The 72,089-nt window shown below is 42.9% G+C and overlaps 2 protein-coding genes across 2 annotated transcripts in view; both read left to right on the top strand.

The window, feature by feature from the left end:
- The first annotated feature begins 20,900 nt into the window (after positions 1 to 20,900).
- LOC149071027 (uncharacterized) lies at positions 20,901 to 55,591 on the top strand. The gene is made up of 4 exons (XM_089248717.1): positions 20,901 to 21,242; positions 49,142 to 49,408; positions 52,015 to 52,254; positions 55,165 to 55,591. The coding sequence occupies exons 2-3, from the start codon at positions 49,173 to 49,175 to the stop codon at positions 52,184 to 52,186; spliced, it is 408 nt and encodes a 135-aa protein (XP_089104843.1). The 5' UTR covers positions 20,901 to 21,242; positions 49,142 to 49,172; the 3' UTR covers positions 52,187 to 52,254; positions 55,165 to 55,591.
- Positions 55,592 to 62,479: 6,888 nt separating this feature from the next.
- LOC149071028 (uncharacterized) overlaps positions 62,480 to 72,089 on the top strand; it is a 13,051-nt gene continuing 3,441 nt past the window's right edge. The window contains exon 1 of the mRNA XM_089248480.1: positions 62,480 to 62,564. The gene's annotated coding sequence lies outside the window, so the exon portion shown is untranslated. The remainder of the gene's footprint in view (positions 62,565 to 72,089) is intronic.

Consider the following 72,089-nt stretch of genomic DNA (forward strand, 5'->3'; position numbering starts at 1 on the left):
TTGTAAAAATGTCCCGTTTTTTCAGTGAAGCATACTTTACCAGAATCAGGGATGAAGGTAATTTGTGCATAATTTAAATATGGCCATAATGGATGTGACTATAAATATTCATCTCACGTATTTGTCATGTGTGAAATACATTTTAGCAGACTTGTTCTAGAACTGAATTTTTGTCGTAAAAAAGTTATTTATAAGCAATATTTTGCGATTTCGCGGACAATGGGCTGCATGTTTAGCGAGAATTGGCAATGTCAAATACTTTTTCCCATGAAATACATTTTGGCAGACTTTCTGTGGCATTGTATTTCGGGGGGGGAGCTAGCTAAAAAAACAGAAAGAGCTTTTAATCAGTCATTTGCGAAAATTCATTGCCGAATATTGCCGTCACAGCTACGCTACAACAGCGGTTAGCGAATAGTTATACACATTTCAACGATCGCCTAAACAATTGAGAGTTTTAAAACTGGAAAGATAGTACTTTAAAATAATTTCAATTGTTATTACACAACTGCTTTAAACGATCGTATTGGATTTGCTTTTTAATAAATTAGCATAGTAGCTTATATTGTAATATACTGTATGTTATTCAACAAGATATTTACACGAACCTTATTTTTTTTGTCCCAATTTGTTTCTCACCAGAACTTTTCACAACATTCGCCCAAAAGATGGCAGCAGCAAAATAAATCGGCAACACAAGCGTTTACTGCCATCTATTGTCAAAGTAGTTGCCACAAAATCCAATGAAAAACAAAAAACAGTAAAACCTCGTTAAAAGTCGTCACCCTCTGATAAGTCGTCACTCCGGTTAAGTCGTCATTTTTCTTCAGGCCCTTTCAGCTTTCATAGACAACAATGTTATTGAATCCTCGTTTACTCGTCGCTCGCTAATTTCGGTTGACTCTTCACTATGAAAACGTTTGAGAAAGAGGAACAGACTATTTTTATGGCTCCCATTAAAAAAAGAGCTTGTTAGCAGCATTACCATATGCTTAAATTGGATAGAATCGTGGTTATAAGAGATAGGTTGCAACGAGTTATGGTGGACGGGGAATTCTCTAGTTGGACAGGCATCACAAGTGGAGTCCCTCAAGGAAGTGTTCTTGGCCCCCCCCCCCCCATACTTTTTTCGCTGTTTATCGATAAACTCGATCAGGGTATCGATGGGACTTCTAGCAAATCCGCAGATGATGTGAAGCTAATGGGGGTAATCGGGAATCAATGCAATAGGGAGTTGCTCCTGACCAACTTAAACAGGATTGCAGCATGGGCAAATGAATGGAGCAATGACGTTTAGCGTTGATAAGTCGCATGGTCGCTCATTTTGGTTCGAACAACCCACGGTTCTCTTACGAGTTGAATGGTGTAACTATCCCGGATGCGACTAGGGTCACCGATTTGGGAATTCTCATTGACGAGCGGCTTAGGTTTTCTGAACATTATTCAGCGGTGGTCAGAAAAGCGAATAGAATGCTCGGTTTCATTTTCAAAAAGGTCTCTTCGCGTTCTCCTAAAGTCATTCTTCCGCTTTTTCGAGGCTTAGTTCGTCCTGGGCTGGAGTATGCTGTAAGGTTTTGGAGACCATACCTACAGAGGGACATTGACTTGGTTGAAGGGGTGCAGAGAAGAGCTACGCGTGTCCTTATTGGCACACGGGGCTTGAGCTATGAAGAGAGAGAGGCTCTACTACAGTCGAATCCCGTTTTAACGAATACCGTTATAGCGAAATTCTCGTTTTAACGAACACTTTTCTAATCCTCCAAATAAGTTCACATGGGAACAATGCAGAGACCCGGAATCCATTTATAACGAAATTTAATTACAACGAAGTGATTTCTCCGGTCTCTTGGAGTTCGTTATAACGGGATTCGACTGTAAATAAAAAAATTACTGAAAAAGTTACGCGAGAGAGAGAGAGAGAGAGAGAGAAAATGTTTGGAAAAACTTCCGTGACCATGATAAAGAAAACTAAAACAAAGGGCAGTATCCCCCCCTCGAACCCCCTATCGTCACCACAGTGGTGGTCAGCTGAAGATGGTTTTCTGTGGTTCCCAACTTCGAGGCGCAACAGACCTACAACGATAAATCATTCAATCATTACACTTCACTCATAGTTAGAAAAACTGGTGACAGATGGCAGCACTACACAAAAACAAACATTACACAGAAGCAAACTTCACGCCAGGTTTCACTACACGTACATTCCAACATGTATCAATTCGTTAGAGGTTCCGTAGAGGGATATGGACGAGGTGGCATGTCTGGTTTAGTAGTAGTAGTACCCCCCATCCGGCCCGTGGCCAGAAATTTCGTTCGAGGTTGGGGGGGGGGGCGAAACCGAAGTGATATAACAATAGATAGATAAAACCGCGCTCACACAACCCCGAACTGATGCAAAGCACCTTACTTCCGCCACCTCAAAAGAGGCAGGGTGGTGTCGGAAAAGTTGGCAAGGATTTACAGTGGTGGCTCCCGTTGCCCCGTGCTCGCAAGTATCGAATCACTCGCGTCGTTCTCCCCATGAAGACAGCCATCAACCCGGAGCCATTTGACTAAAATGTATAGCTGAACCCAATGATTAGGGAGGAAAAATTGCACGTGCGCAGAGGTGGCACGTAAGGGCCGGAGACCGTAGCCTGGGATTTCGAAAGAAGTTGTGGAAAAGACTTGTGGGCAAGAAAGAAGAACAAGTAGTTGGCATGTTGAAGTGGGAGTTACTGATATGAATAATAGGTTTGACCATCTTTTTTCCGGCCTTTTTCTCACATTGCGGGGGGGGGGGGGAATCAGGCACCCCAAGTCTTCCCCCCCCCCCTCGCTACGGCTCCAGGAATAAATCCATTCACTTGGACAAAAACTTTCCCTTGTAATCTTCATCTCCACAAATAAGGGGCCGTTCAAGTATTACGTCATCATCGATGGGGGGGGGGGTGTTTGGGTAATGCTTACGTCATCAACCACCCTTTATGAAAACATGAAATATTTTTAACAGCATCTTACCATCACCACCATCTAGAGATAGAAGGCCTCTGCAGTGTTTGCCATAAACGTCATTCAGCCTACCTAGCAAGTTTGCCACATTTTGAAACACAGCATCCTATTTCGTTTCTTCGTATTTTGGCGTAGAATATACCTGATTGACTGACAAATACTGCGTAGTGATTGATTGGATGTGGGGCGTAGAAATCGCCAATTCTGAGCCCGATCATTTCTTTTCCTCCTCGCAACGATGAGACTGGCACGAGCAGGGAATTTTTTTTCCCTGAATAGTCTGAGGAAAAATGGACTACTTACTTGACGTCACAAGCAGGGTGCGAAGGCCTTCTATCTCTAGGTGGTGATGATCTTACTCGGTGCGCCAAAAAACGAGAAAAACCTTTCGATAGTTTGTGGGCTATTGAAGTGACCCCCCCCCCCCATTGATAAGTGCCCTACAGAGCCACTTTAGTGATCTCTATATGTTTCGCGGATCCAAGTGATCTGGAAATGTGTCCGGGCCGTTCAAGTGATCTAGAAATGTGCCACGCATCACTCAAGTGATCCGTAATTATATGCCGCGGATCACTTAAATAATCTGAGAATGTGCCGCTGGTAACATTAGTGATGTAGAACCGCACTGGGGGCCCAATTAAGTGCTCTAAAACTACGTCACACGTCACTCAAGGGATCTATAAATGTGTCACGGATCGCTTAAGTGTTCTAGAACTGTGTCCCTTGGTCATTTAAGTGATCATTAAGGCATTTAAGTGTTGATGTGGTAATTGTTCACATCTGAAAATGTGCCACGGGCCGCTTAAGCGATCTGTAGATGTGCCGCTTAGTTCATTTTTTTTTTTTTACAAAATTAGGTTTGGGGATGGCAGGCCGCATCAGATTACCCCCCGGGGCCATATTTGGTCCGCGGGTCAAGGGCCTTTATGCGATTTATCATTGTATGGCTTAGAAGGTGGGTCGCAATGAATTAATAACATGTAAAGGTATCGTCTTCCGAAATTTCAAATTTACAAAAAAATAAATTTTTGATCGTGGGGGGAGGGAAGCACGAGCCCCCCCCCCTATGCCCCCTCCCCCTGTTACGTCTCTGATCCCACCAATATGCGTTAGAATTCAGAGGGGCAGAGCTGATGACGAAATTTTGCTGACAAGGGGATCAAAATTTGCTTACGTAATACTTGAACGGCCCCCAACCAGTCTTTCAATGAATCTCGTATTGACAAGTGGAGAGGACGTTTCTATATGCATCTGGCCATCTGTTTGGCGTATGTCATTCACGAGCTATTACTTGATTGTTGACGCCGTCCATGTACGGAGCCTTTCAACATATATATATACGCTCCAAGGTTGGATTGTTCTATCTGCTTCCATAGCTTAGATGGTAGAGCACTCGTCCGGTAAGCGAAAGGCCGGGGTTCGAGTCCCCGTGAGGGGCACTAATGAATGTTCTTCCTTGTAATCTTCATCTCCACAAATAACCAGTCTTTCGATGAATCTTGTAAAAACTTTCCATCCTATCCGAGAGCAGCTTCCCGTCATCAATCAGACCAAGTTGGAAAAGAGAGAGTGCGAATACCCCGTTGATTAGGGCTTGTTTTTATTGCATGGGCAAACGGGGCATGTGTGCCCAGGGCCAACTAATTATTCTTCTAGATTTTGTTCTACCCTGTACGAGAAATATTTTAATACAAACTTGCTGGCAAGCATTACACGTATGCTAGTATTTCCCACTGCCGCTATGGTGGTCGAGTGGTCATAGTGACGGACTCGCATTTCGAACCCCACCGTCGCCGTAGTGGTGGTCAGCTGAAGTTGGTTTTCTGTGGTTCCCAACTTCGATGCGCGTATGCGAGCAACAGACCTACAAACAGCGAAAAAAAAAAATATTCAATCATAACACATCACTCACTTCACTTCTGATGTATAGTTGGCAGCACTGAAAAATCAAACACAACACTATATATGCACTCAGACTGTTAGGTACACGCACAGTTACACCTCCGGCACAACTCGTTAGGTAGTAAATCGCCCATAAATGGTGATAGACCTGAGTTGTGCTCGGTTTGAAAGAAAAGTGAAAGTATTTTCCACTATAAAATGCTCTTTTCTCTAAACTAAGTTGTTGTTTTTTTTTGTTAGATAATGAATCAGCCTGAATTATTGAATGAAGAAGCTCCCCCTGGCGGCAGAACCATAAATTCGCTTCTGCGTAGTTCTAGTGCAAAGAGAATCTTAAACAGACCAATCGGGCCATTTCGGACCTACGTCATCGTAATCGATAATGACCCTACAAACTTGAAGTCGTAAATCTTTTAAAGAGTCCTTATAAAAAGCCGATAACATTGTATCCCCTTCGTGTAATAGCACGTGGTTCCCCCTCTAATTAGGTGTCCCCAAAAAAAGCTCTAATGACGCAAGATCTCGTTCGAGAAAAAATAAATAAACGCAATATTTAGCTCGTTCATTAAATGATGAGATAAAAATGTCCTTATTCATTCGAACGACATCGAGTGTATATTTAGGGTAATTCCAGCGACTTATTACGAACGATATAAATTTCATGTAAGGGGAAACGAAAAGAAAAGCCTTCTTTGTTTTGGCCTAAGGGCCAAACATTTAGGCCTCTCTCTCACTTGACCCGTAACTCCCTATTTCCTCGGTGTTTTTCCTTATATAGGGATCGCGCGTTTCCTCTTCAACTCAAGAATTGGAGACATTGAAGGTTATTACAGAGAAATCGACATCTCAATCCATACAGCGCTCTATCGGCAATTGCCAATTTTAGCCATTGCCCCCCGGATGAGGGGCGGGTCGGTGCCGGGTGATTTATTATGCATATACAACTGTAATGCATTATAACTGTATTACAATAGAACACATTTGAAAAAAAAGTTACCAAAGCTACAAATAGCTAAAATTCACAGCATTCAAAAGTACAGGGCTTTGTAGCTCTAGCGAAACCTTTGCTGTTTAGCGTGGACAGAACAGGTCCTGGAACACTTCTACTCTTCTAGGCTTGGTGACTCGGGTGAACCCTTCGTGTCGCTGTGGCCAGCTTGGGTGGTGGATGGGCCATACCTCCTCTCTCGGCCTGGTGGCTCTAGTGCGTTCTTCATCGTCTATCGTGGCCAGGTCGCAAGTCCTGGAACACTTCTACTCTCCTAGGCTTGGTGACTCGGGTGAACCCTTCGTATCGCTGTGGCCAGCTTGGGTAATGGGCCATACCTCCTCTCTCGGCCTGGTGGCTCTAGTGCGCTCTCCATCGTCTATCGTGGCCAGGTCACAAGTCCTGGACCACGTCTACTCTTCTAGGCTTGGTGATTCGAGCGAACCCTTCGTGTCGCTGTGGCCAGCTTGGGTGATGGGCCATACCTCCTGGTGGCTCTAGTGCGCTCTCCATCGTCTATCGTGATCAGGCCACAAGTCCTGGACCACGTCTACTCTTCTAGGCTTGGTGACTCGGGTGGACCCTTCGTGTCTCTGTGGCCAGCTTGGATGATGGGCCATACCTCCTCTCTCGGCCTGGTGGCTCTAGTGCGCTCTCCATCGTCTATCGTGGCCAGGTCACAAGTCCTGGACCACGTCTACTCTTCTAGGCTTGGTGATTCGAGCGAACCCTTCGTGTCGCTGTGGCCAGCTTGGGTGATGGGCCATACCTCCTGGTGGCTCTAGTGCGCTCTCCATCGTCTATCGTGATCAGGCCACAAGTCCTGGACCACGTCTACTCTTCTAGGCTTGGTGACTCGGGTGGACCCTTCGTGTCTCTGTGGCCAGCTTGGATGATGGGCCATACCTCCTCTCTCGGCCTGGTGGCTCTAGTGCGCTCTCCATCGTCTATCGTGGCCAGGTCACAAGTCCTGGACCACGTCTACTCTTCTAGGCTTGGTGACTCGGGTGGACCCTTCGTGTCGCTGTGGCCAGCTTGGGTGATGGGCCATACCTCCTGGTGGCTCTAGTGCGCTCTCCATCGTCTATCGTGATCAGGCCACAAGTCCTGGACCACGTCTACTCTTCTAGGCTTGGTGACTCGGGTGGACCCTTCGTGTCTCTGTGGCCAGCTTGGATGATGGGCCATACCTCCTCTCTCGGCCTGGTGGCTCTAGTGCGCTCTCCATCGTCTATCGTGGCCAGGTCACAAGTCCTGGACCACGTCTACTCTTCTAGGCTTGGTGATTCGAGCGAACCCTTCGTGTCGCTGTGGCCAGCTTGGGTGATGGGCCATACCTCCTGGTGGCTCTAGTGCGCTCTCCATCGTCTATCGTGATCAGGCCACAAGTCCTGGACCACGTCTACTCTTCTAGGCTTGGTGACTCGGGTGGACCCTTCGTGTCTCTGTGGCCAGCTTGGATGATGGGCCATACCTCCTCTCTCGGCCTGGTGGCTCTAGTGCGCTCTCCATCGTCTATCGTGGCCAGGTCACAAGTCCTGGACCACGTCTACTCTTCTAGGCTTGGTGACTCGGGTGGACCCTTCGTGTCGCTGTGGCCAGCTTGGGTGATGGGCCATACCTCCTGGTGGCTCTAGTGCGCTCTCCATCGTCTATCGTGATCAGGCCACAAGTCCTGGACCACGTCTACTCTTCTAGGCTTGGTGACTCGGGTGGACCCTTCGTGTCTCTGTGGCCAGCTTGGATGATGGGCCATACCTCCTCTCTCGGCCTGGTGGCTCTAGTGCGCTCTCCATCGTCTATCGTGGCCAGGTCACAAGTCCTGGACCACGTCTACTCTTCTAGGCTTGGTGATTCGAGCGAACCCTTCGTGTCGCTGTGGCCAGCTTGGGTGATGGGCCATACCTCCTCTCTCGGCGTGGTGGCTCTAGTGCGCTCTCCATCGTCTATCGTGGCCAGGCCAGGTCCTGGACGACGTCTACTCTTTTTCGGCCTGGTGCTCTTCGCGTGTCTGCGGCTAGCTCAGGTGCCGCATCTCCTCTCTCGGTTTGACTCTAGTGAGCCTTTACCGTGGCCGGGGCAATTCCTGGACCACGTGTACCCTTTTCGGCTTGTTGGCTCGGGTGAGCGCTTCGTGTCTCTGTGGCTGGCTCAGGTGCTGAGCCTAATCTCTCTCGGATTGGTGTCTCTAGTAAGTCCTCTACTGTTTACCGCTACTACTAAACCACACATGCACCTAGTCCATATTTCTCCTGCGGAACTTCTGACGAATTGATACATGTAAGGAAGTGCGTGTATTGTAGTGAATATTCTATGAAGTTTGTTTCGGTATAATGCTTGTTATGCTTGTATGGTGCTACATCCTGAAAAGAAAATTGTGAAAGTGCTCCAATAAAAGAAGGGGTTGATTGGGTTGCATTTTTTCAAGTCCACATCCTACACGGCACAGGAGGAGAATATGTACCCAGGACAGCAACTAGTTATTGGTCAGTTAAGCTTGAATTTTGGCGCCCTCGGGTGATGTTTAAAGAATGGTTAAAGGACGAATTCTGTGTCCTCTTTGGTCCAGCGCCAGGCTACCAAACTCATTTCTTCGTCTCCCTAGTTGTAGCCCTGTATATGTACCACTACTAAACCAGAAATGTCGGGTTTAGACTTGGTATAGATCTCGTCTGTATTCCTCTAGGGAACTTCTACCGAATCGGTTCATGTTCGGAATGTGTGTGTAGGTGCATGTGCGTGTAGTGAATCTTTTGTGAAGTTTGTTTCTGTGCAGTGTTGCCACCTGCCATGCATTTTTCTAACTATGCGTTGCAGGCCCGTTTGCTCTCTGCGGCGGAGACTTTATACCGGGGAGATTGGCTCGCATTTGCGCCTTGAAGTTGAGAGCCACGGGAAACCAACTTCAGCCGCGCCGCCCACCACTGTGGTGACGGTGGGGTTCGAACAGGGGTAGGGGTCCTCGGGATGCGAGTCCGTCCCTGTGATCACTCGACCACCACAGCGGCCCAGTATATGTATCGCGATTCAATCTCTGGGAGAGGAGGGGGGGGGAATCATGATCCACGAAGTCACGCAGGTCATTGCGCTTTCTAGCGTTTCACTTTGGGCCTCCCGGTCACGAAATCTCGGAGTTGAGATGAGTGCCTCTCTGGTCGTGGGCGGGGCCCCTCAATAGTTCTTCCGAGTCTTCAAACGCGGACTTGGTTAGGCGGACCCCCTATAGAGGGGACTAAAACAGTCTGTTCCCGATTGCAAATTATTTGCTTACCCGTATGGGATCATTATCATCGATCTCTATACGTAATGGCGCACACCAGTTTGCGCCAAGTACACAGGTAGGGGAAATTTCTTTGGGATTCCTTAATGTGCGTCTGCACGCGTGCGCTATGCGTTGTCCTTGAGTAGTTTGGTGGAATTTCCCATGTGCGCGTACGATTTATACAAAATATGTCATCGCGAGCCAAGCAACGTACACGAGACGAACGTCAAACTTGGGAGGTTCCGCCGACGATGGATTTGTAGGAGGAGTCAGCATTTCGTGCAACCAAGATCGCTGTTGGAACCGGGTTGTGCGTGGTGGGAGGGAGAGAGAGAGAGAGAGGTGAAACTCGTGAAGCAAAACCACCGCGAGCAGAGGTCGGCAACACCTTCTATAGCTGAAAGCCTCTGCGCGAAGCTTTGACGTCAGTGAAGCCGTCCATTTCACCTGTAGCCATTGAATATAGCAGTCCGACGTATGTGAAATCTTCATCTTTTTTTCTTTTTCTCTTTTTTTGCAACACATCCAATGACTATAGGTGAAATGGCCGACTTCGGTGACGTCACGAGCTTCGCGCGGAGGCTTTCTGCTATAGAAGGTGTTGGGTCGGAACAAGCGAGCCTGTGCAACGCGCACTCTTACGGTTGCACTTGAATGGCTCCCCAGAAATCAGGCAAGCGTTTGATGAAATCAAGGCCAAACGCGGAGCCCGGTGCGAAGATAATAGCGGGGCGTCATGAAATAAAATAATGTTTAGGGGCACCCCCTTAGCTCCTTGACATTTTCCTTCTGTGAGAGAGGGGAAACAAAAATTCAGAAAATTAAAATCCTGTAAATTCAGAGTAAATGCAAGAAATAATTGCAGTTCCCATGGAAATTCAGAATATATGAATTCACAGAATTCCATAATTGTTGAAAATTCACAGAATTTTTCCAGAATCGATGAAAATTCACAGAATTTTTCCAGAATCGATGAAAATTCACAGAATTTTTCCAGAATTTATGAAAATTCACAGAATTTTTCCAGAATTGATGAAAATACACAGAATTTTTCCAGAATTGATGAAAATTCACAGAATTTTTCCAGAATTGATGAAAATTCACAGAATTTTTCCAGAATTGTTGAAAATTCACAGAATTTTTCCAGAATTGATGAAAATTCACAGAATTTTTCCAGAATTGATGAAAATTCACAGAATTCCAGAATTGACAGAAATTCACAGAAAAAATTCCAGAACTGGTGAAAATTCAGAATTCCGAAAATGATGAAAATCACAATTCATGAAAGAAATTTTGTCACCGTGAATGTGGGACCCGGTGCGACCGAACCTGTCTCATGCCCTATCCCTACGTGCGCCTGTCGCGTGCACCTCTTAGGGCGGCAGTGGGTGAAATTCAAACAACATCACCATTTAGGACAAACACTTCTAAAAGACGCAAAAAGCCTCCAAATAAACGATCTGGAAACAGACGAATAGATAGGAGAACAGGGATGCAGAGACGTCTCTCCGTCTTTTCCTAGAAATGATTTTTGGCAAAGAAATTGCAGAGATAAGTGAATGGGTGAAGAAGAGGCGCAAGAAATGAACCCTGCGGAATAGCGCCTATAAGAATATGTCACTGACCCGTCGGATTAAGACGCCCAATGAGGAAAAACAAAACAGAAAAGAAACGTCTTTCTTTTCTTTCCCTCAACGACTGCGAAGACTACTTGACTTGACTTGACCTTCGCAGAGATACTTAATGGCCTTGCGATTGGGTGATATTTTTAGGGGGAAGAGTTTTTCTCTTCTTTCTCTTGAAGGCTTTTTTGTTTGTGGATGGCGCGCTATTATCTTCTTTCTTGCGCTTCTGGTTCGTATTTTTAATATTCCGGGAGCATATTTAAATGAAGTTTGAATTATATACCGACCTCGAGGCGACCAGACGCTGGTAATCTTCACTAATGGCTGATGTAATCGCGATCGGCTCGTATTTAATTATGATTTAATGTTGATCTGGCATCGTATGATCTAACAGCTGCGGGACTGACTCACTGTGAGGATCCGACGTAATGAACCGACGTAATGAAATGTTCTGTTTTCTATGGTTATTATATATTGTACGTGTACCTTTTTTTTTTTTGGATGGACCGATCCGTGTCAGACCGATTTTATTGCATCGAAATGTCCATTTTTATTTATAGGCGTCACGGTATCAAGAAAGCGACGATCTCCATTTGCATAAATGGGCTCTGCACCCGTTAATAAGAACCGCGTAGAAGCCATTAGAGGAATAATATTATTGCAGAAACGTTTAAGTCTGTAGTAAGAAATAAAATAATGGCGCCAGAGGGATCCAGTATCGGTGGAACTTGTCAGTTAATGATTGATTCCTCGTTGACATGTTGAGAAACTTCACGGTTATAATTAATAGCAGATCCAAGTATGCAAGTTCGTCATTCCAACTGTAAGTAGCTCTAGTTTGAATGGAGGGTATCTCTTTGATGTGGTTCAACACTCCCCCTGGTGAAATCTTGTTGCGTCGAAATGATATTCTCTTCCGTTGATGATTTTCGTATAGATGACTCAATCGGTGTCATGCAGCACGTTTCCAATAACGTGTTCTTCTCGTAAAACTTCTGGATGACTCGTTAATTCCACACCAAATATTTTGTTGGCACACAATACGTCTCCCTACAATACAGAATGATACAAAACGTTAGATTCTGCTTTCGAAAGTTTAAAACGAAGCTTTTTGCCAAACTCTGGAATTTTCAATGCATCGTCAAGACAGAGAAAGATAAAAGAAAGGGAATACAAAAAAGGGTATTCTGTATTCTGTGTTGGCAACATAGACATGAAAAAACACGGCAATCGGTCCAAAATTATACAATAAAGCTATTCATCAAACTCTGGCGTCTACCCATTCTTTGCCAAAAGTCCTCCTTAAAACACAATTAATAGCGAAATCTCGTCGTTGCTGACGAAAGTTTACACATGAAAGTGATCGTTTTGCTAACTTAAGTGTAATGGCAAAGCTACGTATTTGGTCATCTAATTCCACCATTTCGATCCAAGTGCTGAAAAACTCGCATCGCTTCAGTGTGACGAAGCTGATTTAAACTCACTTCGGGTGCCTTCCGCAGAAAGAGAGACTTCAAACTGATAATGACACACCTCATAGTGGGCTCTACGATCTTTGAAGCAGGTATATGAACCTTTGAGGAGGGGGGGGAGGGTGTACTAGTTCATAGGGGTCCTCGCATGGTATCACATTCAATTACCATAGTCTGCCTACGTGGGGATGGTATTGGAAATGGTGAAGTTTACCACACTCTGCTTCAAGTGGAACTTGAACATATGTCCTTCCGCATCACGGACGGACTACCTGGAGAGATTGCAGGAAGAGTGGGACGACGACCGTGAGCTTGCATGAGAAAAATCAACTCTATAATTACAGTATAGTATACCGAATATTGCAAAGTGGTTTGGGTCCCGCACTGCTTTCGTTCTTCATTGATGACGCTGCATCTGGGTGCCGACGCGATTGTAGAACATTTTTTCTGATCACTTAATATTGTTTGGCAGATGCTGGCAACTTTAGAGAGAGTACGTAACCAGCAGAATAATCTGAACCTGTTCGCAGCATACGAAGAAAGAAAGGTCCTGAACGTTTGCAGGAACATATGGGTTCTCTGGTTTATACATACACTGGTCCAATTATGCATTTAATGGTAAAACCATTCTCGTTGTGAAACTGGCTTACGGATTTAGAAATCTTTATTGGTGAAGCCTTGGTTTTATGTCCGTTTCAGCCTTTGTTTCCCTTTCGTATTGTTCCAAAAACTACGGGGATGAAATGCACCGGATCCCTAATGAAGAGTCATAGCAGTCCGTCATTCATCTTGACCACAATATCAGATTGGTCAGGACCGGTTACAATCCGACGAGGTAAGAACTGGTGTGGGAGCAAAATAAACCGCATTTCAAGTGTGGGATCGGGTGATCTAATTCAGGAAGCTACTTACTCCCCGCAACTGTTTTCAACAGGAACGAACGGTTCCTTCCTGAATTTTAGGAACCGGACATCAAACCCTGAGACACCGGAAGGAAAGCCTCTTCTTCATGATGTGGTTGCTATACGGGAAAACCCTAGCTAGAGTCTTTTTGTGATTCGTCCGTTATCAATGATGGAAATTCCACAAGGAAATCCGCTTGATGTTCTTTGTTATCGCAATCAAAGTTTCAAAGATAGTAACAACAGCACGAGAGTGGAAGGATTCCCACACGTTTACCACGTGGGTTTCTCTTTCCATTTGGTCATAGCCAATCGCTTCCGCATTGCACAAAAGACGGCTATAAATACGCAATTCTAAATAGACCGATATCTTGTCTGAATAATTTTTCTTTTTCTTCTTTAGTCTTACCTTAAAAACTCGTGATCATGGGAAATTTTTGCCAATCGATTTGGAAGTCTTTCGATTTGAAACCAATTTTGAAGTGGAACTACTACTACTTAACCGAACATGCACCTCGTACACATTTCTCTACGGAATTTCTAACGAATCGGCATATGCCGGAATATGTGTTCTGAGTGTATGCTTGGCCCTAAGGTATTTATGTTGTCGAGTTGCGCTTGTTTCGTGTTCATCCTGCCATCTCGCTTCCATTTTCTGAAGCAAAGATGGAAAATGCTTGGATTTTCAAGTTTTGTCAGTATCGTGTTGTATGCTTACATGCTTTGGAGTTTTTGATGGATTTCAAGAGTAGTTACGGATGAATTTCAAAACAAAATGCGATGAATTTCAAAACAAAATGCGATGAATTTCAAGCAATTTGTGATGAATTTCAAGCAATTTGTGATGAATTTCAAAATAAGCTGTACACGAATTTCAAGATAAGCTGTACATGAATTTCAAGATAAGCTGTATATGAATTTCAAGATAAGCTGTATATGAATTTCAAGATAAGCTGTATATGAATATTTCAAAAGAACTTGCGATAGATTTTAAGAGAGATTGCGGTGAGTATCAAGATATGTTGTTGATGAATTTCAAAATATGTTGTTGATGAATTTCAAGATATGTTATTGAGGAATTTCAAGAAAAGTTGTGGTGAGTTTTGAGAAAGATGGCGATGAGTGTCAAGATGAGTTGTAGATGAATTTCAAGATAAGTTGTAGATGAATTTCAAGATAAGTTGTAGATGAATTTCAAGAGCTATTGCAATTAATTTCAAGAGCTATTGCAATTAATTTCAAAAGAAGTTGCGAAGCATTTCAAGATAAGTTATTGATGTATTTTAAAAGTAGGTGCGATAAATTTGAAGGAAAGTTGCGAGAGAATTGCAATTAATTTCAAGAGAGGTTCAGATTTTGTTCTAAAGATGTTTGAGGTTCATTTGAAGAGAAGTTGTAACTAAAATTGAAAAAAAAAAGAAAATGCAGACGAACTAAAAAAGAAATCGCGATGAATTTCAGAAAATACCGCGAATGAATTTCACTAGCGATTACAAATGGATCTCAAGAGAAATTGCAGGTGGATTTCTCGAAAAAGGACACAGGAACTATAAAAAAGGTTCCACATAAATTTCAAGAAACTGTGCATGGTTCCAACGGAAATTTCAAAAGCATTTGCATGCTACAAACTTCAAAAGTACTTGCACATCAATTTCCAGAGCATAACTCATACAACCACAAACAAAGAGTCTAAAAGAAATTTTACTTCAGTTCCAACAGAAGTTGCGAGCAAATCTTTACGCATTAAGATTCTGAAGACCTTTCCAAAGCATTGGTCTCTCTCTCTCGGTCCCACTCTATCCTCAAAACAAGGAAGAAGTGAATTCATTCTCGAAAAATCAATCCGTTAAATTATTAATTTTCCTTTACATTTAAAATAATCGTAACCCAGACCCCCACGTCTGTCACCTTCAAATAATTCCGCGCAATATCGATGCATGTCGATCACCCCTTCCGAGATAACATCAAAATTAAGAACGGTCCACAGGCGCTCGTACACATTTTGATTTAAAACTCATCAATTAACTCGGAAATAAAATTCGAATCATGATCATGCGATGAAGTAAATCAATACAAATACAAATACAAATACAAATACAACGCCACAACAGGCAAAATGCCCAACGAGGCGGCTGATAAAAAGATGCCCATAAAAATATGGTTGTCATATGTTTCAAAAATACAGCAACCCAATTAAAAATGCAATTAACACAAATTACAAACAATATATACACATGATAAAATATTATACAATGCCCATAAAGAATATAAAGAATACTTATGGTTGTCTTATTCTAAGAATGGATAGCTTCTCGATTTACCCCAACATGTTTATCGTATTTCTTTTTAAACGTGTCAATTGTGTTACAATTTACTACCTCCGGGGGTAAGCTATTCCATTTATTAACAACCCTATTGGAGAAAAATTCCCTGCGACACCATAACCTTGCATTGTCCCTCACCAATCGATACTGGTGTCCCCTTGTAAAAGCAGTCGATTGGCGGTGTACTAAAAGTTCATGGTCCATCCTATCCATCCCATTGAAAATTTTGAACACTTCGATCATATCTCCTCGACACCTGCGTTCATCCAATGTAAACATATTCAAAAAATGAAGTCTTTCTTCATAACTCAAGCCCTGTGTGCCAATAAGGACACGCGTAGCTCTTCTCTGCACCCCTTCAACCAAGTCTATGTCCCTCTGTAGGTATGGTCTCCAAAACCTTACAGCATACTCTAGTCCAGGACGAACTAAGCCTCGAAAAAGCGGAAGAATGACTTAAACTCTGTGCATCGTTTCTTCTCGTTCGGCCTCATTCTTTCCGAGAACGAACCTTGATTCGTGACCGCCATTTTTATTCCCATTCTTTTCTTTCGCATTGATCACGAAATCGTATCGTTACATAATAATCGAACAAGGAAGCTTCGAAAACAAAAAAAAGACACGTACAACATCCATGCCTATATATACTGCATATAAATACACACGATTACGTAATAAGAGCTTTCATTAACATGCAAGGGAACAGCTCGACTGAACTCTACAGAGTCGCCGCAATTATTACGTGTCGAACGGCCTTTGATCTCTCTCTCTCTCTACAGTTGATTGGCTGTTATCGGGGGGATGGTGTCGTGCTCCCCACCCCTCTGGCAGCACGTCAGGTGTTGCTGATAAGCGTCGCGGTTGAAGCCATTAAAGACAAAGAGACCTTCTCACGATAACCGTCGATTTTGGTCGGCCATTTTCGGTCCTGCCATGTTTCCGCGAAACCGTTCAGGGTTGAGCTGCATTGTATGTATGAATACTGTTACATTTGTTCCTCTTTTTTTTGCCCGTTTTAGGCGTTCCCATTATCAGTAACGAGAGTTTTGGATATAATATATTCAACGGAATGGCGATAGTTATGGCCGCTACCGTTTCGAAAATGGAATCCAATTAACGGAGTGAGAAACAACCGATTGAATTCGTAAAGGGAAGTAAAGAAAATTCATTAAGAGCACCTTGAGGAATCGAAAGGAGCTATGTATAGAGCAGTGAGAAACACATTGTTAAGAAAATTACGTGATTAGTCATTATTTATCATGTATTATGCCATTTTTCGCCTGTAAATAATCATTAATGTACATTTCTCTGTAAATATCGCCAAATTGACGACAAACTTGGCAAGCCTGGCGATATCGGTGATTTGGCGATGTCTCAACGCCAAGAGGACTGTAAAGACCTCACGAAAATATGGTAGAATTCTCGCGAAAAAAAAGCTCTTCTCCTGCCTATATATAGTGGCGCCGCCAGGAGAGAACTATGAGCAGTTTGTTGAACTTCAGTTGAAAGACGAGACTTTATTTGTAGGTCGCTCTCTCTGTTTAGCATGTACCGTCGAAAACGCTCCTTGTGGATACGTGTACGTAGCTGTTCTGTAAAATAAATTTGTGTTGTCCTTACAATTACTTCGCGGTTTGCCATCTCGAGTGCTTGAGAGAGACATTACCCGGAGCAATGTTGTCACTTTCCGCTGTTCATACCAACAAGGAAAGGGTCCCACGGTGACGTCTTCAAAATGTTTTGCAAAAATTTCCCCTAAGTGTGGGCGGGGTGCATGTGTGGCCTCCAAAAAATGGCTCGGGGATCCATGATGTTCTTAAGTCAGCCACCTCGTTGGGCAATTTGCCTGTTGTGGCGTTGCATTTGTATTTGTAAAAAATTTTGAACGCCAATAAAAACCAAGAACGAATTTAAAAATTCCGCATCCCAAGAGTCTTGAACAGTCACATGAACATGTTACACTCGTATCCCCTTCGTTTACGAGCTATTGGCAGCCGCTGTGGTGGTCGAGTGGTCATAGTGACGGACTCGCATTAGTGGGGACCCGGGCTCTAGCCCCACCATTACCACCACAGTGGTGGGCGGCTGAAGTTGGTTTATTGTGGTTCCCAACTTCAAGGCGCGAATGCGAGCCGATCTCCCATTTAAAAAGTCTCGCCACAGACAGCAACAGACCTACAAACAGTACAAATGTAATTCGATCATAACACATCACTCACTTCACTTCTGAAATATAGATGGCGGCACTGAAAAATCCAACACAACGCTACATACGCACTGAGACTGTTAGGTACACGCACAGTTACACTTCCGGCACAACTCACTAGGTAGTAAATCACCCGTAGATGGCGATAGACGTGGGTTGTGCCCGGTTTAAAAGAAAGAAAAAGAAAGCTATATTGGCAAGAAATTCAGTTGAGCTGTATTCGACGAATCGGTGATAAATATGGTAAACTTAACCTAACCGCACGTAAGAAAAAGAAGGAGTAGGAGGGAAAAAGTAAAATAAGAGGAAGCGGGGAAAAACAAGTGACAAGGAAAACAGTATAATAGATAGGTTGATAAGAGAGTACGTACGTAGTAGATTTCTCTCTCTCTTTTCACCCTCATCCTACCTCTTTTCCCGCTCTTACATGTATGCAGTAGAAAGATACATCACATATGTGGAAGGAAAAATCACTAATGCGAGTTTAGAAATAAACGGAGGTAAATAGAACAACTTTTTTTTTCTTAGGGTTACAACAAAACTTTCGCGATGATAAGGAAAGTGGAAAGAAAACAGGGAGAAGTGCTTTTAATTTATTCCACTGGCGTTTGGGCGCAAAACAGTGCGCCATTGATCGTAAAGGGGTTAAGACGCCTTGTAGAATCCCTAGTCCACAAATCGAGGGTGGGGTTGAAGAACCAGTTTTTTGTTCATATGACGTCAAAATGACATCTAATCGTAAAGAAAAAAGCGGCATAGGGTACAGTTATTGGCTATAGCGGTAATACTGACGTCACACTGCGCATTAATGGCGGATGACGAGTAAGTCAGGATTTATACAGTGGCTATAGATCAGGTGCAGCACCGACAGAGAGAGAGGGGGGGGGAAAAGAATAGCTTTATTTTTTCTAGAAGACAGAGAAACTATGTGGAGAGAAAGGAAGAGCTAGTGTGTGTGTGTGTGAGAAAGTGAAAAGAAGTATTTCATAGATATCGCCAAGTAGCGCGAGAAGCGTGGAGTAGCCACCATCTGTTGTAATTTTTGATAATTTTTTGAGGACGACGCCTTGGGACCCTTTCCTTGTGAGTACGAATGACTGGATGAAAAGCGGATATGATTAGTTCCGGAAAGAGAATTCACATGGCTATGCTCGGAAGTGATACGAGGTTCGGTCTTCGCCTAATCCTTTTCAGGACTTATGTGCTCCCGAAACTAGAGTACTGCACTATTATATGGAGTCCTCACAACAATCTAGACTCACTGATTATAGAAAGAGTCCAGAACAGATTTCTACGTTACATGTTTCACAGGCAATTTCAGGTCTACATCAATGACGTACGTACAACTGAACTGCTACGTTTTTTCCATTTCCAATCATTGAAATGCCGAAGAAGTTACCTTCGGTTTTCGTATGAAATTGTCAATAATATAATTGATGTGACTGCTACCTTCTTCAACTTGTTGATTTTTCTGTGCCAATTGGAAACATAGGTCTGTTCGGCGAACTTTTCGCCACCCTAAACCCCGAACAAATTTTTTACGACGGTCCCCTATTTTTGAGATGTGCAATATATATATAATCAGTGCGATGTGAAACCCGATATGTTCAATTCAACTATAAGAGAATTTCTTAAAAGAGTTATATGTGAGTATTGAATATTCACGTTATTATGCTTTTCCGTATGTATTTCTATTGTTCCACTCGTTTTTGTTTTTTTGCAGTTTGTTGCGTTAGCGTTTTTGTATTTCTCTTCTCTTGTCCATCTCTGTAATTGGGCAATCCTTGACTGTTGAGACGTGAATAAATAAATAAATAGTATATAGTCATTCGTACTACACCTGTATTCCTAGTACACCTGAGGACTAGGTAAGGGCCGACCCGCCTGATCTTTCTGTCGTGTCTATGTTGTATTTCCCTTGTTGTCAATGCACTTGCTGGTCCGCCAGAGATCCTGGGTTGGATTTCCGGTGGAGACAACGAACTCTTCTTCTCGAGTTCACTCCGCGCCGGCATAATATCCAGAAATTCTCTTGATTTGCAAAAAAAAATTGTTCGTTATTTGGATTATTCCAAATTAAAACATTCGTAACTAGAGGTATTTACAGTAAAAATTTTATAATTTTTCATTCAAAAAAATGTACAAATGCAGCTTACACGCTTCTGCAATTTCTTATTCGAAAACCTCGTTTAATTGTCGTCGTGGCAACCAAACAACCAAAACTAATTAATTTACGAGTATCACGGTACCTTTCTACCCCCAGTCCTGACTTACGAACAGTTCGACTCACGTCCGCCGGTGTTCGCAACAAAACGTGTTCTCCAGTCGGGGAGTGATTGTAACAACCTACTACTACTACTAAACTAGACATGCACCTCGTCCATATTCCGTTGCAGAACTTCTAACGAATTGGTACATGTTGGAATGTGTGTGTGTACGTATACTGAACCTTCCGTGAAGTTTGTTTCCGTGTAATGTTTGTTATGTGTTGTGCTGCCACCTGCAATCAATTTTTTTAAACTATGAGTTTTTTCAACTCATAGAGATTGAAGTGTAGTGAATGAATAATTATTATACCGTTGTAGCCCTGTTGCTCTCCGCGGCGAGACTTTTTTAACGGGGAGATCGGCTCGCAGATGCGGCGAAAGCCGGTGCTTTGTATCACAGACTATGGTAATGGCGATCGCCTCGCATTCGCGCCTCGAAGTTGAGAACCGAATGTAACAACTTAAAAACTTCTATTCTTAATTCCGAGAAAGATATAAAAACCCCCCATTTAATCAGTGTTCCATCTTTCCAAAATTTCACCTTCGCGAAGACATTTCAATCACGTAAAATGCATCGTTACAATCATTACCAAATAATTATATCGATTAATCGACGTTTTCTGTGTGAAAAATAATCATTCAAAAGAAAAAGCAAAGCGAAAGGAGACCCTGATACGTGATCGAAACTATAATCGGATCATTCTGGGAATCGATTCGGATAAAATTAGCGAAAAAACGGCATTAATGAATTATATAATAATAATAATAATAATAAATACACAAAAAACCGCTTTCGGTTTCTATAAAAATAACTTTCTATTAGAAACCATTTAAGAGAGAGAGGAACCACTTTCTTTTTTCCCTCTCTTTTTTTTCTGGTTCCTCGAAAAAAATTCAGTAGAACTCGTCCATACCAGTCATGGCCGACGCGAATAACCTACATAATAAACCGCTAGGGCTAGTAGTAGGTCACAAGAATATGTATTACTCGATATACTCGCGCACACACATAACATAGCAGGAATGCGTGTATATATATAAACTCATGGCGAATCTTCCTCATTAACCGACAAGAAACCGATTCGAAAAGGGAGATCGAGCTTTTTTTTTTTTCTGGTGTCGTCCTTAACGAACGATCCGATCGATCGATCTTATCGGCCGATAACACTGTTGTCCGTCTTTTCTAAAGCGCGGTGGAATTTTCATCCGGGTTTTTTTTGAATTTTTCAGTTATCATTATTAAGGAGATCGAGTGCGATTCCGGTGGTTTCGGTTTCTGCGCGCAAATATTTGATTATCAAAGGTATGTGTTGAATATTTATACTATTCTAATATGTGTCGTATTCACCTGATGTTCATTTACTTAAAAGCTGATTTTTATTATTAAATTTCGGTAACTTTATTCTGAAATTCATTTAAATTCCAAAATGGTGTCTATACGTCGTGCCTGTTCGCAGGAAAAGTTCGGTTTCGATGAGAAAACATCGGCTCAGAATCTTTCTGGCATGTTCCTTTTCTCCAAGGTCCTGATCGACCAGTCTGTATTGTATCTTTCCTTTCATACCCAGCCTGATTGACCAGTCGGCGTGAAAATCGCCTGAGTGGCGTGGAGGTAATGTGCTCGTCTAACACCGTGAAGGTTGCTGTTACGGTCCTGGGTTCGAATCCGAGAGAGGATGTAGATAAGATATTTTCCCTGAAACGCGAAATCGAGGTAACCACCGTTACATAGCATTTTCGTTTCCGACCCATGACAGTAAATTGCAATATAGCGATATGGCCAGAGTTGATGTTTGGCGAAGTAGTCTGTATTGTATCTTTGATTTCATGTCCAGTCTGTATTCCATGCTTTTTTAAACCCAGACTACCTTACCTTTGTAATGTACCTTTCCTCTTATCACTACTGGATAACCAGTCTGTATTGCATCCTCCCTTCCAAATCCAGACTGAGTGATCGCAATCAGCAGCGTATCTTTTTTCTCAGGCACGTACTGACTGACCAGTGTGTGTATATTGTATCTTTTCTTTATTGTGATACATTGACCAGGCTATACTATTCCTCCTTGTTAGGACTGACTGACCAATCTTTAGTGTATGCGTTCCTTTGACATGTTCAGCCATTTTATCCTTTTCCCAGCTTGCCTAACTTATCTGTATAGTAACCTTTTCTTATACGCCTATACCATTATATAATGCTAGGGAATATAGGATTCTTATTTAAGAAATTAAAAGAGTTCGCGCTGGTATCAATACGGACTAATTGTCGGGCATAGTTGTTAGGCTACATGTAAATATGTAAATAGGACAATTAACTTAACCCCTGTAGATGTTTGTACTAACAATTTTTGGGGCGTTGTAAAAAATGTGAGAGCCCATTTCAGAGAATAAATTTGTCTCCCTGATGGAGGAGGAGTTTCATGGATCTAGGGGGGTTCCCAGATAGTTACGTTTTGGCACAAGCTGTGCCCATTTGAGTTGAGTCTCAAGTAGAGACTCTCTTCTCTGCTGAGCGGGGATTGCTCTCGTAATGTCTGATTTACAAATTGTGCCGTATATCCTAAAGGATGGATCGGGGCTAACCAGAGCTTATCAACCACAACTGGTTGACCAGTCTGTACGCTATATCTTTTCTTTTAAGACTAACTGACCGGGCTATACTGTATCTTTCTTTTTAGGACTGACTGAATCAGTCTGAAGTGTATGCTTCCACAAATTTAATCTTAGATAACTAAACTTAGATCATGTTACTCAGTAGTCTATGAGACTAGTAGTCTATTAGACGAATGGTTAGTTATATGTATAGGGTTAAGTTCCTTGGAAGAATATTCCCGCTAAGCCCTTATTGATCGATCATTCTCTACCAGTGTTCCTTAAAGCTGGAAATGTTACCCCCAGGACATTCTTATCAAAATAAACAGATTCGCATATCGCGTGAAAAACAATGAATGATATATTCAGATTATACTAGAAAGTTTGAAAATATCTCGCGACGTACTGATTGCAAAGATCCCGGGTTCATCTAGCTTTCAGCCACTGGTAATACAAACATCAAGTTGCTTCATGGCACCTAAGTGAGTTTGCCGGAAATTCCAAATCTCTGTTATCAAACGATGGGCCTAAGTAGCAATGTGTTCTTCTAGCCCTAGGCCCCAACTTTATTCTCGATTTCGTTTATATATACATCTGTATCCACTTATAACAGTTTCTCTCAAACTTCTGTCACTCGTGGCTTCCTTGCCCTATACATGGTTCGCTCCCCTAGAATAGTTTGGCAGATATTATGCATACATAAAAGAACCACGTCAAAGCATAAATAGGTACACATATCAGTATTTCCAGCTCGTCGTGACGCCCCTGACAAAGGTTGGCGATACACCAAGAAGCCGCGACGTACACTTTGAGAATCATTGGCTCATGACTTGCAGTTTGTTCCCATTCAGTGACAGGTTGATCAGCATCTACATTTCTTTTCCATTCTTCGACAGGTTTATCAGCATCCACCGTTTGTTTCCATTCCCTGACTAATTGATTAGCATATACAGTTTTTTTCCATTCCTCGACAGGTTTATCAGCATCTGCAGTTTGTTTCCATTTCTTGATAGGTTTATCAGCATCTGCAGTTTGTTTCCATTCCATGACAGGTTTATCAGCATCTGCAGTTTGTTTCCATTCTTTGACAGGTTTATCAGCATCTGCAGTTCGTTTCCATTCTTTGACAAGTTTATCAGCATCTGCAGTTCGTTTCTATTCTTTGACAGGTTTATCAGCATCTGCAGTTTGTTTCCATTCTTTGACAAATTTATCAGCATCTGCAGTTTGTTTCCATTCTTTGACAGGTTTATCAGCATCTGCAGTTTGTTTCCATTCCTTGACAGCTTCATCAGCATCTACAAAATTTTATGAATATGTTTCCAACATTAAAAATACATCTTTTTTAAGTAGTTTCTGTAGTCCAGTCTTATGTCCTCAAAATTTTATTCAACATTTAACAATATCCGGGGTTTTCTGTAACTATGTGATGGGCCCACACCGATGTCGGAAAAGCTTGTTCAGCTCCGTGGAGGGGTGGGGGGGGGGGCTGTTAGCTTGATCTTCTGTGGTCGACACAAACACTTGTGTCGTGTGGATTAGGTTAGGTTTCAAATATCCTTTAGAAATGTAATCTAAAGGGTGTGCTCGGTTAAAACAAAATCTGATAGTAGCAACTGTGTTGATGTCTAAAACAAAAAATTATAACAAGTGAGAATGAATGTATTGTTCAAGAATTCGAGGGCACGGATAGACCCATGATTCCGGTGGGGGGGGGCGCACATTGACACACACACAAACACACACCCACACACACGTACGTACGTACGTACGTTAAGAGGCTTCCGCTCCCTTGTATATTGTATCATAACTAACGCTATGTGCATTTTTATTACTTCCGCCACTGACGATCATTTTTCGAGTACCCCTCACTGGACCCCATTTCCGACCCCCGGGGTACGCGTAGCCCCACGGGTTAAGAAACACAAACCTGGATGGTACTTAATAGCATTATAAGTCATCTATGCTTAAAATATGGCAACACAAACTCTATGGATCGGTCGATGAAAAGGCTCGTATTGAAGATAATATTCAATTCGGTTTCATATATCAATGAAAACTTGAAATCGCGATGCATATCTGCAGAAGAGATACCATCCTTATAAAAATGCAAAGAATTCCATTTTTTTCTTAGGGAGGATGTGGAAGAGAAACTAGAACGCCATCTTCGTTACGATTTTCCTTTCAAGCGGATCGGCCTAGTAATGATATCACGATTGTATGGAAAAAAAAAAAAAAAGAGCGATTTGCATCGTGATCTTCTCTCATGTTCACTCTTTACCCGTTTTCTTGATCGTTTAACATTTACGAAAACGTTAATAACGTACGGAATGAGACTCATTTGTGCCTTCCCGAAATTTTTCTAGTCTCTTGAGAAATGCGTCGATCCGTAAACGTTTTATTACATCGGCAGTGAAAATGAGGCGACCTTAAACTATTGACTCTCTCTCTGTAATATGCTGCTCATTAACACGAGCCATTGAACCAAACTCCATTTGTGCGAGATGAATCACACGCTCACACAATCTATGCACTTTATTTTCAATATGGCCGACCTCTATTTCACCTCGATGGTGTTCGTTAGGGACAAATTGGTAGCGAACTAACCAACGAATTTTCCAGAATCACGAGTGAACAAGTAACTAGACTTTCAATCGAACCAGCGATGAGACTTTCTATTCATCCATCAACTAGACTTTCCAAAGTGCTAGAAACCAGACTTTCTATTGATCCAGCAACTATATCTTCCATTGTACCAGCGGCCAGACTTAGACAACAACTAGACCTTTGATTGTTGCTGCGTTGAAACACGCGTGCTCATTAATTAAGGCTTTTCAACGAACTAGATTCATTCAGTAAGTCCAGTTCAGTCCTGATTCTGATGTGCACTTGTATGGCGGCCAACTTGACTTGGCTGGATCTCTAGGAGTATCCAACCTTCGGGAACGCTCTGATGCCTGTGTCGGATAGGGGAGAGCGGGGTGCAGCATCTGTTAGTAAAGTAAAAGGTCAGATTGTCCTTCAACGCGATACTTACATAAACACGATCCACCTCTTCTACTTCTAATATAGAAAAGAAGGGCGTACGCAGGATCGACGTCCGTAATAATTAACCGGAGTTAATTAGTCACACAATGAATCTCTTTGAGATACTTACCTTAACAAAAAATTCACTAATTTTGGCGCATCATGGGCTATTTGGCGAAGCGATGCACCAGGACACCACTCAGAAGCCCGCTACAATCGATATGAATCGCAGTGCATGTTTATCATGTAATCCCGTTCATCGTGCGCAGTGTTCACGCGTTCGGGCAGCCGCAGCCAAATGACCTAGTAGCCCCCAAGGTCCAGGTGAAATATAAGTATAAAACAAGTACGAGGGGACTGTAATACTGTAATATTACAATTATGGATTGCTGAAAGAGTGCGGTCTGTACACGCTCTGGGTCAACTTTTCCGATCAATCACAAGCTTGCACACGATCTATATCGCTCACTAACCTGGTCCACCGCTTTCTAAGCCACTCTTTTGATCATTCAGATGTTCACACACACTTTCTAGACCACTCTTTTTGGCATTCACATGTTTGCACACGCTCTAGGTTACTCTTTTGGGCCACTCACTGATTGATTGATTGATGACCGCTCACGCCCAGAGCTGTTGTGCAAGACAACTTCCTCTCTTCACCTCCTAGGAGGCCACTCACTGAGAGAGATTCTGGTCCCTCGCTTCTTAATTCACTCTTTTAACCATTCAGATGCTCACACACACACTCTCTAGGTCACTCTTTCGGTCATTAACGTTTTCGTATGCTGTAGGTCAGTGTTTATCAATCGCCGGGTCCTGCCATAAGACAAACCGGACCGCGAGTGATTCACTGTTTCATTTTTCTTCATTTATTTTCCATTAGTCATGTGTATGACCGGGTCTCCTACCCACAAAAAAGAATCAACCGGGCCACCGGCTTCCAAATATTGAGAACCATTGTTTTAGGCAGTGCCGTCTTAACTCATGGGCCCACCCGGGCACGGCCTAGGGGCCTCCCGAATAAGATCCGATTAAAATTTACTAGAATTTACCTGGAAGGGCCTCGGAAAAACCACTTGGCTCGGGGCCCATGATGCTTTTTAGACGGCCCTGGTTTTAAGTCACTCTTTTGGGCATTCACATGACTGCACACTCTCTAGATCACTCTTCCAGTCTTTCACTGACAGGCTCCTTCTCTCTCTAGGTCACTTTTTTTAGTCATTCACATGCTTTCACACGTTTCACACTCCCTAGGTTACTCTTTTGATCGTTCACGTGCTCGCACACTCTTTTGTTTGCCCATAAAATGCTTGCATACTCTCTGGGTCACTCGTTTGGTCACAGAAGCGATCTCGGAGCCTGATTTATGGCAGTCTATGAAAATAGTGTGGCCCTTCTCTCATTATAGCAATTTTCTTGGTAACTCAGTGGTCAAATCTACCGTCTATCCGAACTTGCCACCATGGCCTATAACCTGCTAAGCCCTCTCCCCGTAAATACGCCACTGCGTTGGACTGGACTAAACTGTTCCAACCAAGAAGCTATTCCATTACTATATGTAACGCTATCATTTCTCACCGAATACGGGAGTGGGTGGAGGGAATATAATGCAAAATGTTACAACAGAAGTATTATGTTTGTTGGGAATAATTGGAGGGAGAAAGCGTTCACGATCTCGTGACCAAGTATCCACATCGATGACTATAACATCGACATGGAAATAACGTGTTCATAAATCACCGAATAACAGATTGGACTCTAAAATGACAGTCATCACTGTCACGGTCTGTTTTTTTCTTGCCTTCTCCTCAGGGGCACGTGTTTTTTTTAGCATTAACATTAATTCATCGACGATCTTGTCGTATGTCGTGCGATGTTTTGCTCACTCACCGTATGCGTGTGTTCACGATGTAAAAAGATTGTGCATTAGTACCACCCCCTCGAGCCAAAACAGAACCAACGATGACAAATGCGTCGCCTACGGTGAGATATGGCAAATTTCGGTTGGTGTTGGCGGTAACACGTCGAAAGGAGTTGAGCGATCCTTATCTGCATCTCTTTGTGTGTTTCACGCTTCGACTCACAACTTGCCGTAGGAATTCTTTTCCCAACACTTGCGTCGCTTTGTCTTGCTTTTGTTTCTTAAGGACGTGATAAATGGCGACGCGTTCTTGTGGCGCGTTTGTAGAAATCCCCCCCACTATGGAAGGTTCGTAAAAATCGGTATTATGTCGGCGATAATTGATTTAGTCTACATTATTGAGCGTAATTAACTGTTGGTGTTGTCATCAGTAAGGGCTGAAGATTTAGTGCCTCAGTTGCTGATAACTAAGCCGGTGGCAATAAAAGCTTAAAGTTATTTGCGCATTCGCGGCCTGCCATATATGTATTTTTTAATATGGCTATCGATTGAATATGATGCGATCGATAACGTTCATTTTATCGATCAGAAGCCAAATTCGATCGATTTATACGTGCTCCGTCTATCACAAGCTAAACTAAATTCGGTCGATAGCCTTCATTTCATCTATCACATGCTAAACTCGACCGATGTCATTTATTTCGGTCATCACTAGCAAAATTCGACGTTAACATAGCTCACTACAAGCTAAATTTGACCAATAGTGTTTCCAACGTTCGGTTCATCCATAACCTAAACTAGATTGGACCGATAGCATCAGAGGGCGCAGATAGCAACCGGTCTGCAACGGTACAAATATTCAAAAAATACACTTAACTCATACTTTGAAAAGTAGATGGCAGCGCTGAAATTTACGCGCAAAAGTACGTATGTACTATGATTGCTAGGTGCACTTGTACACTTTCGACCCAACTGATTCGGCACATGGCGATAGACCTGAGTTGCGCTTGGAATGAAGATCATTTGCTAAACTCGACCGATAGAGCGGTTTTCCTTTTTCATCAATCGCAAGGTAAATTCAACTGATGCCATTTATTTCAACCACGACAAACTAAATTCGACGTTTACCCAAACCTTCACAAGCCAAATTTGACTGATAGTGTTTTCTTCGTGTCTATCACTGGCTGAATTACACGTTTTTAGCGTTCATTCCATCCATCATAAGCAGAATTCGACCGATAGTTCACTTCGTCCATCACAACCTAAACTGAATTCGACCGATAGCGTTTTTATCTCGTCTATCACTAGTTAAACTTGACCGATAGTGTTTTTTTTTCTTCTCCCTCTATCACAAGGTAAATTCGAGTGATGTCATTTATTCCGTCTATCACGAGTTAAATTCGACGTTAGTCAAAGTCCATAGCAATACAAATTTGACCGGTAGTGTTTTCTTTGTGTCTATTACTAGCCAAATTTTACGAGCAGCGTTTTACTCATCCGTCACAAGCAAAATTCGACCGATAAGCATTCACTTCGTCCATCAAAAGCTCTAAACTAAACTTGACCGATAGCGTTTTTCTTTTTTTTTCATCTACCGCAAGTTAAATTGTACTGATGCCATTTACATTTCGTCCCTTCACAAACTGAATTCCCCGCTTATTCAGTCCATCACGAGCCAAATTTGAATCGATAGCGTTTTTCTTCGATAGTCTATTTCTAGATAAATTTCACGAGCAGCAGCGTTTTACGCGTCCATCACAAGTAGAATTCGACTGATGAACGAGTACTTCGTCTACCGCTAGCTCGACTTATTTTCCACCGAAAGCGTTAGTCCCGTCTGTCACTAGCAAAGATCGACCAGAAGCATTTATTTTGTCCATCACACGCTACACCCCGTTCAGTGATTCAGTCAAATAACTTGATTATCAGCATAGGTGCTCATAGGGACATCTGCATCCACTTATGCATATAAGCCAGCTCAAATCAGGTGCGTTGTTGACTCCATTTAACAAAGCCGGTGCATTGTTAAATAAAGACGCAGATTATGTACAGGGTGTAACTAAACTACTACAGATGAATCCCGCTTTAACGAATACCGTTACAGCGAAGATCTCGTTTTAACGAACACTTTTTTTAATCCCCGGATAAGTTTACATAGGAGCAATTCAGCTGCTATTTGCCGACGATGTGACTCCTGTATTGCAGCTGAGGGGTCGGAGTGGAGGCCAAGTATCTCGAGTCTTTCCTTGGGGTGGAGGAGGGCTAGGATTTTTTTTTTTCGTCCATACGGAGACATCCCATTGGGCGGTCACTTTGACATGATACGGACGAGTCGCCGTCCGCTGAAACTACAACACACAGCTGTTGTGCCGTTTCCAACAACACAATGGCCCACGTCACCTAAATGCATGCCTTCACACACTACCGACATTCGGCCGTAATTGTAATAAAGCAATAGTTTGAGATTTCGCTCCATATTTCATACAGGGCCGCAACTAGGGGATGGGTGACCGTCACGTGTCGTGTGAAGGAGAAAGCAATTGTCCTGGTGCGGAGGGTCTTTCTTTTTTCGACTCAAGATAAAGCTGAGCTGGTTGAGATTCCGGCAACGGGATAAATATTCAGGTTTTAGTTTTTAAATTCCGGAAAGAGCAGCTTGTTTATCATCGATGGTTCCACGAGAAGTTTTACATTGGAAAACCCCTGATATAGGTGCAGTTTACTACCGTTTCAGCCATCGTTGTGTGTATGTAACAATATGCGTGTTTCAGGCATTGGCCTTCTAAGTGTTTAGCAGTGTATATGAATGTACTATGTACGTGTTGTGTGGGTTTAATAATTGTGCTCGCTGTGGCGAGGCTTTTCGAATAAGAAGTCGGAATTTCGTAGATGGGAACCACAGAGAACGAATTTCATCAGACCGGGCGGAGTGGAACGTGGCCACATAACGAGTAATAGTCGTCCATGTGATCACGGACTTCATGGACTACCGGCGGCATATTTCAAGATCACTTAAGTGACCTGCGGCATATTTACAGGTAACCTAGGCACAGTTCCAGAGCACTTCAGCGACCAGCGGCACATTTAACGCATTTAAAGATAAGTTAAGTGACCCGTGCCACAGTTCCAGAGCACATAAATGACACGCGGCACATTCCCATGTCACTTGAGTGACTCCCGGCGTATTTACAGATCATTTGAGTGACCTACGGCACATTTCTAGATCCCTCAAGTGGCCCGTGACACATTTCCAGCTCACTTAAGTCACTCACGATCTGTTCCAGATCGCTTAAATTAGGTGTCCCCACGATACGTTTTCAAAATCGAAGAAGTGGCCCGCACTTTCCTAAAGGTTGAATCACCCTTAGTCCAGACGCTAAGTTTATCACAAAAAAAAAAAAAAAAAACCACATTCAATGCGTTCAAAATGCCCCGAAGGGTTCCGCAATTTCAAGTCTTTGTGCCACTGATTCTGCTTACCCTTGTCTTAAACATCCCGGATGAAGAAGATTCAGAAGTCGATCTTCTTACCTGAAAATAGAAGAGATAAAAAACAAGAAACGTTGTGACCCAGTTGTTAAGGGAAAGTCATTCTCTGCAAAAAAACATCTCAAAATAACTTTCCCCTCAACCAAAATGTCACGGAATCGCACGTTACGGCTCCGTAGGGCGACGCCACCTTTTTCTTTTTTTTTGTCCCACACGCGTCGGCCTAACCCCATCCAGTCCTCTCATGTTGAGTAGCAGCACTGTATTTAAGTGATCTGTGGGTAATTTAAACTGCTCGAGAAGGGATGAGGCACCTCTTCTGGGATATGATCTCGTTCCCAGATCTCTCCCCGGGGCCTCTGGCATGGACGCGAGAACTTCAAGAACCAAAACCACCCTCTCGCGTGAACTTCCTCCAGTTCCAGCCAATTCTGTCAGAAAACTTGCCCTTCTTTATCTTTGGGGGGGGGGGGGAGCGCGGGGGTTGCAGGTTTGTGATGGAGCGATGCCAATTATACCACACCACGCGTGATTTGAAACTTTCAGTATCGGCAATTAACCTGGATAATCACCTGGTGGTAGTCTCAGTAGTGTTTGAAGTGTATTTTTTCGGGGGGGGGGGGGAAATAGCCTTGCCGACAGGTAATGATAGTAGCGTATCTATCTGTAGACCGGGTATCTTTAACCTAATGCTCGTGAACACCACGGTGCTTCGGGAGTGTTTTTAGACCCACACCCCCCCGTGGGTATACTCAGCTTGAGCTTTAGGCATAATATTTTGATGGTGATAAATTATGCGGGTGCTCGAGAAGCGACAGCACACCCAGTGACATATTTACAGCGGAGTGGGTGGCTTAGCGGACCAGGGTGGCAAATTCGGAGGGGTGGAAAGTTTGAGGTATGAGTGCCCAAAAGTTACTAGAATGAAGAAGAGCGGTGAAATTTGCATATATATGTATGTATATATAACCTTCAATAAATCCATCCTCAGCCCAGACAGCAAAGGACTGGGTCAGTGAGTGAGCAAAAGAGTGACTCCTAGATAGTTTGCAAACTCGTGAGGGGAGCAAAAGAGTGGCACCTTTTGAGAGTTTACAAGTGTGTGAGGGAGCAAAAGAGTGGCACCTTTTGAGAGTTTACAAGTGTGTGAGGGAGCAAAAGAGTGGCACCTTTTGAGAGTTTACAAGTGTGTGAGGGAGCAAAAGAATGACTTAGAGCGTGTGCAAGCATGTAAGTGACCAAAAAAACAGTGCGCAAGCATTTAAGTGATCACAGCAGTGTGCAAGCATGTGAATGACTAAAAGAGTGACTTTAGAGACATTGATGTACTTGCAAGAGTGGGAGATGGGGAGGGGAGCAAGCGGGAACAAGAACAGGGTGACGAATTCGAGGAAAGAGCAGTCAAGAAAATGAGATTAGAATGGGAGAAGGGCGGCAAAATTCGTGTAGCGCCCGCAGGCGGCCAATTCTGAAGATAAAAAAATTCTACATGGAGATTGAATATACCCTGCATCATCTTGACTGGAAAAAACTGAACGAAGTGAATTATTTCTTCACAAAAAAAAAAGGAGAAAAAAATAGGTTTTGCTGACATTTTATGTTTTTAATGCATTTTTTGAATACCAAAAATGCAGAAAAATTTTGAAACTTCGAAAAAAACGAATGTGGGGTCTGAAAAGGTTAATCCACGATTCGACATGCACAGTCATTTCCCGACATTGGTGATTTTTCAGTGGTTTTTTAGTAACAACTGGAAACTTTGCTTAACCTTTAGCATGATTTCAGGCGATGATTCGACCCACGTCCCGTATTTTTTCTCAAGTAAACATGGTCAGCCTTATCAAAAGCGACGTTTCTATCATATTCGAGACTTTGCAAGAGGCTTCAAATAGATATTCATCATGGGAAAGATGTTTTCTCAACCTAAAAAAAAAAACACCCGATAGAGAAGAAGGTCATTATCTACAGAAGAAATAGTTTATTTTTTCTATAAGTAAATTTACGCATACATTTTAAACTGGAAAACACGTTGCCAACTTCTTAAGTAGAACCAAAAACGGGTCAAGTCAACAAAACATCCACACATGCATATGAAAACATGTATAAAAAAAAAGCAACCACATAGTACCAACCCTGTTGTTGCGAGTGTGTGTGTGTGTCTTTTATTACCATCATCCGCCATTACCCAAATACAAAAGACGACAAAAAAACACGACGATTTGTTGAGTCGAATGTTTATTTATTCACTCGACACATTTGCCTATTATATTATGAGGTCAACGCATGAGGAATCGAATCCGAGCAGATCGCCATGATCCTTGCGATGTCCATCTCTCTCCGGACCGAAGCGCAATAAACAACCGAATCGGACAATAGGTTGTTTGCGTACAAGAAAGAATCCCCACGAACACATCAAAAAAGTAGATATAAATCCCAATTACTTTATTACGTAAGATTTACTATCAGATTTACGAAATTTCTTTTCGGTTTCGATTTCTCTAAGAAATTTCTTAAGAGAAATCGATCGTTGGGTTTCAAGATTGTCCGTATATATCTGGGACTGGACCTCGATTACGTCTCTGAAGATCGATAGCGCGCGTGAAAAAGCACAGATGCGTAAAATTATCAAATACGTAGTACTATGCAACGATGAATATTCTATACTTCTCTTTAAAGTTGTTATTCTCTGCACGTTGCGTAACTTAATTTACGATTCTGGGCGTAATTTGGAAGACGGTTTCTAAGAGCGACGCGAATGATCGGATTAACGTGCTTCAACGAATCAGGCCCATGCAGTCTAGTTGAATTGCAACCATGATTCGAAAGGAAATTCATGTGTGCATGGTTGTTATATCTGAGAAGTCAAGTGGCTGGATCGAAAGACGGTATAGATACTGCATCAACTGGAGGTCTAGTTGCAGGATCAGCATTAAAGGTCTAGTTGCAGGATCAGCATTAAAGGTCTAGTTGCTGGATCGATGGAAGACCTAGTTGCTGGATCGATGGAAGACCTAGTTGCTGGATCGATGGAAGACCTAGTTGCTAGGCATACATTAACTGGAGAAATTTGTCAAGATAAGGCAGCCATCACAGAAAACGTTTTGAAATGAACTGGATCCAGTCAGAAAATATAGGTGCTGGATCAACAGGAGGTATCGTTGCTGGTTAGGTTAACAGAAGGTCTAGCTGCCCGATCAACAAAAGGGTTTAGATACTGGATCAACAAAAGGGTTTAGATACTGGATCAACAAAAGGGTTTAGATACTGGATCAACAAAAGGGTTTAGATACTGGATCAACAAAAGGGTTTAGATACTGGATCAACAAAAGGGTTTAGATACTGGATCAACAAAAGGGTTTAGATACTTTATCATTCAGAAAGTATAGTTGCTAGCTTTGATACAGGCAATCATTGTTCATTTGATGCTGTAGCTTGACCATACTTTCCCGAGAAAAATACGGGAAACCCATCAGTTAGGGAGAAGCTGACTTGGAGGTATCAAGTCCAGTTCAAAATGCGTTTTGTACCACTGGAATCTCACCCGGATCTTCTACATGCAATATGGAGGGGAGGGGGGAATATCTGCTTTTAAATGTACACATTAGGTTTGAAGAAGTCCATTCTAAGGTCACCGAAGATTGGAAAGTCCCGTCACACATTCCTTGACTGGTGACCCGCTTATTTTCTAGGCAAGGAGTGTCCACCTATGTCATCTATTTAGATTTCCTCGAGGCTCACCTTGAACCAGATCACCGTGGGATTTTTTTCATCCAAGTGTTTGCATATAGTTAGGTATCATTCCCCTCATCCGGAATGTAACTCCATCAGTGGTCATTAGCTGCAGCAAAACTGCCTTTTAAAAAAAGGGGGGGGGAAAGAATGATAAAGTCTAATTGATGTGGTATTGCAGGTGATTGTAAGCAGGCCCCATTATCATAATTATGGTCACGGTGAAGCCATTCTTTAATCTCGGAGCGTCTGGAACTTCTTGTCAATCACAGATAATGATATGAATCAATCAATACAACGAATACACTCAGAGAGACCGGCGATATTAATGATTATTTCGCGGTTAGTGAAGTGTTTGCAGGGCGTGGAGGATGTGACTGACTCACTGAGGAAATTACATAATTTCCTGATTCCCCAAATTAGTGCCTGATGGCAGAAGGGTCCACCCGGTTGGTTATACAATTACCTGAATCTGATCCGTTTTAGTTCAGCAGAACGTGAACACAAAAAACTGCGACTGATTGGCTGAGTGCGACACCCAGAAAGTCCACAACTTTCGTTTCTTTTTTACATACGTTACATTTGTCGATGCATATGGCACGCAGAATACGGAATCATGGGCAACAATGTGGTTAGAAACCGTGAGTTTAGTGACCTTGTCGTGCTTTTGACTTGAGCTTAAGGATGAGGAGGGCGTGCCTGGAGGGGGGAGGGGGGGCTGTGACGTCTGAAGGTGCTCGGATTTGTGATACTGGTCCCTATACCTTTTCCATTCCTGAAGTCCCACAAGACAGGGTTCGGAAATCCACATGAGATGTAAACCTTGAGGTGTTTGTTTCATGTTTTCAAGCAGATCCATTCAATAAACGGGCAGGTGTTTATTTTGATCAGCAGAATCGCTTAATTGCACTTCGATTATTGTTTAGTTTCCGATCGCTCAGGACAGTGTCTCCTTTATTTCTATCCCACACTCCCAGTGCAATACGAATTACCTTCCCGATAAGATCTTAACCGAAGAGAATGTTGCCTTTCCTACTAAGATAATTTAGCGCGAGATTGGCACCATCTATTGAGCTGAGAAAACATCATGTCACTCTCGCCACTGACGTCACCTGGGTCATTTGCTGAAGTTAAGAGGGCTACTATGCCTCTACTTCAACGCCTTACGTCCCAATGAGAAATAAGGTAGGATTGGTCGCGTCTCCAGTGGTGTATATGGATAGCGCGCTTGCCTGGTTTCCGAGAGGACTGGGTTCAAGGTTTCAGCTTTTCTTTCCAACTTCACCTTGGCATAATATCCAGAAAAAAAAAGTCTTTCCTTCATTCAATGAATGGTCTGTATTTATGAATTCCAGCTGAACAACACTATAGGTAATGGCAAGTATCACGCCATCGTCGATAGTGGAGGAGGGAGTGGGTTTTTCGGATTTGTTGACTTTTGATGATAAGGGGGGGGGGGTTTGAATGATGCTTACGTCATCCACCACCCTTTATAAAAATATGAAGTATTCTTAATGGCATCTTTACTGGATGTGCCAAAAACAAAAACTTTCCCTAGTTTCTGGGCATCTGAACTAACATTCCCCCCTCACTGATAAGTCCCTTATAGACCTCCTTCTCTAATAGAACTATCGGACCACCTCCCCCCCCCCCCGTTCTGTCTCATATAGGAGTGGGAGGGGCGGGTCGGCTAAACTACTTTGTGTCCACTCCATGCGTTGTTCTTGAGTGATTTGACTCCCGTACATAATGCGCATACATGCTCTTCAAATTGGAGGGGGAAGAGACATAAACCAATGGCAGCCATCTTGCCATTGGCTGATCAACCAACATCTCTGGAATTTACAGTAACAATGATGGAGAAGACGAGAGCTCAATACTCGGTTCTCTGCACCTACCAGCCACTGCAGTCTACGCCACCCTTTTAATTAACGCATAACTTAAAATAGTAATTAATAAACATAAAACACACACAAGATAAAAATATAGTGCGTTCGGTCTATAATAAATAATAATGTGAAACATAATCCCTGCGCAAACATAGCAAAGTTCACTACTGCAGTATCAGACTCCCTCCCATATTAGTATAATATTCTCCAAGGGCGTAAGCAGGATCGACCTTTGGAGAGGACACAAAAAGCGTAGCGGGTTGGGTTCAAGGAATTTTTTAAAGACAAATTTTGAGTTCTTAGCCTTTAAATAGCATTGAGATTAACAGAAATTGATTATAATAACATATAAAAAAGTTTTTGATCGTTGGGGGGGGAATGAGGGCTTCTGCCCCCCCCCCCCCAGCGCGTATGTCTCTGATCCCAATATACGTTAAGAGGGGAGAAGGCAAAGCTGACGAAATTTTTCTGACAAGGGGGGGGGGGGAAGGGAGTCATAGTTTTGCTTATTGTATGCCCATACTGAGTTGGCCTCTGACCTAGATGCGCGAAGAGAGGGTTCATTTTCCAAGGAGGGGAAACGGGAGGGAAAAACTCACTGAAACAGCGCAAAAGACGCCGACGGAAAATACCAACCTGCTCCTTTTTCCCTGCGACCTTTTTACCGGAAGAAGATAAATGGAATCGCCCATCGCGTGACGTTTCATGACGTAGCCGCTGTGGTGGTCGAGTGGTTATAGTGACGGACTTGCGATGCGAGGATCCGGGTTCGAACCCCACAGTGGTGGGCGGCTGAAGTTGGTTTTCTGTGGTTCCCAACTTCAAGGCGCAAATGCGAGCTAGCCGATCTCCCCGTTAAAAAGTCTCGCCACAGAGAGCAACAGTCCTACAACGATAAATCATTCAATCATAACACTTCACTCATAGTTTGAAAAACTGGTGGCAGATGGCAGCACTACACATAACAAGCACTACAGAGAAACAAAAAACTTCACGTCAGGTTTCACTACACGCACATTCCCGCATGTACCGATTCGTTGGGGGTTCCGCGGGGGGAGGAGGGTGTGTGGGCGGGGTGCATGTATGGTGTAGCAGTAGTAGGTAGGGCCTCCAAAAAATGGCTCGGGGATCCATGATGTCTCTTAAGTCAGCCACCTCGTTGGGCAATTTGCCTGTTGTGGCGTTGTATTTGTATTGTATTGTATTGTATTGTACTCAAGTAGCCAGAGGCCAACTGAGCGTGGGTATACAATACTTATGCCGGAAGGGGGGGGGGTCAAAATTGGCTAAAAATCTGCTGACGTATTACTTGAATGCCCCCCCCCCCCTATATGGTTTGGCATTTGATTAGATTTTTTTTTTCCCTCAGGCATGCTCAGGACAGAATCAAATCCAAGCGCAACATGCTAATGACACGAGGTGCGAATGTAAACAAACCGTAAAATATTTCGGGTACCATTGGCATTTCTTCTTCGATTGAAATGGAAAGACAATGTCGCTAACCGAAAAAGGAAACATTTGCGATGCGATAAGTTAATGTTTTAATTAATAATTATTAAGTTAATTAATTATTTAATTAACATTAAATCAGTCCACACAAGTTATAATTTTTGTTCCATCTCTCAACCCCCCAGAAATGCTCTGTTACGCCCCCTAGGAGCGCGGGCATCCCCCGTTCAAGAACCACTGATCAGAACTGCGTTTCTACTTGATCAAAATATACAGTCCGATCTCGATAAGACGAATGTGCAGTAGCCGGCAAAAAACTTCGAGTTATCATTAGTTCGACTTACCGGATATTCCGATTTCAGAGTGGGAAAAAGAAAAATTCATCGAAATAAACAGCGCTATTTAGGAACGTCGTATGTACAGTCGATTCCCGTTTTAACGAAAACCGTTACTGCGAAGAAATATCGTTTAAACGTAAGCTTTTCTAATCCCCCGGATAAGTTTTCATAGGCGCAACTTCGAAAACCTGTGGAATTCCTTTACAACGAAATTTCACTATTACGAAGTGATTTCTCTGGTGTCTTATAACGGGATTCGGCAGAATTATGGAAACGGACGCATATATAACACTCGCATATAATGTATGAAACGAATTATAAATTAAAAGCGTATACAAGATCGTTTCTTGTAAAAAAAAATGCAGTGATTTTTGACTGCCTACGTCTTCGTTCGTGAGAAAGTCATTCACATTTTTCCAGCAGGCAAATGAATCTGCTAAATTCTATCTATTGCTAAATGCTAAATGCTATTCCTAAATGCTAAATGCTATTGCTAAATGCTAAATGCTATTGCTAAATGCTAAATGCTATTCCTAAATGCTAAATGCTATTCCTAAATGCTAAATGCTATTCCTAAATGCTGAATGCTATTCCTAAATGCTAAATGCTATTGCTAAATGCTAAATGCTATTCCTAAATGCTAAATGCTATTCCTAAATGCTAAATGCTATTGCTAAATGCTAAATGCTATTGCTAAATGCTAAATGCTATTCCTAAATGCTAAATGCTATTCCCAAATGCTAAATTCTGTTGTTAAATGTTGAATTGTATTGCTAAATGCGGAGTTCTATTCTATTGCTAAATGCGGAGTTCTATTCTATTGCTAAATGCGGAGTTCTATTGCTAAATGCGGAGTTCTATTGCTAAATGCGGAGTTCTATTCTATTGCTGAATGCGGAGTTCTATTCTATTGCTGAATGCTAAATTCTATTGCTGAATGCTAAATTCTATTACTGAATGCTAAATTCTATTACTGAATGCTAAATTCTATTACTGAATGCTAAATTCTACCTACTAAATGCTACCTACCTCTTAAACTTCTCTCATTCTCAAAAACTTCGACTTAACGGAAGAAAACTTCGAGTTAAGGGCAAATTTTAACACGAAAATACGGAAAAACTTCTGGGGGCAGAGTGAAAACTTCGACTTAAACAGATATTCGAGCTGTCGGAGTTCCAGTTATAGCGAATTGACTGTATAAGCAAAAATATTAGAAGCGTCAGATTAGCTGAATATGATGATATTCTGTTGAATGAAACAGTCTTTTTGTTCCTGTTTCGATGCGTCCTTCGCTTCGTTCGTTTGTTTACAGACCCCGCCCCCCCCCCAGTGAATAGTAATCAAAACCAGTTGAAGTAATCAAATAATAGTGGCAGATGTTTCATTCAACGGAACAACATGGAACGCCGAGAAAAAGATGAATCTCACACCTTGGTTTCTGTTTACTTTCGGTTGATTATGTTTTCTCTCCGTCGGATATAAACGTCAAGACCGGCTTCTTATTATAGCTCATTACACTTCACTCGTAGTTAGGAAAATTGATGGCCGAGATGGAGAGCACTATAAAAAGCATTATACATAAACACAAACTTCGCGTTAGGTTCGCAACACGTAGATGCACATTTTCCAGCACGGCCCAGGTCTTCGACTACCTTCTTGTACCTCGCCTTTGAGACCGAGCGGCGGACCATGAACTGGCTAGGAGGAGTTTCTTACTAGCTGGATATGTTCCACTGAATGAAGTTGTTTCTTTTTTCGATACATATACGTGTACACATACCATACCAAACGAGAATAGTCCGGGGGGGGGGGGCGCTACATCACGTATTGGCAATATCAGCCTTTGCCCCTAAAAATCGATTTTGTACCAGAGATTCACCGGAATTACTTTTCGATTAAATTATTTTTACACATGAGTTGATGCAAGGGCGTAGCGAGGGGGGGGGGGGGACTTGGGGGTCTGGTCCCCCCCCCCGAAATGTGAGAAAATGACCGAAAAAAGGGAAAAAGATAGCCAAATCTTTGTTCTGTCACTTTGGTCCCCCCCCCCGAAATGAAAGTGGTCCCCCAACCCCCGAACGAAATTTCTGGCTACGCCCCTGAGTTGATGTTCACTGTAGAAGAACAAGTTCTCTTGTATGAGATTCAAACAATTAAAAACTTTGTTTCCTGTTTATTTTGTAGTGGATCGGGTCTCAATCGTGAAAATGAATACAACCAAACCTCGTTAATAAGTCACTCTTATAGGAGACCAAAAATATGACTTCGTAAGCGGAGTGACTCGTTAAACGGAGTAGGCCGTGGCCGCGCCGATTCCTTTCCCCCTATTGATGCATTCATGCAAAAAAACCAAATTTTAGTCACCTAAATGATTTCAGTCATGAAAAAATTGATTACAGTTTTACTTAGTTTTTATTTTGCTTACATAAATTTATGCATTTGAACACAACCCACAATATATTACCTTTTCAAATTTTTAAAAATTTGCAAATTTTTCCGCGTGTTTATGGAAACGAAAGTATGTCTCGTCTCGTATCACAGTTTAATTCGTTTTTGGAACATTATAAGCAAAAATAAAATATTCTTTACGGGTTATTTTTCGCTGAAAAAACACTGGCTAGGCTTGTTTTTGTGGAAATTGGAAGTGGAACGAGCGATTCTTTTCTCCAAAGAAGATCGAAATTGGAAGTCTCTTTTGCTTTCCAGTCCGAATACAAATGTTTTTACTTGATCGATTTCTCATACTCTGTCACTATAACGTTGCTTTGTCTTTAACTTTTTCTTAAATTTGTAGAACATTCTGGTAGCAGGGTGAGCACGGGGTTACAGATGCTCTCGACCAGCTGAGATTTGTTTAAAACTTCAAAAAGCCGACAAAAATATTGAGTGGCTTAAACTAAACATTTTTGTTTCTTCTGTAAAAAGGCAAAAGAACCGCGAGTTTCTGCCATGGACACCTTTTCAGCAAAAGCTGGCCAAGAACCGTAACTCGTCAAGAAAAAAGAAATTCCAGCTGAGCCATTACCGTATACAGTCGATTCCCGTTTTAACGAATACCGTTATAGCGAAAATCTCGTTTTAACGAACACTTTTCTAATCTCCCAAATAAGTTTACATAGGAACAATGCTAGGTAACCTGAAATTCCTTTATTACGAAATTTCGTTTTAACGAAGTGATTCCTCTGGTCTCTTGGCGTTCGTTATAACGAGATTCGACTTTATAAGAAATAGCCCAATGTTGAAAGATCTGCCAACAAGCCTGCAGTGAAGGAGGGGGGGGGAAGAATGCAGACTTCACTGGCTTCTTCTTGAAATGGTAGCTGATGCTTTGACGTGATAAGAGTGAACGTTGAACTTATTGTGTATATTGTACGAAGTTTCCGGTTTGAACGGTAATTTTCGAAAGAGTGCTCTCTGAAAAAGTGACTCCTTAAGCGGAGTGGGGTGACGCATTATCGGGAGTTTAATATCATTAGAACCCTATGGAGGACAGTTGGGATTTTCAAAAAGTGACCCGGTAAGCAAAGTGACACGTTTACCCGGGTGACGCACTAACAAGGTTTGACTGTGCAAAGACAGCGACCCTTGGTTCGTTCCGTTGATTATGAAGTCATTTTTTTTTTCCTGCTTCGATACCTGTATCTGATGTTTGTTCAAAGAAGCACCGAAACGTAAACAAATGGGCAAATATCGTGTAAGATCGAAACAATATAAGATTTGAAATGCGATCCACACACTTTGATATCTGTTTATTTTCTGGAACTGTGGCGTTGCGTTTCCTCTAAGTCACAAAATTAATCGGTAGTTATTGTAAATGAAAGAAAGCCGTGTGCACACCCCTCCCCCCCCCCTTTTCCGACCAGAGCATTGATTTCTTGGAATTCGTAAAATGTTTTTTTGCATTTTTAATACTCAAAAAATGCCGCAAATCATTATTTTTTCAAATTTTCATTTTTTTGTGAAGAAATATTCCACTTCGTTCAATTTTCTTCAGGCACGGTGATGAAAGTCATCTTCGCATGCAATTTGTTCCAGAACTTTATTGCTAAATTTTATGTAATAAATGACACTTTCTCTCCTTGAAGCCATCTTGAAAAAACCCCGAAAGTTCAACTTTAAGTGCTGCCTTCTGATGAAAGCCCCCAAAGTTCATATTCACTAAATTTTTAACTCAAAACTTACACAATCCTTTAAATCGGGGTGGACTTCCTGAGGTCAAAAGAAAAATATTCAACTGTGAGAAAAAGCAACTCATACATTTGAAGCGAGGGTCTGAAAGGGATTCAACACCTGTTGCGTTTCGTTGCCTTTTTCGTTTCTTGTTTCGATACATTCGTCATGTACACAGATTCCTCGAAAAGTAAACAAATGGATGTATGTTTAGTTGAGAAGAACCATATCATACTGATACCGATACGTTCAGTACTGATACATATGCCGTTTCTTTGTACAAACAGATACAACGAAAAGTAAACAAATAGATAGATGTTCAGTTGAGAGAAGAACCATATCGTATGAGATTCAACCAATCACAAACTTTGATTTCTGTTTCCTTTGTGGTAGATTGGGAGGCTGTGTGTGTGTGTGTTACGTTTCCTCCCAGTTGTGAAGTGAATACAAAGAAAGCTGTATATACAACACTCGGTTTATTCCGTTGAATAAAGCCCTTTTTTCTGTTCCCTGTACTGATACATATGCCGTTTCTTTGTACACAGATGCAACGAAAAATAAACAAATGGATAAATGTTCAAGTTGAGAAGAACCATATCGTATGAGATTCAACCAATTAAAAACTTTGATTTCTGATCAATTTATGATAGATTGGAACTATACGTTTCTCCTGTCAACGTAAAATATACATAAAAGTAATGATCAACACAAAGTTGGATACGACGGCTGTTGCGTTCCGTTGAACGAATTTGTTTTGTTTCCTGTTTCGATACACCTGGCGTTATTCAGAGATGCCCCGAAAAGCAAACAAAATTACGGGAGGTGTTTGACCTTACGTTCAAATTTACTCGACAGTTCATAAAGGTCATCTCTGATTGTCCTTGTTGCGATGCCACATCACAAAAATAAGACCTTGTTGGAATAACGGTCTCGGTTTCCTTTCCAAACGATTATAGTAATGAAATATTATAATTCTGTTTACAAATATAAAATAAGCAAGACTTGCGGACCCCGTCAATTTATGGCATTTCTCTCTTTTCCTCCTCCTTCTTCCTTGAAGACAGTCAAGTTCAAGATCCCCCAAGTAATAACAATCACCACCAAGTTCATAAGTAGCGAGGACTAAATCGAGACAAACTAATAATGAGAATCGAGACGCCAGGGCAATAGTAATATTATACTAAAAACCTTGATCCTCTTGCAGAGATTTAATAAGACATTAGGGGGGTTACGAAAAAAACAAGCGACTATATATAGTAGCAATGGGTGGACACGTTTAGAAGAGGGGGGGGGGAGTTCTTTCAAATCTCTCATAAGTGAAACTTGTTTTATACCATTAATAGTTCCTTAAAATGAACCACTTTCGTTTCTTTGGAGGAAACAGAAGAAGAAAAACAACGAAAAGCAGCCATTTTTATGAAAGTGAGAGAGAGTTCTTAGCGGTTTATTTTGTTTTTCTCACCCTCCCGGAGGTTGAATAATTTGCGTCCCCCCTCATTCTTTCTAATGTATTAAGACGTGGGTTCGATTCTAATCACGGATCAAGCTGAGGAAAAGCCGCTCGTGGCCCCGTTCTGTTTTTTTTTTTTTTGTTTCACTTTCAATGACCCTAAGTTGGCTATTTTTCCGCGTTACTCCGAGTTGTGTGTTGTTGCGCGTATTTTCTTACCTCTCCACAACGTAAGCCGCGGGTCAATATTCTGTTACGTGTTGAGCGGACGAAGGGCGGATTGTTTTTACCCCCCGAAACAAAATAGAAAAAAAACCCTTCATATTCCCATCATTATCTTTCTTAAACACTGATGCCCTAAATTCCGACATTTATTATGTCTTCCTCTTGCTTTCGTTTTCGATTCTCCCATTATTTTAATGTCGACCTATTTTAGAATATGTTTTCTGAAAGAATATAAGAGAAAAATGGCTTCTCTCTTAATTCAAGTGCAGGGTTTTGTTTGTTTGTTCGTTCGTTTCTGTAGGTATTGTCCGTTTAAGAACTATCTTTAAGGGTCATTACACCCTTATATTAGCATTGAGGTGTCCTTGTATAAAGCGATCATTATGTAAAGCGGACAAATGTTGGGTTTATTTTCATATTTTTGTTATGAAATGTTTTTTAGAATGAAAACTCGCATTACGTTTGTTTGTTTGCGTCATTGTCATTACCTCCATTACATGCCGTTTCCTTATGTCATATTCCCTGGAGGTTTTTTTCAATCGTTGATTGATGGGTTTTTGAGGTGGATTTGACCCTGGGGGTTGCTGAATGTTGTTAATGATGGTTCGACACGGCGACGGCATTCTGGAAACGAACGTTTCTTTAGAGAACACTCTCAGCAGTTTTAGGTTCTACCTTAGGGTGACCAGATGAGGTGCGTATGAAATCGGGGAAAATCCCGGAAATCGTTGTTAAAAACTGGGACGTCCATTAATAATAACCGGGACATCTTCAAAACTCTCATTTCGCGGGCACCACAATGTAAAATTGCAAACCAACAAAGTATTACGTAAAATATTATCGCACTATTATCGTACTATCTACACAGGGGCGCAAAAACGAGTGAAACATTTGGAGCGGAGCCATCGTTGCCAAACGTCCCATATATACGTGATTGAAGGGCGTATGCGATGAAAGGAAAGAGGTACGTTACTCATAAATTACTATGTATGGTAGAATCGGGGGGGGGGGGGGATGTTAGCCTCATGTTATAACATCTATCATCTACGAACAGTGGACCCTCGGTTTACAAACTTACGAACTTGCTACATGTAATCCGTTCCGGATGTCCGTTCGTAAATCGAATTGTTCAATCGAAACCGAAGTAGTTTTTTTTTATTTTTTAGAATAATAATCGATATGAAATTGATTAATTGATTAAATTCGTTACAAGGACCCCGGATATTTTTTGTGCGAACTTTCGCAGCAGTGCTTTGCGCTCAAGTGCATAACGTAAAACCTAATGAGAAATCATTAGGCTAACACTGAAAATGCTTTTCCCTAGAACAGACAGTCCCAACATAACGAGATAACGGGCTTATATCCCATAAGCCGGGCCATGTCAGTCTGGTTTCTTTAATACGGTAAAATCTCTTTGTGGACACCGGCGGGACAAAAAAATTCGTCCGTAAAAGAGGGGTGTCCGTCAAGAGGGGTTTTACTTTATCCTTTATAATCTCAGCGTCGAAATTCTCGAACTTTCTGCCTGCAAAGGATGTGGCCGCAATTCCTTCAAAGTTGAATTCATATTTCCGTAAGTCACTTGCTTTTCTAATCATTATAATCACTATAATCACCAAGTATACTGTCAGATCAATATGAGCTAACAGCAATGTGGTAGGTAAAAATATAACAGTGAAATGACAATTTTTTTCCTAACATAATATCAAACGTGGTTAGAAGATGAATTGGAAAAATATCGGAAATAATTCCATTTCATTGCGCAAGCGAAAACCGGGACAGGGAGGAAAATATCGAAAAACCGGGACATCTGGCCACCTTAGGTGACCAATAAATTTTGATGGATAAAAATCATAGAAAAAATCAACAAATTGACACACCGGGTCGTGGTTTCCGCCCTGTGACCAGAGACGTGCAGAAGCCGCCAAGAAATCATAAAACAATTAATATACCGAAAGAAAACATAGTCAAACTCTTTTGTAACGACATAGGGGGATTTTCCACGCGATTTCGTCGTTATAACGAAGGTGTCGTAACAACCGAGGTTGACGTTTTTAAGACATTTTTTTTTACGCAAATTTTAATCAGAGGCAATCAAATACTGTTTTGATTTCTTTATGATTAGGGGTGACCATATTTGATCGAGGGGAAGATGGTAAATTAGGATAACAGGTGATGAGGGACATGCCAATTCTTGCCAGAAAATATCGCCAATTGTAGGAGAAGTTGCCAAATATTGCTTAAAAATAATCCTTATAAATATAATATATATAATCATATTGTTCCGGGTAATTTTTCTCACAAGTCCTTGAAATGAGCATAGAACGAAACAAAATGCAGGACGTCGCAGATTTATTTGACAGAACAGCTACGAGTATTTACAAGCAGAGATCTTGAAACGCGACCTACGAATAGAGTGTGATCGACAAATAAGGTCTCGTCTTCCCGATACAATTTCAACAACTGGACATAGTTCCGTTTTAGTGGCGCCACGTATACATAGGCAAAAGAATCCTTCTGGAATAATCTCCATAATTCGCACATGACATCTTTAAATTTTTTTTCTTTTTTGGCATTGTGACATCGCTAACTTATCGATATTTACAGAGAACTCCATTAATGGTTATTTACATGTGAAAAATGACATAATACGTGATAAATAATGATTATTTACATAATTTTTTTTTCGTAACAATATTCATTACGATGCAACTTATACATTTTGCAAATTATCGGCATTCCTGATTCTAGCAAAAAGATTCGCGTTGAGAAAACGGGACATTTTTATGGAAAAGTTGGGAAAGGCAAAATACGCGCAAATGTTTCGTCGTATCAATGAGCGAGTCGGAGCGTCACACACGTGAAAAGTCTTGCTTTCAACGTTAGGTACAAATAGAACAGACGAATATTCCGTGGATCAGCTCTAATCTCAGGAATTTCTTGCGGAAATGTCATTGAAACGGAAACAAAAGTGACGGACGAAAAACTTATACAAATACAATGCCACAACAGGCAAATTGCCCAACGAGGTGGCTGACTTAAGAACATCATGGATCCCCGAGCCCCTACCTACTACTGCTACACCACACATGCACCCCGCCCACAACCCCCCGCGGAACCCCCCAACGAACCGGTACATCCGGGAATGTGCGTGTACGTGTAGTGCAACCTGACGTGAAGTTTTTTGTTTCTGTGTAATGTTTGTTATGTGTAGTGCTGCCATCTGCCACCAGTTTTTTCTAACTATGAGTGAAGTGTTATGATTGAATGATTTATCGTTGTAGGACTGTTGCTCTCTGTGGCGAGACTTTTTAACGGGGAGATCGGCTCGCATTTGCGCCTTGAAGTTGGGAACCACAGAAAACCAACTTCAGCCGACCACCACTGTGGGGTTCGAACCCGGATCCTCGCATCGCGAGTCCGTCACTATAACCACTCGACCACCACAGCGGCAAATCGAACTGATTGCTTTTCATCGACGTTATAAGCAAGGTCAATTGGCATTATTCATTATGAGAATCAGTACGAGCTGCCAATTATTGACGCTGTAGCTGAGGTGTCTAATCAATTTCGGTCAATTCAAATGTTCCCCCCCCCCCACGCAAATGTGATGATTTTGTACCCCTTTAAAGGACGGTACCTTCTCATATAGCGATGAGAGTGAGACAGTTTCTGGGCGGGATGTTTGGTCAAGAAAGCTGATTTTACAATATTGCGTGTTCCCCCATGGTGTATGTTCGAAATCCCATCTACGTTGATTGAGCTGAAAGATGCTATGCGCCGTGAGATCTCTGCTATATATATATATCGACTCCGATTCTGCCACGAAGCTGGGCTCGGCAACGGAATTAAGTCCTGGCGTTCATGCTATCGACTCCGACATGGTGTGTGCAAGTGCGAATGATTTTCTCACTCGATTTGCAGAATGTTCTTTCAATAATATTCATCTCAAATATTTTCGCGTTGCAATGTTTCTTCTATAAACTGCGATTTCAAGCAGTCATTCATTGCCTGAGCATTGGGGGATTTTACCAGCAGTTTCAGCAATAATTTATGATTTTTGCCGACTCAACCACTTTAATACCAAGGACGTAATATCGCGTCCAAACGCCAGTGGGCATAAATTCAAATAAATTTTCTTCTCTTTTTTCTTTCCTCTCTTTTTATCATCGCGAAGCTTCGATGTTAGCCCTATGAAAAGAAGTTGTTATTTTTTTACTTCCGTTTATTTCAAGTGATCTTTTTTTCCCCCCACACGTGTGATGTAGCCTTTTACTATGTATATTACTGCCAATGCCCGAAATTGGTCAGTTCGCGCCGAATTGGTCATTTTCTCTCGTCACATGGAGCTAATCCAATGCAGCTACTATATATATATTAATGCATCACACACACTTCGGCAATGAAAATAAAGGATTTATTATTATTTGGCACCTACCGGACCGTCTTACATCAACACATCGAACTTTGGCCAGGGATATCCGGCCACTTCGCGAATTTGCCGGCCAAAACTCGAATCATTTATGAAAATCGGATTTTGGCCAAAACTCTCGGCCATTTCGCGAAGAGGCCAGCCACTTCGGGCTTTGGCAATATATAGTCCATATAAGAGCGAAAGATATGTTTTTGCCTTTCATTTGTTTTCTTCACCCTTTTCTTCTACTTTTTTTCCTTCTCCTTCTTTTCCTTTTTCTAACGTGCGGTTAGCTTAGGACAAGGTTGCCATATTTATCGGCGATTCGTCAAATAGAGATCATCCGAATTTCTTGCCAATAGCTTGTAAGCGAAAGGGTTGCAGCAATTTTGTCGCTACCGTTGGCGATATAATCTGTGGTACTTAAGATATAGCGATGCCCCGTATTTTGGTCAATAAAATATGGTCATCGTATAGTCATGATCGATTTTTTTTTTCCTCTGGCGTAAATTTATATTTACTATGATTTGCAGTAGTGTTTTGTTCTCACATGTTTTCGTTTTCTATTCCAGGACTTCCGAAAAAAAAAACGTACATAAAACCATGTGGTGCCGCTCAACATTCGTGCTTCTCTGTACGATGTGCCTGTTGGCCCTGATCAACTGCAAGTCCCTGCAGAGCTCACACGAAACGAGCTCCCACAGAGAGAAGCGAGAAGCCGTCGAAAGCAGGCAGGCTATATTCGGTCCTCTCGGAGCACTGGGAGCACTCATACAACCGATACTCTTCATGATAGGAGTTGCCAACTTCATGGGGAGGATGCCGCAGTTCTTCACCAGGTGAGTTTAGATCTTCTGCATCTCTGTTGGCGACCGTGAATAAAATTAACAGATAAGTGACACACAATTTTGGCATCATTTGGTATCAGCCGTCCAGGATATCCAGTCATCCAAATAGGTCCTGTCAAACGACCTCGGTTGTAACGACATCTTAGCTGTAACGTCCATTATTTGCGGCCGATTTCCGGCTGATTCCTATAGAGAATAATGTTAATGAACCTTGCTTTCAACGTGGATGAAAGCTCGACGACCTCGGATATAACGACCCATTTTTCGTCACTTTGCTTCCGATTCCCAAGAAATTCCAAAAAAATATCCCGTTTTTCCTCCGCAGATTATGTAAATTATCATTTATTATGTCATTTATCGCTTGTGAATAGTCATTATCTTACGTATTAAGACGAAATTCACACATTCCTCAATAAACCTCGCCAAATTGGCGACAAACCTGGCAAGTTTGACTAAAACTCCGATAATTTGGCGACGTCATAGTACAAAGAGAAATTTGTAGAGTGAAAAGGAAAGAATGGGATCTTCTCGCGAGAATGTGGAAGTTTCTAGAACTTTCCACCTGCATAAAAGCGCCGCCAAAGCAAAACTGACTGGAGCTGAGAGGGAAGACAAACTCTTGTGTACGTTCGAGAAGCCGTATATCAGGGGCTTTCTGTTTAGCATGTATTATCAAATCACATTGCCTGTAAATAAGTGCGAATAGCTGTTCTGTGAAATAAATCTGTGACATCCTGCATTTTTGTTTCGTTCTCAACTCACTTCAAGGACTTGTTTGAGAGACATTATGCGGAACAATATGAATGTCCGACACGTTCTAAGCAGCATAAGAGCATGTTCTTTCCATAAATGCGTGGAGACCTTAGATATAACAATGTTGCACAAGAAAATCAGTGGGAGGGTTACGGCTATGAAAGGCTCAAGGCTATAAAATCAGGGCTCCATCAAAAACATTAGCTTGGGGGAGGGGGGTAGAGACTCGCGTAGTATGTGATCATTTTTTTAGAAGGTGTAAAACGCAAGGTCAGAGCTTGTTCCTCATAAATTTGGGCCTCGTGTGAACTCAACTTTGTGGGGGGGGGGGGCTTTATACTTGTATATAGAACTCTCTGAGGCAGAGGCGTACATGGGGTAAGAGAGGTATGGTGTCTCCTCCCCAAGACGATCTAAAAATAAAAAATATTTTTTTCGGATTTCCGTAAAAAATCAAAACATCAAAAGAAGATGGCAATGGGCATCCGAATGGACCCGCGAGGGCCCTGGGCACGTGCCCCCATTTACCCATCTCTCCAAAGAGAAAAGAGCCTGAGGAAGAATCCTCATTTATGGTCCTCAAAGATTTCTTCCTCATGGATCCTTGAAAAAAAATATTTTTGTGCCCTCCCCCTTGAGAAAAAAAATCCTTCTTTTTGATCACCCTTTAAGGAAAAAAATCCTCTCAAAAGATAGAAGAATCCTTCTTTATTGTCCCCCCCCCCCACACCAAGCAAGAATTCGTCTTTAGGGTTTCTCTAAGAAAGGATTCTTTTTTATGTTTCCTAAGAAATTATTCTTCTTTATGGTTCTTAAGAAAGGATTCTTTTTCATGGTTACTAAGAAAGGATTCTACTTCATGGCTCCTAAGAAACGATTCTTCTTCATGGTTCCTAAGAAAGGATTCTTCTTCATGGTTCCTAAGAAATGATTCTTCTTTACGGTTGTTAAGAAAGGATTCTTCTTCATGGTTCCTAAGAAAGGATTCTTCTTCATGGTTCCTAAGAAACGATTCTTCTTCATGGATCCTAAGAAAGGATTCTTCTTCATGGTTCCTAAGAAATGATTCTTCTTTATGGTTCTTAAGAAAGGATTCTTTTTCATGGTTACTAAGAAAGGATTCTACTTCATGGCTCCTAAGAAACGATTCTTCTTCATGGTTCCTAAGAAAGGATTCTTCTTCATGGATCCTAAGAAAGGATTCTTCTTCATGGTTCCTAAGAAATGATTCTTCTTTACGGTTGTTAAGAAAGGATTCTTCTTCATGGTTCCTAAGAAAGGATTCTTCTTCATGGTTCCTAAGAGACGATTCTTCTTCATGGATCCTAAGAAAGGATTCTTCTTCATGGTTCCTAAGAAACGATTCTTCTTCATGATTCCTAAGAAAGGATTCTTTTTTATGATCCTTTAAGAAATACTACTTTTTTTATGACCCTTTAAGGAAGAATTCTCTCCAAGAAGAGAAAAATCCTTCGGTACTGTACCTTGAGGGGAAAAAATCATTCTTTATGGTTCCCTTAAGGAATAACTCTTATTTTTTATGGTCCTTTGCGAAAGAATCTTCAACTGGGAAATGAGAATCCTTTTTCATGTTCACTTTCAAGGAACCATTTTTATTACTATAAGAATGGTATAACAGGGTCCCTCCCCTCCCATACCCATATTTGATATCTGTGAAGTGATATCTGTAAGAGTTGGGACCACGAAAATTAGTTGTACTAAGCGGGTAAACGTTCTAAGTGGAATCTTGGAACAGTGGGAACTAATCTGGATTACTGTATATAACGGCATGATGACGCAGTAAAATTGTACCTCTTACGTTACTTGTTCTTGATTGATTGCAGAGTCAGGGACAGGATCGGCCTCAGCCTCGGTGGGATGGGCCACACCGCAGGTGCCGGAAGGAAGAAGCGATCCGTGGACAACGACCGACTCAGCGAAGACGAGGTGGAACTTCTGCGTCTGTTCAGCGGAGCTCAGACGAAGTTCGGCGATGATGGTGATGAGCGAAGCTGAACGAGGCTGTCAAGAGAGAAAAATAGGGGACAAAAAAGAAATTGCCAAATTTTTTGACCAGAAAAGTTGTAAGTATATATATATATATATATTTATACTGTTCATCCTTGTCAGCTTCAAATCCTATCTACGAGAGAAGGCAGTGATTTTAAAACGTCTGTGTTTCACCCGTAGTCATCCTACATCCCAAGCGTGGAGCTCTGACAGGGCTCTAACTTCGTCCTACTACTAAACCACACACACATGCGCCTGGTCCATATTCTCCTGTGGAACGTCGGTACATGCTGGAAATGTGCGTGTCCGTGTTGTGAACCTAACGTGTACAGTCTGTGTTTCTGTACAATGCTTGTTACGTGTGGTGCCGCCATCTGCCGTCAGTTTTTCTGACTGTGACTGAAGTGTAATGATTCGATGATTGTACCGTTTTGGGCCTGTTGATGTCCTTAGCGAGACTTTTTTAACGGGTCGCATTTGCGCATCGAAGTTGAAAACCACAAAAACTTCAGCCGACCACCACTGTAGCGACGATGGTGCAATGACCGCTACACCACTACACTGGCTCAAGCCTAGGGACCTGGGATGATTCCTCTAATTTTCTATTTTTTTACACGACAAAATCACTACAAATTCAGCCCCTGCTGTAGGATGTGTAGACCCTGTTGGCGTTGGTTCGGGGCCGTTCAAGTATTACGTAAGCAAATTTTTAGCCATTTTTGACCCCCCTCCCCCCTTGTCAGCAAAATTTTGTCATCAGCTCTGCCCCTCGTAATCGTAACTCATATTTTCATAAAGGGTGGTTGATGACGTAAGCATTGTCCAAACCCCCCCTTCCCCCCCTTGTCATCAAAAGTCAGAAAATCGGAAATCTCCCGCCCCCCCCCCATCGATGATGACGTAATACTTGAACGGCCCCTTCCGCAACATTCCAAAAATACGCATTGGACATGAATGGAAAACAACTTTAAAATAGCGATGTTCACTACGAATGTATCTCACCCGTCGACCAAAGGGAGGAGTGCCCTCCCCCCCTCCCCCGCAAGTACATCTTATGCATTGAGAGCCTTATACATATTAAAATCTGCAATAATTCGGGGGTTGAGGCTGCCCTACTCGGGGCCCCGGGGGCTCACCCGTTAACACAACGCTACGGGCCGCTTAAATGTTTAGGAATTGTGCCACGGGTCATACATATAACTTTCAACAGTATATATTTAGTTTTTTTTTAGTTCATTTTCAAAAAATTAGGTTTCGGGGGCCGGCCACATCAGATAACCTTCAGGGCCACATTTGGTCCGCGGGCCAAGGGTTTAATATATTAAAGGTATTTTCTTTCGAAATTTTGAAAAATACTTTCAAAATTAAAAAAATAAATTTTCGTGTGGAAGGGGGCGCACGCGCCCCCCCCCTTGCCCCCTTCCCGCGTACGTCGTAGAGGTAGGGAGCAGGGCTGACGAAATTTTGCTGACGGTGGGGAAGGGGGGGTCAGAGTTTTGCTGACTTTTACTGACAGGGAGGATCGAAAATGGCTAAACATTTTTGCTAACGTAATACTTGAACGGCCCCTAAGAAACGTCACTAATGCTTTCTTTTTTTTTTCTTTCAAACCGAGCACAACTCAGGTCTATCACCATACCCATGGGAGATTTACTACCTAGTTAGTTGTGCAACTGTGTGTGTGTACCGCCATCTATATTTCACAAGTGGAGTGAGTGATGTGTTATGATTGAATTACAATTTGTACTGTTTGTAGGTCTGTTGCTATCTGTGGCGAGACTTTTTAAAGGGGGAGATCGGCTCGCATTCGCACCTTGAAGTTGGGAACCACAGAAAACCAACTTCAGCCGACCACCACTATGGCCACTCGACCACCACAGCGGTTCGTCACTAATGCTGCGTGCGCGGCGTCCTCCTTTGGCAATCCTACATAAAGGGATCTGTGGCGTCCTTAGGCACGTCGGAACCTAAAAACAATCGGCACCTACAACGCCAGACGTTGCCAAATCGCGTTCCGTAGCATCCACAACATATGGCATTTAAATGTCGGATACAGTCAACCTGTTTCTGGAAACAAAACAATTGGCCCGTATCGCTCTAGGCACGTAGAACTAAGGTTATCAGATTCAAAAACTGAGAAAGGATGGCACCCGCGCACGCAGCATTAGTGACGTCACTTATCCAAATTCTATCAATAGATGGCGCCACTATTCTGACCAATAAAACCGGCCACAGCAATAGTTTTTCAGAACTGCTGAAAAAAGCAGAAACAGAAAAATTCTGGGAATGTCGCCGGATAATTGGTGAATGCGTGCAATATAAAAACCCCCTCAAAAATATTCATATCAATGAAGAAATATATGTTTCAAAGTGTGGGAAAAAGTTTCCCCAGAGAATAATAATTCTGGAAACTTGAAAAGGAGGACAAAACGGCGAATTTTCCGAAACGTAGGAGGCATGGACGGAGATACGGGGGGGGGGGGCGTTGGGGGCATTGTCCCCCTAACGTCAAAGGTGGAGTCGACTGATCTAATGTATATATGCATTGACATCATCATCATCATCATGCCGCCCCCCCCCCAGCAATAATGAACGTGCTTCCCCCGACTTCCAAGTCTATCACCGCCTATGGTAGGAGGACGCTTGAAATGACATCAAAAAACGGGAACGGTTGGTAACCATACGTATAACGCATAAAATAAAGACTAATCAAATACGATGCTGCCATCTAGGAGGTTTTCATTACAGCATCAAATCGGCAACCATGGAAGTGCATTATCTAGTAACGCGTAAAAGCCACTTCATATACGTTGCTGTTCACGTTTCGGCGCGTAACTGGTTAATATCTTCTAACTGCTGCCATCTAGCGGAGAAATAATGTTTCTCACTCATCTCAGTTTTTTTATTGTTGAAGATAATATCTACTTGCTCAACAACAACAAGTGTATTTTTTTTATGAGTAACAGTTTCTTTTTTTTTTACAGGTTCGTTGTTGCTAGCAACATTGTTGCACACAACAAGCGTCACTCACCCATTCTTCACGGATTTCTAACACGCATTGTCACAAGTAGAGACTAATGGAATTTCCGGGTCGGTTCAGTCCAACTTTTTTTGAATCTTTTAAGTGTTGTTTGTGTACTTACTTCATGGACTTCAATGTGCGATAATTTGCCAATTACGTAGACATCGATTTAATGATACCGATCAATGATCAATCACTCGTTGATCGAGTGCAGCGCTGTGTAGTTTGTTTTTTTCTCACGCAACCATTTCTCTTTTCTTCCTCGTTTTTTTTAGGTAAATGAGTAAAATGTATTGTTGCCTTTTTGTAATTGTTTACAGTCAACGGGAATTTTGTTTCGAATGTAAATATAACGGAGTATTTTCAAATAAAATTTTTATTGTCAAAAATAGCGTTCGTCGTTTCTTCCAAAATTTCTATTTGCTAGTGATTGCTAAGAGAGGTGACCATACGTCTCCAATTTTCACGTAATTTTGGACATTATACCGACTTTCTTGTGGAAATGTCCCGTTTCCCCCCCCCCCCATGTACACTTTCAATGAAGCATTTGCAAATACGCAACTTGCATTTTCTATTCTTTATTGAAATCAAAGATTGAAATTAACTTCGTAACTCGAATTACATAACGTATCTTTTACGACTATATAAATTCATCTCAAATACTTGTCATGTTCATAAAAGTTTTACTTCGTAGAACTAATTTTGATCCACCGCAATTCGTAGAAGTGATCGCCCTTCGCGATTTTGCAGTGATTTTAAAATTAGTTGCAACTTTGGCAACGTTTTTGGTGACAATTTACCTATATTTTCCTGTTTTTGAATCAAAATTTCCCAGTATTTTTCTTGTGGAAATATGGTCAACCTACATATTTTTACGGGACAATTTTTTTTTTTTTAAACGGAGCTTAATTAAATTTGTAGTCTTTTCCCATAATTACTACTATTCTGACCATATTTCATCACGAAAAATACAGGGCGTTGCCAATTTTCGCCAAAAAATGATGAAAGATTAGGGGTAAAATTGGCTAAAATTGCTAAAAAAATGTCAGAGTAAATATTGCAAATTAAAAGTTGACCTCTTTAAATGCCTTTTTATTTTCCGCTCCTGTGAATTTTGAATTAATTGGCAATTTCGCGAAAATTAGGCGACGTCGCTCATTTTCGTCCGCGTGTCGTTATGACGACCCCCGATGTAGAGCAGCAATGGCTCTCAACAATTGATCCCCATATTTCTTTTGCGGTCAACAACAATCTAAAGGAGACACCGGTAACGTCACTATTTATGTCACTAATTGACCTGGCCCTTCACTCTCTAGGTCACTCTTTTGGTTACTCACATCCCACTTGAATGCTTTTCAAGCCACTTTTTCGGTCACTCATTGGCCTGGTCCCTCGCTCTTTCGGTCAATATTTTGATCATTTACATGCTTGCTACATGCATTAGATCTCTCTTTTAGTTATTCAAGTGCACACTCTTTTGTTGACACACGTGCTTGCAAACTCTGTAGGTCTCTCGTTTGGTCGCTCACTGACCTAGTACCTCTCTCTCTGTCTGTAAGCAGAGGCGGTATCATTGAGGTTTATGGTAGCGCTTCATTTTACGAATTGGCAACCTTGCTGTCCATTCAATTCTCTAATAAGGTGCCTAAACTTCGAAGGAGTCAAGCGCGGATCCAGAGGGGGGGGGGGGTTTGAGACGATCACCCCTCCTACGAGCTGAATAATATAAAAGAAATTTGCCTGCCCCCCTGAAATACGGATGATCCAGTGCACCTACGCAATAAGTCGTCTTTCCAACGCATCACCCTAGATCCGCCTGCATCGGCTCCATTCGCAGTTCAAGATACCTACCTATGCTCCATTCGCAGTTCAAGATACCTACCTATGCTCCATTCGCAGCTCATAGTATTTGTTTCTGCTCCATTCACAGCTGAGGATATTTGTCTCCTCTCCATTTAAATCTGAACGTACTTGTGCCTCCGCTCCATTTAAATCTGAACGTACTTGTGCCTCCGCTCCATTTAAATATGAACGTACTTGTGCCTCCGCTCCATTTAAATCTGAACGTACTTGTGCCTCCGCTCCATTCGAAACTGAAGATGCCTGCCACCACTCCATTTGCAGCTGAAGGTATCTATCTTTGCTCCATTCGCAGCTGAAGGTATCTATCTTTGCTCCATTCGCAGTTGAAGACATCTATCGTTGCTCCATTCGTAGCTGAATATGCTTGCCTCCACTCCATTCGCAGCTGAAGTTATCTGAAGTTATCTATCTCTGCTCCATTCGCAGCTGAAGTTATCTGAAGTTATCTATCTCTGCTCCATTCGCAGCTGAAGTTATCTGAAGTTATCTATCTCTGCTCCATTCGCAGCTGAAGTTATCTGAAGTTATCTATCTCTGCTCCATTCGCAGCTGAAGTTATCTGAAGTTATCTATCTCTGCTCCATTCGCAGCTGAAGTTATCTGAAGTTATCTATCTCTGCTCCATTTGCAGTTGAAGATATTTATCTCGGCTTCAGTCGCAGCTGAAGATATTTGCCTCCGCCCCATGTAAATCTGAAAATACTTGCCTCCCTTCCATACGCCGCTGAAGACGCCTATCTCTGCTGCATTCGCAGTTGAAGATGTCTGCCCATAACCCCCACATCCTGGAGTAGGACCCCTAGGCCGATATCTTTTGCGGGCCCCCCGACCATACTTTCACGGGCCCCTTTATGATGAATTTATAGCGTGAAAAAGAAAAAAAAATTGTGAAAATTGTCCCGGGCCCCAGGGCTGGAGCCTTGTCAGCCCACCCCTTGTGGGGAACCATGTGTCTGCCTTCGCTCAGGTGCGGATCCAGGTGTGTGCGCGAATAGGAGCAACCGCCCCTCCGAAGAGCAAAATAATATGGGTTTCAGGGGATTTGTCTGTCTCTTAAAATACGGGGGGCGATCCAACGAACATACACACTTCGCCACTCCCGTCGCTCATCGTCCTTCATCCTAGCGTGGAGTAGGGGGGGTGGCGGCTAGATAAAGCTGTCGAGTAATTTTATTGTGGTTTGTATGAGAATAAAGAGATAAAAAACGTACACTAAAATGAAAGGTTACTCGAGGCCACGAACTTGTCGAACACGTGATCGTCAGCCATCTTTGAGAAAAGGTTCGAAGTCACGCTCAATTCAGTTGAACTCGAGCAGCAAGTCACGAAACACGACTTTCGTTTAAATGCAATTTACGAAACCGACGAAAGGGTCTCTGCCACCGTCTTTCTTATTCTAATATATTTTTGCATTCATTCAGTCATTCTCTGTGGAAGGGAGGGGGTTGCCGATTTCCTCCATGTTTTTCGCTTTGATGGAAGTTCATTGACTCGGTTCTGACAATTTTTGAACACAGTCGATTCCTGTTTCAACGAATACCGCTATAGCGAAAATCTCGTTTCAACGAAAACTTTTCTGATCCTCCAAATATAAGTTTACGTAGAAACAATGTAAAAATCTGGAATTCCTTTGTAACTGAAATTCCGTTATTACGAAGTGATTTCTCCGGCTTCTCTCGTTATAACGGGATTTGACTTTATTGCAGAATGCAGATGATCACGTGAGCATTGGTCTTGAAATCATTAAATTTTTGGCAAGACAAAATGCGGGAAGTCCGGTCCACAAGCTCCTTAATTGCAAAGGATTAAATCCAGAGCCTCGGAAAAGACTTTATTAGGTCAAGGATCCTCAACCTTTAGGGGAGTGCGCGGGCCGGCCACTTCACCCGTTTAGAAACGTTCCGCGGGCCACTTCAGTGATCTGTAAATGTTCCGCGAATGACTTAAGTGACCTGGAGATGTTCTGCGGGCACATTTCGAAGTTCTTTTTAACCAATTCGTAACGGTGCCGGCTTGCAGATTTGAAAATCAGCACGCACTATGTTCGTACCCTTACACACACAGGCGCATATCCACAGTGTGGGAAGCTAAGCGGGTAATGTGGAGGAATGAGCAGCCAAGAAAACTAGCCAATTAGTGTAGATTGCAAAATTTGTATAACCCCATAAAACGCACCTCCGGGGGGGGGCACAGAAAGCAAAACCCTTACCGGAGGGCCCTGAAATCAGTGCCGTCTTAACGTAGGGGCACACACGGGCACGGCCCAGGGGCCTCAGGAGGAAAGGGCCTCACAAAAATGAGATACGGTTGAAATTTTCTAGAATTCGCACGGCAGGGTCTCAGAAAAACCACTTGGTCCGGGAGCCCGTGATGCTCTTAAGACGGCCCTGCCTGAAATTATGTGACCCTTGTCAATAGCTCTAATTTCCGAGTATAAAAATGAGGCATTTGCCCAAGTGGCATCTGCTGTTTTTCATAGCCCCTGATCCTATTATCGTGGAGTGCCCCCATGCACCAGGATAAAGCCCTCTGGTTTCTGCTTGGCGGGCCAATGCGTTAAGATTGCCAAGGAGGAAAACAATTGTTGGTCTAGTGGCGCCATCTGCTATAAACATGTGTAATGAACGCAGCCAAAGATGCGCGTGCATGAGTCCTTCTGTCCAAGTTTTGTAATTTCTGTGGTAACCCTACTTCAAAGCTTTTTCTCGCGTATTGAGTACGTAAATAATAATTAATAAATAATATTATTACATAGAAATCCCTGCTGCCATCTATGAAACACAACGAATACTAAACATCAGCTTGCTTAAAAAAAACCCGGCTGAGCTGAATAAAACTTTCCATTTCGGTGGTTTACCGCGACACAGTTCCGGATCACTCAAGTGACTCGTGCTGCAGTTTCAGGTCACTCAAGTCGTCCGCGGCACAATTCCAGATCTAGCTGGGAACCAGGAAAAAAAAAGGATATATCGGTTTATGAAGAAGTAGAGCGCCCACAGGGTGGGTGCAAATCTACGAGTTTTCTGGGTCATTGTACTGGCATGGCTCATACACCGCGGCCCGCGACACTGCAGCTGACCATTGTGGTTGGCCTTCGAACAGTAAAAAGTTGGCCATCCCAATGGAGTCTCCTCCATAGCGAATAGCGAATTTATATTGAAAAAAATAATAATAATGAGATTTATCCCAGCCCCCCCCCCCGTGCTAGATCCCTGAAAGCCCTGTTTCAGATTTGTAGTACAATCTCTAGGATGAGATCCTTTTGGTAGCCCCCTCTCCTCACCACGAATGGCGCCCTATGAGCTTAATGAATTTTGAGTATTTTTTAAATTGGAACCGTACCTCTACGACGAATGGCTGATGAGATAAAGGCCGAATTAGGTCTTACGGGACACCCTGTATGTATAGCCCAGTGAGAACAACTCGGAAGCTGATTGCTCCGCGACTGCCAGCGATAATTCCAAGTAGTATTAAGGTACCGTTAGTCGACACGGACTTCATCGATGCTGCCTACGTGGCCAACTGTGATTGGCCCCCCGTCCCGGAGCATTTGCCAACAATCTCGAGAACAAGTTTATAATCGACTCGCGTTGCGTCGCGGTACCTTATCCGTTCCAGGATCTGGACGCCGTTCCAAGTGGCCATGTCCAGCTGCGAATTTCTCGGGATCCGGAAATTTCGTCCCCGACATTTCGCCCCGGAACGTTTCGTCGCAGGAAATTTCGTCCCGGACGTATTGCACCTGACATTTCACCTGCCATGATCTCATGTGTGACCTCCTCCAGAATAACCGTGACCCCCGCTCTGTCCCCCTAAGAGGGGATATAAGCTGGTCCGTCTCAGGAGCTTATGAGTGACCGAGTGAGAGTGACTGCCTTAACTGTGTGAGTGAACAAGTGATTGGGGTAGTGATCGTTTGAGTGACTATATAAGTGGGTGAGTGACAATATGAATAGGTGAGTGACTGAGTGACCAAGTCAGTGAGCGATTGACCGAATGAGTGATAGTATGCGTAACTATACAAGTGGGTGAATAACCATATGAGTAAGTTAGCGACTGTATGAGTGACCAAGTGAGTGTGCAATCGACTGTGTGAATGAATAACCGTATGAGTGATCAAGTGAGTGTCCATATGAGTAATTAAGTGCGAGTGACTGTTGGTTGATAATATGAATAATCAAGTGAGTGACCATATGAGTGAGTAACCGCGAGTGACTGTATGGTTGATTAAATGACCATATGAATAATCAAGTGAGTGACCGTATGAGTGTGCGATTGACTGTATGACCGACCAAGTAGTGAAGTGCGAGTAAGTGAGTATGAGTGACCGTACGGTTGATCGAACGGCCATATGAATGATCAAGTGACCATCACTCACTCACTCGGTCACTCACTACGTTATCCATACGGGCAAGACAGTTGAAATGACAGTGGCTAAATGTGGGATTCAAAGTGTCCGTAAACCGAACGCTTCTCCTCTCGGATATCTACTCACGATGGACGATAGCACTTCCTTGTTTCCTTGGCAGTGACAACCTGTTAACAAACCCAATAAATAACTCACATCTCTTCGTCACACCCCCCCCCCCAAGTTGGCAACAATACGCCACTGTGTCATCGAGTCAAAGTCCAAATCAGATTCGAATCCGTGCGTTGAACTCTCGACGAAAGCAACACACATTCAAAGCGCATGCAGAATAGCGGGCGTGTTTCCGAAAAAACCTTTTGCCTCCTCTTTATAGGGTTTTTAGGGTAATTCCACACTCGACAATGCCTTGCCAAAGCAAAAAGGGCCACCGCAAGAATAAGGGATTATCCTTAACATAACATTCATGGCGGGCGCGGATAAGGTTCGTTTCGCTTTATCCACAGGCAAGTCGGAAGCGATTAAGAACGGCAAGTAACTTCACACGCGAACAAGATAAACATGACAACACATGGGAAAAGCAACAGGAATACTAAAAACATGGCTTTCAACAACTTCGTGGGAGAGAAAATGGACGCCACACACGCACACACCGATATCGACAATGGGCTCATGTGGACCGTAGAAAACGAAAACTTGACACGGACCGCGGATTTGGCTCTTAAAGTCTCTCAAGGGTCCCTCCCCTCCCTTCTCAAAGTCGTTCATTTCTGAATCCCTAAATGGTTCACTGAAACTTATGGGCCGAAATTCGAGAGTGTTTTTTGTGTGATGGTTTCCATTGTGTGAACTGTTCGCGTGGGAAAAAAAGAAGAGGAAGCGAGTGACTTTTTCTCGGGCTCGAACCTGAAGGAATCATGAATGATAATGAAGCGCTGGTATTCGTCTTCTTGGGCATGGTGGTGACCTTGTTCTTTGTGATTGTGCAGTCGAATGTCGGGAGAGCCACTTATAAAGACGGGCTCGGGGCGACCACTCGACCAGACGGCGGCGAGCAACCACCAGCACCAGCGAAGAACTTCTACCAGCTGACGTTAGGAGATAACCTGGAATCTTGTCTTTGGTGATTGCAGGTAAGGCCGCAAACTTTTCCCGTTCAATACTTTCGTATCTTTTTTTGGAGAGGGTCCACCTGCCTTCCCCTATTTTAATATGTGACTGTCCCATCTTCAGTATATGATATCCTCTTGCACAGTAATTTTCGATCGATGGTCAGCTGACCAGAGGTGGTCCGCGACGATGGTATGGGTCGAGGGGAGGGGAGGTTATTAACCTCCGGTCAGTCGTCACCCAAAATCTACTGTAAGATCAGCTTTGCGACCCATGGGACTGTTTGTTTTTCGAAATGAGCGGAGCCAGTGACGCTATAAGTGCATTTGTAACAGGACTGTAAGTGGATTTGCACTTCGCAGGGAATTAAGTTCGGGTCGTCACCCATAGTTGAACAATCCCTGCTGTAAGCGGATTCGTACGACCCGATATCGGAATGCCCTGCGAATTAAGTTCGGGTCGGGACCTATATCTCAAGGGAACCATAGCTCTCAAGGATTCCAACTGAAAGCGGATTCGTGCAACAGATCTAGGAAGCCCCTGCGAAGTTTTGGTTTCGTGACCCATAGTTCAAAAATCCCTACTGTAAGCGGATTCGTACGACAGATCTCGCGGAAGCCCCTGCGAATTAAGTTTGGGTCAAGACCCATAGCTCAAGAATCCCAACGGAAAGTGGATTCATATGAGCGATCTCGGGATGCCCTGCTAATTCATTTTGGGTTGTGACCAATAAACCATTTGTTGTAAACGGATTCGTGCAACAGATCTCGGAAGCCCCTATGTATAAAGTTTTGTTCGTGATCCATAGTTAGAAAATCCCTGCTAAAAGCGGGTTCGTATAACCGATCCCGGAATACCCTGTGAATGAAGTTTGGGTCGCGACCAATAGCTCAAAAATCCCTGCTGATAAGCGGATTCGTGCAACAGATATCGGAATGTTTTGCAAATCAATTTTGGATCGCGACCAATAGCTCAAGAATCCCTGCGAGCGGATTCGTACAACAGATATCGGAAGCCCCTGCGAATTAAGTTCTATTTGTGACCCATAGTTCGAAAATTCTTGCTGTAAGCGGATTCGTGCGAAAGATCTAGAAATGCTCTGCGAATTAATTTTTTGTGTAGTGACCAATAGTTCAAGAATCCCTGCTGTAAGCGGATTCGTACAACAGATCTCGGAATGCTTTGCAAATCAATTTTGGGTCGTGACCAATAGCTCAAGAATCCCTGCGAGCGGATTCGTACGACAGATCTCGGAATGCTTTGCAAATTAAGTTCTGTTTGTGACCTATAGTTCGAAAATCCCTACTGTAAGCGGATTCATATGACCGATCTCGGAATGCCCTGGAAATTAAGTTTGGGCTGACTCATGCTTCAAGAATCGCTGCCTGTACCTCGTAAGTGGATTTTCTTACGACTACGGACTAGGAAGCCCCTGAGAAGACGTCACGACGTCGTCTGTTGGAGTCGTGGCCCACAGCTTAATTATCCCTGGCTGCAAGTGGATTTTGTACAGCCCATCTCGGAAGCCTCTGCAATTCAACTTTATGTCGCGACCCATAGGTTGGGAACCCCTAGTATAGGTGATCCGCGCTAGTGATACCCATATCGGGTTCAAATAGAATAACACCTTCATACTTTAGGTTCACCATACATCATCGAGGAGAATTGGGGGGGGGGGGGAGGGATTACGATCCTACATTCGGGGGTGTCACTAAATTTCGCCGCCAAAAAATGCAATTTATTGCTTTAAATGCAATTTTGCCAGTAACTACTAAATTTGCTGAAAGGGTGTGGAAACGAAGAAGTGCTAGCGAATCCCAGTAAACAAAAGAATGTATTTCACGGAGAAGAAAAAAAAAATCCGATGACCCTATTTGATTCAGAAAAATGCGGCGAACCAGGATCTGGAATAATTATTCGTAAAATACGGGACACGTCGCACGGGCATAGGGGGGGGGGGCTCATGCCCCCTCCCCCACGAAATTTCGTAATAAAATACTTTTATATGTTTTTATAATCAATTTCTGTTAATTTCAATGCTATGCTAAGGCTATGAGCTCAAAATTTATCTTTAAGAAATTTATTGCTACCCACCCTCTAAGCCATATAATGATAAATCGCATAAAGGCTGGTGGCCCATGAGCAAAGTGTCCCGTGGTATAATTACAGAGCATTTAAGCGGCCCGTGGCACATATTCAGATGACTTAAATGACCCGGGACACAGTTCCAGAACACTTAAGCGATCCGTGACACATTTAGACATCCCTTGAGTGACATGTGACGTAGTTTTAGAGCGCTTTTAGTGGCCCCCGGTGCAGTTCTACGTCACTCAAGTTACCCGCGGCACATTCTCAGATTTTTTAAGTGATCCGCGGCATATAATTACGGATGATCACTTGAGTGATGAGTGGCGCAGTTCCAGAGCACTTGAGCGGCCCGCACACATTTCCAGACCACTTGGATCCGCGAAACATTTAGATATCACTAAAGTGGCCTCTGTAGGGCACTTGTCAATAGGGAGAATGTCACTTCAAGTGCCCACAAACTATCGAAAGGTTTTTCTCGTTTTTGGGACACCGCGTAAGATGCCATTAAGAATATTTCATGTCTTCATAAAGGGTGGTTGATGACGTAAGCATCATCCAAACCCCCTCCCCCCCATCGATGATGACGTAATATTTGAACGGCCCCCTAACAAACTATACCCTCAAGTGTATCTGTCCCGCCCCTAAGGGCATACAGTTGTTTCTCTGAAGGTCAAATGAGCGCCAGGAATCCACTCGTCGCAGTTTGTTTGGTCAATCAATTTGTCGCTTCAAATTTATATCTTACTTATTACTATCTTCTGGGCCCGTCCATTCTTACTCAATTCGCCGCTGGGGTGGTCGAGTGGTCAAGGTGACGGACCCGCATCGCGAGGATCCGGGTTCAAATCCCACCGTCACCGCAGTGGTGATCGGCTGAAGTTGGTTTTCTGCGGTTCTCACAACTTCGAGGCGCAAACGAGAGTCGATCTTCCCCGTTAAAAAGTCTCGCCGCAGAGAGCAGCAGGCCTACACACACACACACACACATACAACGTTATATAATTATTCATTCATTACACTTCACGCTCTATGAGTTGAGGGGGGAAAAACTCGTAGTTTAAAAAATTGATTGCAGATGGCAGCACTACACGTAACAGGCATTACACAGAAACAAACTTCACGGAAGGTCCACTATACATATAGCGACATACCAACATGTACCAATTCGTTAGAGGTTCCGCAGAGGGATGTGGACGAGGTGCAATTAGTAGGTGCCCCGACCTCAAAATTATTGAATTATATATGATTTCATTATGAGGCAACCAGTACATGGTGAGTGGCATAGTGGTAAGATGCTCGTCTACCATCGTGGAGGTTGTTGTCAGGGTCCCGGGTTCGAACCCAAGAGAGGATATAAATAAGATATTTCCCCAAACGAACTCAAGGCGACCACCGATCGACAGCACCTTCACTTCCAACCCATCTCACTAATGGCAGTAAATTGCAAGTATAGCGATATGGTCAGAGTTGGTGTTTGGTGAAGTAGTAGTACTCTACATCCCTGTTTCTTGACCTTTTTCTGCCCGTGGCCCCCTTTCAACCACATTTTTTTTCTACTCGTGGCTCCCCTGTGTTACCCAGAGTCTTCGATCCTCATCTAGAAGCAAGATCCTTTATACGTATTGAATTGATTTCTTCACTGAACGAAAATTTTGCAAATAAGATTGGCCTACGGACCACTGGCCTAGAACTTATTGAGCTCACCGCTAGTCCGAGTTCTATTCAGGGCCGTCTCAACATCATGGGCGCCTTGGGTAAAGTGATGCTGTGGTAGTCCCATACTTAGCTGGAAATAAACAGACTACATATTTGTTACTTATTTGTAAAATTTATTGTACTATACAAAATATCATAAGGTGGGGGTCACTTATGGACATGAGACCCCCCCGGGCATGACCCTTCACAACAGTGGGACTGACAGAGCTGCAGCCTGGGGCCTTTTTTTTTTGTTTTTCACACTGTAAATTTAATATAGAGAAAGGGTCTGTGAAAAATGTAGCCGGGGGCCTGCGAAAAACCCCATCCTAAGGAACCTGCTGCGAAATGTAGGCGGTGAGACCCCGGTAGGTCCATGGCCTAAGACGACCTTGGTTTTACGGGTGATTTTGTTGGATTCTGTATAAGTGTACACTCACTAATATAAAAGCTTCATTTCTTCACACCGTAATTTTTCCTCTCAGCTCTCAGCAGCCCTCCCTCCAAACAACCTGTCATGGGGGGGGGGGGGCAAGAGCTCCCCATGCCCCCCCCCCGTACGTCTCTGATCCCACCAATATGCGTTAGGATTCAGAGAGGGGCAGAGCTGATGAAATTTTGCTGACGGGGGGGGGGTCAAAAAGGGCTAAAAGTTTGTTTACGTAATACTTGAACGACCCCTTACGTGTAATCAGTGCCATAACGAGCAGGTGCACCCACACAGGACCCACTTGGGGGGGGCGGGGAATTCAGAATAGGCCTAAATGGGCCAGAAGAGGGGGGAGGCCTAAAAGCAAATTCTTGCACAGTGAGCAAGGATGGCTAGTTATGGCACTGTGTGATTCTAAATTCATAATACAAACTTTCAAGAGGTGATACACTGGAATCTTCTCTCCTAACGGACACCTCCCGTTAGCGGACGCATAATCACTGGTGAAAGTGATAAATGTACAGAAATCGGCCTGGGACAATTACCATCATTTTTCGTGAATTTTCAAGCTATAAATTCACTATAGAAGGGCCCCCGTGAAAAATACCGTTCGAGGTCCCGCCAAAGATCCCAGCCAGGGGGAGGCCCTGCAACAAGATGTGGGGAGCATCGGTTACCCGCGGGGGGGGGGTCGTGACCCACACTTTGGGAAGCACTGTACCAAGGTAATAGAGGTGAAAATTCAGAAAACAATTTTCTGAGATAGTCGTACCTTAAGGGCGGCAGAATTTCTAGGACCGGCCCTGAATATCGCAAGCGGAGATACGGGGGGGGGCATCAGCTTCAATGGGGGAGTCGCCTGATCTAAAGTGTACATACGAATTGGCATCATCATTATTGTGCCCCCGACAGCAATAATGACCGTTCCCCCCACCCCCCAGACTTTGAAATCTATCACCGCCTATGATGCAAGCGATACGATTATTATTGGTTTCATGTTTCAACTTTCGTGAAAGAACTTTTAACAAATCTTTTATGGCGTAACTCCTCCCTCCCCCCCCAGCCTGAGAAAGATCAAATCACGCATTCCTCGAGTCTCATGGTGCTGCCATCTATGATATCACAGCTGAAATAAAGTTGAGAGAGAGTTTTTATAGTGCTGCCATCTAACAAATACTATTCAAAATTAGAACTCCGATTTGCCAAATTGATTCGTTAGGCGAAAAACGGAATTACGGGGGTGGTTTTTTTAGTTGTATGTTACCCATGGGCAGAGATACGGGGGGCGCAGCAGTGCCGTCTTAATTTATGGACTCACCCGGTTACTGTCCGGGGACCTCAGAAGAGTCAGAAGTAATTGAATTTTTCGAGAATTTGCCATGTAGGGCCTCAATCGGCCTAAATACCATCAGTGCCGTCGTAAGACATGAGCCCACCCGGGCACGGCCCGGGGGCATCAAGAGAAAAGGGTCCTCCCAAAAATGAGATCTGGTTGAGATTTTCGAGAATTTGCCTGGTAGGGCCTCAGAAAAATCATTTGGCCCGGGGGGGGGCATGATGCTCTTAAGACGGCCCTGGATGCCATGATGCTCTCGAGACGGACCTGAAGAGGAGAGGAGTGGGGGGGGGGGTTGGTGCTGCGGCAGCATGAATCACGGAGCCGACTGATCTAATGTATATGCATATAGGCTACATCAGGGATTCTTAACGTTATGGGTCACGACCCGAATTTGATTCCCGGGGGTCCTGATGAGTCGTAACTTACAGACTTGTCAGGAATGTACTTTTTTCTGCATCACTGGGCTTACCAGGTTTCGAGAAGTAAATAGTCCCGTGGGTCGCGAAGCTGATCTTGTTGTTGATTTTGGGTGGCCGCTGGCAAAGGTTAAGAACCCATGGCCTACATCAATCGTCATCGTCATCATCATCATCGCGCCTTCCCCAGCAGCCTTTCATGTCTATCTCCGCCTATGGTGTTACGTTTTTTTTTCAGTTTTTTTTCCAACAACCTCAAAGCCATAGGCGGTGATAGACTTGGAAGTCTCGGGGGAGGGGGGCACGGCCATTATTGCTGGGGGGGGGCATGATAATGATGATGTATACATATACATTAGATCAGTCGACTCCACCTGTGACATTGGGGGTAATGCCCCCCCCCCCGATCTCCGCCCATGCTCAAAGCGTGAATCATTCGAGCCCATTCGAAAAATTTTCACGAAACACACACAACACCGACAACATGAGCACATGGAGGCCAAACATACACTCAGACCAGACATTCATTCCTTTACCGATTGTCATTTGTAATGTCTACGGTTAAGCAGTAGTAGCAGTCGCCCCATCTCCGGTGGGGGGTTCATGACCGGGGGGGGGGGTAGAAAGAACCTTCTTTTTCTTACCAGGCAGGGACCTGGCTCTGTCCCACTAGGGATATTAGCCATTTACTCGACTGAGTTGGTCCGTGCTGGAGAGTGCTGAAGGTGCCCGACCGGGAAGCACCTCGAGATACATTCGAAGGCCAATCGGTCCGGCACATCCAACCCCCTTTCCTCTTTTCATCCGTGATGAGGGCACTATCCAGTCCCCCCCCCCCCATCAAGCAACTTAGCATTAGTGGTGCCCCTGTGGGCCGCTCGTTCCGACCTGATTTGATGCAATTCTGCCATCTGGCCTGTGGCTCCCGATGTTGCACGAGCTCACAGATGCCCTCCCCCCCCCCCTCCTTAAACTTCAAATTAAGGATGATTGAGCCCGACTCCCCCCCCCCCCTTAGTTTTTCACGCCATTCCTTAAAGTTATATATCTATAATGTCTTGGGGGGCGTTCAAGTATCGCGTCAGCAAATTTTTAGCCATTTTTGTAGCCGCCCCCCCCCCCCTGTCTGCAAAACTCTTCCTTCCTTCCCTGCCCCGTCAAAAAGATTTCGTAAGCTCTGGCCCCCTACATCCTGACCAGAGGCGTACTCGGGGGCATGACCGGTGGACCAAATGTGGTCCTGAGGGTTATCTGATGTGGCCTGTGGCCTACCCCTCAAACCTAATTTCATAAAAATCAACTAAGCGGCACATTTACAGATCACTTAAGTGACCCGTGGCACAATTCCAGAGCATTCAAGTGGCCCTTGGCACATTTTCAGATCACTCAAGTGGACAATCACAGACCCGCGACATAGTTCCAGAACACTAAAGCGATCCGTGGCACATTTAGTGATCCCTTGAGTGACATGTGGCACAGTTTTAGAGCACTTAAGCGGCCGGGATACATTTCCTGATCACTTGAAGGATCCGCGAAACATTTAGAGATCACTAAAGCGGCTCTGTAGGGGACTGTAGGGGACTAAGCGGCACTGTAGGGGAAGTCAGCAAATCGGAAACCCCAGCCTCATTAATGCTGACTTAATACTTAAATGACCCCTTATTTACAGTTGAGTGTTTTCGCTGGAAGAGGGCGCTGTTTGTGGTGGCGTAGTTGAAAATTGACTCTACTTGAAGGAGGCATTCGTTTTAGGATCTTCGACTAGAGTGCTCCGTGGTACCTAAGGGCTTTCCTTAAGGCAACTTTTCCTTATTACAACACGCACAGGAGCTTGATGCACCGTCAGCACAGTGGTGATCAGCTGAAGTCAGTTTTCTGTTGTTCCCAACTTCGAGGCGCGAATGAGAGCCGATCTCCCTTTGTAAAAAGTCTCGCCACAGAGAGCAACAGACCTACAAACTGCACAAATTCAATCATAACACGTCGCTCACTTCACTTCTGAAATATAGATGGCGGCACTGAAAAATCAAAAACAACCCTACATACGCATTCAGGCTGTTAGGTATACACACACACACACGGTTACACTTCCGGCACAACTCACTAGGTAGTAAATCGCCCATAGATCGTGATAGACCCGAGTCGTGCTCGGTTTGAAAGAAAGTAAGAAAGTAGCTTGATGCCCTTGGTAGAGACGCAGGTAGGTACTGACAAGGGAAGGGTCCCAAGGTGACGTCTTAAAAAGGTTTCGAAGAAATTAATCACTGGGTCTCTAATCACTTAAATATGCACAAAAGTAAGGGGAAAAAATCCGGTGTAATTACTATGGGTCACTCAAAAACAAAATTGTAAATATTAATCTTTCTTAACGCCAATAGAGGCCAAGAATGAATTTAAAAACCTGCAACCCTACACTATTAGTGACGTCATTCAAACAACAGATGATCGATTTGGATTGGGCTGACCATGCTTGCTCGAGAAAAATACTGGACATTGCCAATTATCGCCAAAAATGATGCCAAAAGTAAGCAAAGTCGCCAACACGTGCTAAAATCACAGAAAATACGCCAATCGCGGAAAATGAAGCGCCAATTCCAAATTGCAGTGAATTAAAAAAAAAAAAAGATAAACTGAATGTGTAATCGTAATGTAGTTTGTGAGTTGGAAAGATAATTTCATTCGTAGATTTGAAAAATAAAAAGTCAAGTTGGTTTTGTTGAAAATACGCGAAAAAACGGGACATCATTGACAAAAAAAAGTTGGGACGGCCAAAAAAAAAACTGAAAAAACCGGGACTGTCCAGGGAAATACGGGACGTATGGTCACCCTTAAGATCTGTAGCAGGAGGCCTCCGCGAGAAGCTCTTGACGTCACTGAAGAAGGCCATCTCGCCTATAGCCATTGGGATATAACAGGCGTCATATTTACCCTTGTTTGCAGTATATCTAGGCTGACCATATTTCCTCGGGAGAAATACGGGAAAATACGGGACATCGCCAATTATCGCCAAAAACGATGCCAAAACGAAACAAAGTTGCCAAATATTGTTGAAATTACGGAAAAATCACAATGGCGGGAAATGATGCATTACTGCAAATTGCAGTGAATTAAAATGTATTCCACGAAAAAAAAAAACGTTTACCAAGGCAAATGTGGGAGATTAATGTTCCCATATATAGTTGTAACTATCATAAAATAATTTATGAGTTGAAAAATACGTCGTGTGAAATACGGGAAAAACCGGGACACTTTTGTCAAAAAGTCGGGACGGCCAAAAAAAGGGAAAATACCGGGACTGTCCCTGGAAATACGGGACGTATGGTCACCCTAAGTATATCCAATGGCCATAGGAGAGATGGCCTTCAGTGACGTCACGAGCCTCGCTCGGAGGCCTTATGCCATACACGGTGTTGGCACAGTACACACAAAGAGAAAAAATAAAAATAACTAGTTTCTAGAAAACACAGAGAGAAGATGAAGGAAAGAAAGGAAAATAAAGTGAAAAGAAGTTTTTTTAAATATATTAATACTGCCAAGAAGCGCGAGAGCCGATAAGTAGCCAACTTTTGTCATTTTCAAT

This window comes from Pholcus phalangioides, unplaced genomic scaffold (genome assembly GCF_987345545.1).
Source record: "Pholcus phalangioides strain wild (caught in Gottingen) unplaced genomic scaffold, Ppha-v1.0 ptg000020l_1, whole genome shotgun sequence".
Classification (NCBI taxonomy): Eukaryota; Metazoa; Arthropoda; class Arachnida; order Araneae; family Pholcidae; genus Pholcus; species Pholcus phalangioides.

What these genes read in the sequence shown, in the direction of transcription:
- LOC149071027 (XM_089248717.1), top strand. Translation starts at nt 49,173, where the DNA reads ATGTGGTGCCGCTCAACATTCGTGCTTCTCTGTACGATGTGCCTGTTG. An exon ending in ATGCCGCAGTTCTTCACCAG is followed by an intron (nt 49,409 to 52,014) that starts GTGAGTTTAGAT and finishes GATTGATTGCAG; the next exon opens with AGTCAGGGACAGGATCGGCC.